Genomic DNA, 66,500 nt, shown 5'->3' on the forward strand with positions numbered 1-66,500 from the left:
TTCCATTATTTTTCTTCTTTTTTGTAGTTTCCGAAGGAGGCTACTCTTCTTAGTGTCCTGGCGTGGACAATAATTGAAGTAAGTATGGCAAGGTGCGGAGGAAGTGATGCAGCAACTATTGTTAAAAGTGCCTATGGATGAATTGCATGCTTGGAAATTACGGTCATTGTCACGGCAACTCATAATGTTACTACATTTCTTATCATTTTCTTCTCTCTTTTCCTTTTTTTTTTTGGCGGGTTCGTCTAGATTACGGAATTATCACTTCTGAATGAGGTTCTGTATATTTATTTCCGTAAAGAACGCCTCGTTATCGCGCTTATTGCGAAATTCTCTTCTGATAAGCATCGAATACGTTCCTGTTCGAAATATGAGGCAATATATTGTGCCTTCAATTTGATATTCCAGGTCTTTTTTTTTTCCAAGTGCTTGTATTTCATTGGATTAAGAAATCCGGCTATACAAATGCTTGTATTTTCTGTTGAGAGAATGAGATATATTTTGATGCGAGCTCAAGATGTTAGCCTAGCGAAATGCCCAACATGCTACTCCAAATAATCATAGTTAATGATAAAAACAAAAGTACATCTGTAAGGGGGGTTTCTGTTCTGCGGATCGGGAAGGACGCCGTCCTTCGAGACTACGTGGCCCAGGATGGTGAGTTTGCGAGCTCCGAATCAGCACTTTTTGATGTTAAGCTGAAGTACTGCGCGCGTCAAGCAGCTCAATACTTCGCAAAGACGATGCAGGTGGCTATCGAAATCAGGGGAGAAAACAACGACGTCATCCAGATAGCACAGGCATGTCTTCCATTTGAACCCTTACGCAAGACACTGCCCATCATCCGTTCGAATGTGGCTGGGGCATTACATAGACCGAAGGGCATGACATTGAATTCGTACAGCCCATCGGGAGTTACGAAGGCAGTTTTCGGGCGATCGGATGGTGCCATAGGGACCTGCCAATAGCCGGATCTTAAGTCTAGTGATGAAAAGAATTCGGCTCCTTGCAAGCTGTCCAGTGCATCATCGATTCGTTGCAGAGGATACACATCTTTGCGCGTAACTTTGTTTAATCGGTGGTAATCGACCCAGAAGCGTATCGAGCCGTCCTTTTTCTTGACGAGAACAACAGGTGACGACCAGGGACTACAGAAAGGCTGAATGATGCCGCGCTGAACCATGTCGTCGACTTGTTCGGAGATCACATGACACTCAGCAGGGGATACGCGGTAAGGACGCTGTCGGAGAGGCGCTTGTGAGCCGGTGTCGATTGGATGGAGAACAGTGTGCGTGCGGCCTAATGACTTCTGCTGGCAATCAAACAAGCCACGAAACTGGTGTAGAAGTGCAAGAAGTTTCTCGCGGTGCGCCTCGGGAAGTTCGTCGTCGATGGCGGAGTCAAACATGCTTAACGGTCGGCGATCAGGCGTACCAGCAGAAGGTGTCAGGGCACAAAGTTGAAAGTTGTCCGCGTCGTCAAGGCAAAAGATGGAGGATACGTCGAATGCCTGAATTGTGCCTAAACACTCTCCACGGAGTAAGGTTGAGGCAACTGGCAACGGAATGATAACAAAAAACGATGTAGCGCCGATGGTCATGTCGAGAACGGCAAATGGCAATGCGAGATTTCTGCGGCGTTGAACGGTCTCGGAGGGGGTAAATAAAACTGTGGATTCACCAATGGCGGCACAGGACACGGGTATAAGGGCTGCACTATTGGGTGGGATGTTCGTGTCATCGGCGACAAACAACTTCTCCAACGTAGGGGCAGACGACGCGGAACACAACGCAGAGAACGCCACCTCGGCACGAGCACAGTCAATAACGGCATGATGGTGAGAGAGAAAATCCCATCCGAGGATGACATCATGCGAACAGGCCGGTAACACAAGAAACTCAATGGGATACACAACATCTTGAATGACGACGTGGGTTGTGCAGGCGGCTGATGGCTGAATATGGTCTGCTCTGGTGGTACGGAGGGACAATCTCTTTGATGTCGTCGTAACCTTCCTAAGCAAGCGGCAAAATTTCATGTCTATCACTGAAACTGCCGCACCAGTGTCCACAAGCGCAAGGGTATGAAAGCCATCCACAAAAACGTCGATGAGGTTGGCCAGAGAAATGCGAGGACTTGAATTGATCGACGACGACGCAGTTGGTGCCTCGGGAACTGCGGCATCTAGTTTTCCGCGTCAGAAGGGCAGGGACGACGGCGCATAGGTGACAGAGAGCGTCGTCGAGGGGATGGAGATCGGTGGGTAGTGGACGGCAGGCGCTCGGGCAGGCGCTCGGGCAGGCGCTCGGGCGAAGAAGATTGTTGTAGCCGCGCTATGCCATCAAAGCGTCGAGGATCGTACGCAGACGGTCGCATGTCGTCCATTTGAACGGGCGGGCGACGGCGGCAGAAGCGTGCCACATGTCCTGCATAGCCGCAAGAATAGCATATAGGGCGATTGTCCGCAGTGCGCCATGGGTTTGAAAACGTGGGGACTGCTCGGTTGAACGGAACAGGTGGTGGTCGAACGGCTGCCGGCGCGGAAGAATAGGTTGGCTGACGATGCGACCCGGCAGCGACGACTTGCGCGTACGTCAAGGGCGCAGACTCCGGGGGTGGCGGATGAGCGAAAGGCAAAGCGTCAGTGACCTCTTCCTGGATAACTTGGCGTATGACTAGGACCAGATGTTGCGCCTGTGCTGGCTCGGGCGTGCTTGATAAAATAGAGAGTTGTCTGGCGACCTCCTCACGCATGAACTGCTTGATCTGAATCAGCAGTGCATTCTGGTCACCCAGAGTCAAGGACGCGATCGAGTCGTTCTGTTCCAGAGGGCGTCGAGTTGGGGTGCGTTGCTTGCGCAATTCGTCGAAACTCTGGCACAAGCTGACAACATCGGCGACGGTTTGTGGGTGTTTGGGCAATAACTTTTGAAATGCGTCATCGGCTATTCCTTTCAGGGTTTGTTTGATCTTATCCGACTCGTGCATCAACGGGTTGATACGCTTACACAAGTCGACGACGTCTTCAATATAACTGGTGAAGTTCTCACCGGGTTGTTGAGCGCGTTCACGAAGTCGCTGTTCTGCGCGAAGCTTGCGTAGTGCGGGGCGGCCGAAGATTTCCGAAAGAGTGGTCTTGAACGAGGCCCAGTTATGAATCTCCGCTTCGTGATTCCGGAACCAGAGACTGGCGACGCCGGTCAAGTAAAATATGACATTGGTCAGCCTAGTGGCATCGTCCTTTGTTGACTGCGCTCACCCTTTGATAAGTTGCCAACCAGTCCTCGACGTCTTGGTCGTCAGTCCCGCTGAATATCGGCGGGTGACGCTGAGGCAGCACGCCGGGACAGACGGTGGGTTGAGTCTGAGAGGGCCCTTGGGTGGTGGTTTCTTCAGCCATCGCTGGCGCTGGAGGCAGGGTACGGCTTCGTAATTCCAGGTTGGGAGACAAGGAGACTACCCAGCACCTCCACCAAACTGTAAGGGGGGTTTATTTACAAGCAGGGGCTTCGTAACAACAGCCTTGGCCCAAGAGCGTCGGTCGTTGTCTCGCGCTCTCCGGGCTGCCGGACCTCGTCGTCCTCTCTCGATAGTTCTTGACCCTCTTCCCCACTACACATCATAGAATAAAGGTAAAATAAACAAAAACAAAATACAAACAATCAGTCAATTACTGAACAACAACATTCAACAATGCAGACAACACTTAATAATGAAATAAAAAATAAAACACAACAAAAATAAACACGCCGACATGAAGGATAAGCGACCGGAGCAAATCCTGCACGACTTGATTAAAGCATATGTCTGTGAAAAATGTTTGAGAACACCTTTTGTCGATCGAAGCGGTTTCGTTCCTTCAGGGTCCAAGAACATGTCGCAGTCTGACCGTGGCGTGCATATCAACCAAGGTTGTGTTTTCCATCTCGTTAAAAAGTACTGTATTTTTTACAACCGCGCGGCACACAGTGCGTGATGCTGGACCGTATGAACCACTACGAGCTGTACACCGCCCGGCAACGCTCAGTGACGAGCCCGAAGACCTCCCATCTCGCGAGTCCTCAAGTGATGAGCCCCACCACCGCGGTTCTGTCTCCCACGGGCGTCTTCTCTCCCACCGCCCAGCAGCTGCGGTCGGCAAAGGTGCGTACCACTCGAAATAGATTAAACATCGCCGATATTGCTTTTTTTATAATAAATTACTGTATTGCTTTAGCAACCGTAAAGAAGCAGGAAGCGGAACGACGTGAAAACATCCTGCAAGGCACTGATTTACGCGATACCATGGTAGGCTAGGCAAGAAAAGCCCCACTTAAAAAAACAGCCATAACTCATCTGCGATCACTATCCAAGTAGGAGAATAGCACTCTGTTGAGTATATCCGGAATGACCTGAAAGAAAATTGGTCTACTAATGCAAAGAATGCTATTCGCATTGAAAAGGCTGACTGGTTGGTCTCTTAGGACTAGCTTGCTGACTCAAAACTTACACTTCGCTGATGGCGCCAGCAGTGAGCGCGTGGGTGATCATACGAGCATTGTGACTTGAATGCAGAACAAACCGTGGCTGGATGCATGGCATGATGGCGTCATCCGTATCCACCCTTTTTGCAACCTACGGCTGAAAGACGGGTTACTGCACGAATGGGCACCACATTGTTTTATGGTGCCCGCTTGTGCTTTGCCCTGTCCGGTCGCTGCTGTAAATATCTCTCAAGCAGCTCTACTTTCCTTATGCTTGTTGGCTTAGCTTTCCGCTGATGAAGCTGGTGACGTCATGAATATGTCATTTATGTTTCCGAAGTCGTGGTGATTAGATTATGTCGCATCTTTCATGCTAATTTATGCTCTTTTAATTAAACGATAATAATTTCTTTAACCAAGCGCTAGCTAAAGTCATATAAAGTGCTGCTGTTAATGGTACTGTCCAGGGCTTATTACTTTGTCATTGTTGTGATATTTACACTAAGTTCATATTCTGAATTCTAAGCATTGTCTTACATTGTCTTGGCAGTTACGTTCTTTGTATTTACTTTAACTTGTTGCAGATTTCATTGGTTCTTGTTGACTGTTCATAAGCCCTCCCCCACAATTCATTTTACCACGAGAGTATAATAAATAAATAAATAAATAAATAAATAAATAAATAAATAAATAAATAAATAAATAAATAAATAAATAAATAAATAAATAAATAAATAAATAAATAAATAAATAAATAAATAAATAAATAAATAAATAAATAAATAAATAAATAAATAAACTGAAAGGACGCGTTCGTGTCGACAACTTCAAGGCCTCGATTTCTACCTGCGAACGAAATCACCGTGAATATCGAAGGTTTTTCTGTGCAAGCACTTGTCGATACTGGAGCCGCTGTGTCTGTTCTTAGTGGAGAACTGTGCCGCAAGCTCAAAAAAATTACCATTCCGCTTTCCGACGTCTCCCTGCGTACCGCAACCGCGCACCACATTCACCCTTCAGTGGCATGCACAGCTCGCCTTGTCATTCAGGACGTTTTGTATGTAGTCGAATTCGTCGTTTTTTCACCGTGTTCACACGACGTTATTTTGGGTTGGGACTTTCTTGCTGCTAACCATGCCGTTGTTGACTGTGCGCGTGCCGAACTTGAGTTGTCGCCGACGTGTGACGCCGCATCTGACAAGCCGCCTTCTCGAGTGGTCGTCGCCGCGGACACTGATATACCTCCTTTGTCTTGTGTTCTTGTGCCACTTTCTTGCGACTATGCTCCCTCTTCCACCGCCCTGTTTGCGCCCTCCGAAGCCTTCACCTCTCGCAAAGACTTCCTCCTTCCTTTTGCAGTTCTCACAGTCGAAAACTCTTGCAGCGCCATTTATGTCAGGAATCGGTCCTCTTCCCCAGCCACCTTATTCCGTGGTGAATGTATAGGTCGGCTTGACGATGTTGATTCCGCCTACTCCACTCAACTGCCTGACGGCGCGATGAGTCTTCACGTCGACAGCATTACTCCTGTTACCACCGCCGATTCGTCCTCCTTAGAAGCCTTCCTCCCGTCAATTGATTCCGAACTTCCACCTGCCCAGCGTACCCAACTCTTGGAACTGCTTGATCGCTTTCGGCTGTCGTTCGATCATGAGCAATCTTCCTTGGGCCGCACATCCTCCATCGTTCACCACATTGACACCGGCACTCATGCACCCCTACGCCAGCGTCCATACCGAGTTTCTCACGCTGAACGTCGTGTCATTGATGAACAGGTCAACGACATGCTTCATCGTGGCGTAATACAACCCTCGCACAGCCCTTGGGCCTCCCCAGTTGTGCTGGTAAAGAAAAAGGACGGTAGCATTCGATTTTGCGTTGATTATAGGCGCCTTAACAAGAAACGTCTTCTTCTTCGTCCTCTGCTGGCGCCGGTATTTGTCACTACAAAATAAATAAATAGGTTAGTTTGCCCATTCAGTTAAGAACTATGACGACCCGCGCTTAAGGCCTCCAGGTTTATATTTTGTTTTCTTGAAACATGGTGTGAACTTTACAGAAAAACATTTTGGACTTGCAGCATTAATATTAAAGTCACATCAGACTAGCCGTCATAGTTAAAAACTAATTGATTACCGATATTGACCTCTTATTGATGATGCTTTATATCGTGAATATAACTGAAATATTTGTTAGAAGTCAATCCACTGGTTATTTAACCACAGGGCCTTCTCACGCAAACAAGAACACCAATTAACCAGGAGTGATATAGAACAATGTCGATCTCGTCAAACTTAGTAGTTGACCTCCTAAAATGAAATTGTTTTGTATGACTATCTATACACTACAGTGGCTTATGACATTGTTCTTAGTTGGGAGATGGTTACGTTTACATTCAGAGCTATGTTCAATTTCTTTTCTTGTCCCTACTGTAAGAACACGCAATGAGCTACGTCCTCATGTAGAGATGCCGCGACGGAATGGGTTAGGGTAGGTTATGCCTTTTCGCTGTCCAGGCCCACGCCATGTCCATTCGATGCCCGTTTTGTGACTCCCTTTAGGGAGATCGTCTTCGTAGCTGACTTCACATGGGTTTGGCAGATTGAGATCTTCGGTATCTTCTAAAAACTGAAAAAAAAAAAAACAACAACAAATAACTACCCTTACCAGCCTCCAAGTGTTGTAGAGAGTCGCAAGAGGTGTGCAAATCTTAATGAGGCATGAAGCCAGAATTAGCCGTACAGTAGGTAAAATTAGCGGCACGGCTTAATTAGCGCAAATATACACGAAAATTTACCACATTGCGTGGTACTCCTGTAAAGGGTGCACCGCCGCAAATGTAAAGATGCTGAGGCAAAGCCGCTGTACGGCGCACTTTTGGGAAATGGAACAAGTCCTTTTGGAGTAAGCAGAGGTCACACGAGGCAATGGTGTCTAGAATGTGGCTTCCAGGGTGCGCACTAGAACCGCGATTTACTCGCCAAGTATGCAAAATTATATGTACGGGCATTATTAATGGCAATATTGTGGAAAATCAACCTCATTGCACCACAGACGGCACTATCTCAAGGATCGACCCAGCAGGTCTCTTGATTAAAAAAGAAAAGGTCAACCAAGTGTCGAGGCTAAGGAAGCCAAGGTCGACGTAAATGCGCGTGAAATACCATACGAATAACGTGCGAAAATAATTAATAATGAACACGAAACGGAGACAGAATAGAGATACTTAATCAACAGTTCATCATCGAATCAAGTGAACCATCATCTACGTCGACCTTGTGTTACTTAGCGTCGAGACTTGTATAACCATATACATTCTTTTTTTAAACTGGTGTCTTCTTCTCGCAGGCGTCCCGGGTGACAAGCCCTGCGGTCCTCAGCCCGACACTGCCACGCCGCCCGGCCCGCGGTGACGTCAGCAGGGTAGCCAGCCCGATTACTGTAGCGTCTCCGCGGAAAGCTCGCGCCGTTTTGTCTCCGACCCGGCCCCCTGGCTCGGCAGCGCCTAGTCGCGTGGGTAGCCCCACGGAAGGTTATGCCCCCGCGAATCGTCCTGCCCGCTCTGTGGCACCGAGTCGTGCTGGGAGCCCCACAGTCGCCTACGCGGCCGCTAAGTGACGCCGTTAGCGTCTGGTACTGCTGTCGTGAGATCGGCCTCTATATTCTAACAAATGTATGTATTAAATAAATGCTGATGGGCTGAATAACACCAGCCTGGCCGTGTGGCATTGTATCGTTATACTTAAAAACTGTTTGAGTGTTTCTAGACTTGTAATGTACGAGACGTACATTACGCTAAAGGATGCTGGTAGAAGTCATAGTCATGAGCATGACTCAGCAAAATGACAATGACTCAGCGAAAAGTGATTAACACTCAAAAACCACCGGAATGGGTTCGGTCATAGGCACTAAGTGAAGGAAACACTAAAGGATGATGGTAGAAATCATAGTCATGAGCATGACTCAGCGAAAAAAGATAACACTCAAAAATCAATGGAAGTGGTTCGTACGTTGGTAAAAGTGAAGGAAACACTAAAGGATGATGGTAGAAGACATAGTCATGAGCATAACTCAGAAAAAAACGTCAATGACTCGCGAAAAAATCGTTAGCACTGAAAAACACTTAAATGGGTTCGGACGAGGGTACTAAGTGAAGGAAACACTATAGAATGTTGGTTAGGGAGCCGTTTTAAAACGGCGTTGCATGTAGGCTCCCTAGTGTTGGTAGAAGTCATAGTCACGAGTATGACTAAAGCTTTCGCCCTAAGGCCTTTTAGCTAGTGTAGCTAAAGGGACTCCTGAGGACTCATGACATAAATGTCGTGACATGCATGTCATGTAGGTCATGAAAGAGCCGCTTACATCTTGGTGCTCTCATGGTGTTTCGTTAACTTGGTAGGCTCCTCGCACACTGCTTCGCATAACATCGATTCCCACAGGGCGTGGGATCTGCCGGCTTTTTTTTTTTAATGGTAGCAACCCTTCGATAGAGACGCCATGCTTCTTCTCGCGTATACTCACCAGAATAAGACGCCTTCAGATCACTATCTAACAAAATACACCGGCATCAAAATAACGTAACAGTCAGATGTCCAAAGGAGCAAGCTATTGTCTAAAAGGCCAGCGATGGCTTGCTCACAAATACGCTAACCATTTTTTTTTGTATGCAGTGCCTCAAATGATTCCCTTGCTATCCCATCTTTGTGACACAACATTATACTTGTGTTCGATTGAACTGCGCTTGGCACATCTAGGTCTTACAGTGCGTGGCCAGATGTCCGATTTCGTGTCACTCTTTGGTCTTCGTTGTATGCGCTATAGTAATTACGAATTAATACGAACTAGCCCAATTCACCATTTTCCAAGCATAACTTGGTGTGGTCGAAGGAGAAGCTTTTCTAACACGTTCATTAACAGGCCCCTTTGACAGTTTCAATTCTTGTTTCAATTTCAATTTTATTTTCGTAAATCTGAAGTATAGATGTACACCATGTTTGTAAACAGCGGCAAGCACCGTCGATATATTGATACGGAACAGCCGCCAACAGTGTGGCTACACTGAGGAGAAGGAAGACGACGGGTTCCCGCTTGATATAGCATCGCCATTTTGGCCTCCGTCATCTTCCCTGTAAATAAAGTGTAAATAGCCTTGGGCATCAGTTACACGTAACAATATTTTGAGCACTATGGCGACGAATCGTAGGCTCCTCCCACGTTCGCCGCCCCCGCTTGCCCGCACGGATGGCGCATTCTTTTTTTTTTTTTTTAATGGGGTGTGCTAAAACCACGATTTCATTATGAAGCACAAGGTAGTGGGGGCATCTGATTCATTTTGACTACTTGAGGTTCTTTAACGTACACCCAGTGCATGTTCTTGCATTTCGCCTCCATCGGGATACGGCCGAACGAGCCGCATTAGCCTAGCTGCCTGGCCGCCGCAGTGATGGCCGACACCGCTTGCGACCTGGCCTGCAGCTCATCATAGTGCTCTTATGTTTGACAACACGATTAACGTGGGGCTAAATGAACCGGTTTTGTCGGTGTCGTTGGTGCGAATAGCACACGAGACGCATTACTTTCAAGCCAGCCGAGCCGTCTCGCCGGTGCTTGGTTTCCGTCTGTGCGAGACGAAATGCCGTCGGATCGTTGCTCCCGATCGCGCCATTGGTTTAGTACTGGGCGCTGCTTTATGAAACAGGCGCCAATTCGAGATGTTTTTTGTTCTAATAAGAAATTTATCACGTTAAAAACAAGCTGTAGCCGATTTCTACGTCACCGTGAGCGGCGATAGAAGCGGTCGCCTCGGTGATGGGACCGGCGAGGTACCGGCCCTACGGCGACGCCGGCTGTGTAGGCCCGCGCAATCTGAGCTGTTGGCCGCGGCCGTCCGATCGCTCCAACTCTCTACCAACACTGTACATTTAATTCGCGCTCTAAATATAATTGAGACGTTTAGACGCGTTTATGGCATCCACACTGCAATTAACGCAGCTGCGACCGTGCTGCCTGCGAATGTGAATGTGTGATATGATATCTACACTGCAGGTGACTCACTTCTTCGAGGGGAAAATAAATTTGAATGTGACGTGCTCTGTGGGGCATCTGCTCGCTCGACCTACATTCAAGGCTAATCCTAATCTAGCTTTCCCACAGTGCGGCAAGAAATTGCAATGACACGCTAATAACGACCCTAAGATCATATATAGGATAGCTAATGCATGCCACTCATAATAAAAGAGAAGCTTAATGGTTGCCAAATGTTTTGCGCATAATGGATGACCTGGTATCAGACTCCAACTTTCGATTTTTACCGTGGCGGCCCATTGCTTGCGACGGTTTTCATCAGCAGGAAACCTATGAAAACTTGTCTCTTGCGTATTTCGACGCAACTCAGCTCGTCCACATACTGCGTTTCTTTCATTGTAAAATCATAGAATAAAGACCTCACAGATGGAACTGCACAACCACCCGCGAAACCCAGCGGCTTCTGTGGTAGGCGCGACACGGGCGGCGGCTCGGCGGCGGAGTGCCTACCATGCAAAACTAAATTCCGACGACAGCGCCACCGCATTTTCGTGACGTAGAGCCGTGGTGTAGGTGTATACATCTCAAAGAACGCATAATACAGAAGGAGGTCTCATAGTTAAAAGAGTGAATGAGAGACCTCCTGTTAATACGTACACGAAAGAAAAATAAATTTACAATGAACAGCATCGGGTTATTTAGAACAGCTGACGTCATACAATGCAAAACAACTTTCGGTGAATACAATACAACATGGCAAACAAATAGAATTATGAAAAATGCACTATCTATTTTACAAATATAAACGTACAATAAACACAACATGGCAAACAAACAGAATTATGCTAAATACACTATCTATTTTACAAATATAATGGTACAATGAACACAACATTGTAAACAAATAAAGTCATGCAAGTTTACCTATTCATTGAATACATAAAAACGCGAAGGGTGAACACCGTTGCAACTTCATCCACGTCAGTGCAGCGGAGGACACCGTGCACCGACGGAGCAGCTAGGTGCATCTTGTGCGCACTCGGTTGTTTTCTGTTGCTTTCTTACATTTCCTGCCATTGCCCAATCCCCCTGTGCTAAGTAGCCAACCGGACACTTAATCTGGTTAACCTCTCAGCCTTTCACTACTTGTTTTTCTTCCCTCCCTCCCTCCTCCTTCCTTCGTTGTCACGTCATCGTCATTCTTCCTCCGCTTTCACACTGTCGCTGCCATAGAGTTTCTCACTATATTACCTAGAGGGAAAACTGGCGCTGCTGCGCTGTGGTATCCATGGGAATGCCGGTATATTGTGACTTCGGATTGACATCGTCCTTGGAGGGCCAGAACGCCTTGAAGACGCGCCTGGCTAGCACCGTACTGTCTGTCACAATGATTCATTTCCTGCTAAAACAGCACTTAAAAAACTGCTTTAGCTTTATTATTATACAAAAAATGTTTTGTTTAATTTTGAGGACTTAACTATTGGATGCACAATTATATGAAACGTAAAAAGTATCAGCTGGCCGCTAAAGTTTCAGGGCAGACGACAAGATTATCGCTCGCTTTGGAACAACTTGTCGTCTGTTCTTGCTTTTCTTCGCTTGAACCTGCATTGTAGGTGAGTAAACCTTATTGAGAGATGTAATATGGGTGAATGAAAGCCTTTTATGTAGATTTTACTTTAAGAACGCATTATTTCTGTAGTCATATCCACGTTTTAGACGAAGCCTCGTTCAACACCAGCCAACACAAGCCTCGCAGACACATATCCCGTCATTCCCATGAGGGCACGGCGCCCTTTAAGAAACTCGCATAGACGGTGGCGCCAGTTTACCCTCTAGGTGTTATAGTGAGAAACTCTATGGTCACTGCCACTGCGCTGTCATATCCTCACCATCACGCCGTCCATCTTCCAGCTGCCATCTTCCAGCCGCCATCTTCTAGCCGTCGTCGCAGAGTCGCCGTAATTTTGTCAGAGTCATTCCATGGCCGTCATTTCGTCGTAGTGATTCAATTGTCGTCATGCCTACGTCGTCTTCATTGCGTCGTCGTCGTTGCAGCTTCGCACAACTGGGCACGACGTTAGCATGACGACTGCGCAGTAGTGCTCAGCGGCAGGGAATGTAGACGCTGTCCCATGGCAGCTCGTGTGGGGGTTGGCTTTCAAGGGTAATTATGAGTTATTATAAAAAAAATGTCGCAGTTTCACCCGAAAGGCGAAGCGTCAATTGCGATAGCAAATTAGTAGAGAGCTATACGGAGTAAGGAAAGTAGTTTTATCAGCTGTATAAACATGGAGCAAGTCCAAGTCAATCGAGCGAAGTGATGAGGACGACACCGCCACGGAAGACGCGTCTCCTCCTGATCCACAAACGGCGCTGCAACCGTTCCAGGCGGCCACAAACTACTTTAACAGACACTTTAACAGGCAATGGTGTCAGGCTTCCGCCATCTCACACTAGTCTCGACAAAGTGTCTTCCGATTTTTAGACTTGTTTTCAGTTGCTGGTGCTGTTTCTGTATACCGATGCAGCCGAATTAATGAGAACAAGAAGTCGCCTACGGAATCGGTGATTGTTACGTTCGTGGGAACTGCCCGTCCATCTGAAATCAAGGCATGACCCCTAATATACAAAGTAGGGCCGCCATCTCCACGACCACTACTGTGCTTGAAATGTTAGCGTTACGGGTACAGCATGCGTTACGGGTACAGCATAAAAGGCTGCAGGGCGGTTGCTCGATGCCGACTATATGGAGAAAATCACGACAGCACAGACTGTAAATCTCAGGAAGAAAAATGTCTGTGTGATGAAGCTCACGCTGCAGACTATTCGAACTGCACTGCGAAGGAACGAGAATTAAGAATACTTGAAGCGGTGGAACGCAGGCGATGCCCACGTAGAGAAGCAATTACTGAGGTTCAAGGAAGAGCCACGGGCTATGCAGGTGTAACAGCTCGTCAACGCCCTGGCTTATATATTTCTGTATCCAAGGCCATAGCAGAGGCAGTAGAGAAGGCTACGGAAAAGGCAATGGAACGTCTTGCGACAACTATTTTTGAGTCCTTGGCACAAATGCTGTGTAGTCAGCTGGCGCAGTTCATTGGCACAACCTCTACCCAGGTTCGAGCATCCCAAGTTTCGAATATTCTAAATCTAGCTCAAAAGCGAACATCGTCACCCAATCCGTTAACTTACTCTCCTTGCGCAGGACCGTCTACTCATATAGAGGAGACGAAACCAGTACCCTAGAAGACGATTATGAAGGCTTTCAGGATGTAGACATGGAACTGAAGAGTCTGAAACGCGCCAGATCTCCTACCCCCAAAATTTTCCCTAAGTCAAAATCTTAATAAAATATGTAAAAGAAAATCTTGAAATATGTAAAAGACTTCTTGAAATAGAGTATTTTGGATCAGGCGGTATCCGGCTCCCGTTCTGTCTTCAACATAGCCTCTCTAAAATTTTACAGTGGAATTGCCGTTCGATTGTTTCTGCTTACAGATTTATCATATATTTCTTCTCAATTTTCCCCATACATAATTGTATTACAGGAAACCTGGCTTTTAAATGATCAAAAGTTTTTCCTTAAAAATTATCGATTACTTCGTTTGGATCGACCTACCAGAGGTGGTGGCGTTGCTTTCTTGATTTCAACAAAATTTAATCACAAGGCCACGATATCGTATCAATGTATGTCTACTGAATGCGAAATTTTAGCATTAGACATAGCACTCCCAGACTGCTTCCCTTTCGCCCTAGTTAATTAATATTCGGTGCGAAGCACCTTATGCGCTCGTGCTGTCGGCGTCTCCTGTCGTCGTCGTCGTCAAGGTAAGCAAGCGGCTCGTGCTCGCGCTCGGCACGCGCCCGTGCCGAGCGCGAGCACGAGCCGCACTATCGTGTCGACACATCGACAGAGAGAAGTCGTGCAGACTTCTCTTGTGTCGTCCTAATGGGCACGCCCCGTTTACGGAGTTATGAGTCATTGCTTAAGGCAGTATGAGCCCATTAGCAGTGCATCACTGCATGCTTCGCGCCTCCCCAGGTTTCACGTTAGTGGAGCTGCATTTTACCCACCAAAACTCTCAAAGTCTCTTGCTTATCTCTACTGCTTACCGGCTTACGCTTCCGTTCACTTTAAATCCAAGAGCTTCTCGAAGGTTTACGTCACCTAGGGGTCTCACTTGATGAATAACTTCGCATTCCATTAGGATATGCTGAGTGGTCTCTTGATTTTTTCTGCAGCATGCACATGCCTCTTGTCGCAAATATTTGCTCCGGTATGTTTTTGTTCGTAGGCAACCAGCGCGAGCCTCAAATAGCAAGACACGGCCCTTTGTGTTATCGTGCAGATTTCCCCCTCTAGTTTCTTTCTTTCCATCTTGTAAATCTCCACGGTCTTCTTTCCCAGCAGGAGTGCAGGATACCCGATCTCTAGACATCGCATTAGCTTCCTGCAGAAAGGACGTAATACTCGCTCGCGACTTCAAGTCTCATCATGTATCTTGGGGATTTAACACTGATATGGGTTGAAAACGCCTGTGGGAATGGACTCTTGATAATAACCTTTCTTGTGTAAATTCAAAAGTTGCTACGTTTGTTCGCGGCCAGTCTCAATCAGCCCTAGATCTCACTTTTTCCTGCTCGTCTTTAACTATATCCTCGTGGAATACTATAGACTGTGCAGCCAACAGCGACCTCCTTCCTATTATTTTTGAGATTGATTTCACTGTGATTTCCCTCAGAAGAAAACATTACACATTTGTAAATTATGACAAACTTCAAAAGGAGTTGAAGTCTACGATGCTTTTACGTACGAATATACGAGAGGATATTAGGGCTATGAACCTCTGTGCAGTTTTAAAACGTTCCTTAAAGAGTTCAGCTTTTAATTTAAACTCCGACACAGGTGAATCTTTCAGTCCGTGGTGGAATTCAGAATGGACGCGGGCTTACCGAAAACGGAAAGCTGGCTAGAAGAAACTTTTTTGTAATCAATTACCAAAAAATTGGAGTGATTACCAATTCGTTGCTGCATCTTTCAAGCGTACGATAGCTAAAACCAAACATGAGTAGGACATGAATGAATTCACTTATCTCTCTAATTCTGAAAACAAGAAAGCCCTTTTTAGATTTTTACGCACTCGAAAGATGATTCCGGTTCCAGCAAATATTGACTATTTTGTTCTTTCGCCACGCGAATTGTCGGAGTTATTCGAAAATATTGGAAAGGAGCTAAAAGACAGGTTCACTTCAATAATTCCACCGTACAATTGAAATCATTACCGCTAGGTGAATTTAAGGCAGTTACGTTACAAGAATTTGCGGCTGTTGTTCGCTCTCTGCCTTCTTCAGCGCCAGGTCCAGATGGAGTTACCACAACCGTGATAAAAATTCTGTATGAATTGTCCCCGCACGAAATTTTCAATATCGTAAATTATTCTTAAAAAAAAGGCCTGGATACCCTCAGAATGGAAAATTGCTAAGGTAATTCCGATACTTAAAAAACAGGGAGGTGGATATGATTTAGATAATATTAGACCAATTTCTCTCACATCCAATATGGCTAAACTAATAGAAAGAATTTTGAATGGCCGAATGACGACATACATATCTGAAAAGTTAATACTCAGCCCCATTCAAATCGGTTTTATATCAGGGTGCTCGATATGGTGTGCGCACGTAGACTAAAGAGTCGAATACAACTTGCACGATGTAGAAGAGAATATTCAGCAATAGTGACTCTAGATCTAGTTAAAGCTTAAGATTCGGTGGAGCATGGGCTACTGACAAAGCAACTAGATATTTACAGGTTTCCGATATACATTACGGCATGGGTTGCAGAATTTTTAAGGGAAAGAGAATTCTACTGTTTTCAAAGCGGATGTTCAGCGTCTAGGTATAACCAGAAACGCAGAGTACCACAAGCGTTATATAGTGTTATTTCCTGTTTTATTTAATATATTTTTAAGCTCCATTCCTTCGCTCCAGGACATTCATGTAAACGTTTATGCCGATGACATGGCTTTTTTCGCGTCCAATGATGATCTAAATTCACTGTATTAATCGTTACAAAATTAGTTATGTATCCTTGAAACTTGGATTGATGATATACATAAGTCTCTGAACGTCAGTAAAAGTGAACTTTTCTCTCCCTTTACATCTTCCCATTTATATTTCACTGGTGCATCGTGAAGAGTTCATTCCCCAGGTGGATTATATTAAATATCTGGGACTCACGTATGATGGGACACTGAGCTGGAGAAGCCACATTTTAAAGAAGTCGCGTCTAAGGCAACTCGTACCGTGGGATGCTTACGTAACATCAGTAACCGACGATATGGGCTACGAAGGCATACATTAATCATGATATACAAAATGTATGTCCGACCCACCATGTAATTTGGGTGTGTTTTGTTTTCCGGCAGCCCACCTTATAAAATTCAGCCTCTGATAATATTAGAAAGAGAAGTTCTGCGATTGTGCCTTGGACTCCTTAAGTTTCTTGCAAAAAGCATTCTGTATATGGAAGCGCGAATACCATGCTTAAAAAGCAGATTGAGGATTCTTACAGTCCAAATGAATCTAAAAATTTACGAATCTTGTCAAAGAAGATCAACGTATGTTTTCATTAATGAACCAAGATCATTTTTTAATAATCATTGGTCGCGATTACACACTCCTCAGATTGTATTCGTACAGGCACAGCTAACACCATTGAATGTGCAAATTCAACGCATTCACCCAAGTCAATTCAAGATAAGCCTCCACATATAATTTCACGATATTTTCCCCTCAAATTCTAAGCTAATGCCATACCGATATTTAAATGACCAATCACAAGATTACGTTTCTCACCTGGAAACAGACAATATAATAGCCACTGATGCTTCACTGTCCGAAGAGAAGGCTGGCATAGTCATTTTCTCTACTTCTCTTAATTGGTCCTTTTCTATTCGCCTTCCAGATTACACGCCTGTTTTTATAGCAGAATTATTGGCCATTGTTCTAGCGCTACCTAAACTTCCTGCAAATCAATCGACAGCTATCGTAGGTGCAGATTCTCTATCGGTATGTGTGTCGCTTTCCACGGCAACGAATTCAGCTCTCCTTAGTTTGTTCCGAAATTTTGTCCCTAAAGGTTTACAAAAAGTTAACTTAAGCTGTGGGTTCCTGGCCACTGCGGTTGATAACTAAACGAAATGGCAGATATATCAGCCAGAACCCCTCTAAGTGGACCCTTGATCCCTGTTTTACCGGAACAGCATTCGGCTGTCAAGTAGTATTGCTGTTTTTTTTAACATTATAAAAGGTCCCCCTACAGTGTTTACACCATGGGACCTTTTTCTGTACTAAATATCTATACTTTTGTATCTGCACTAAGTATTCAATAAACTTCAAACTTCAAACAGCCTACATCAGTGCATCGAGATTGTAGGAGGGACGTGACGGCGGCTGTACGAGCCGTGCCGTCGTCCCTGGTCAGAAGGGCGAAGGCGGCGAGCCGAGCGACGGGGCTGCGACGACCAGCGTGGCTGGCTTTTGGAACGACACTGCGCGTGCCGAGCTTGCGCTTCGAGCACGCGCTGCGCTTCTTTTATTTTCTCCTTCGACAGCCGGCGCCAAGGCACCAGCTGAGAGCGCCGAACGAAGCGCCCCGCGCTGCGGCGTCGGTGGGCGCTACAAGATAAAGAAAATCTTGTTTGCAAAATGATTTAAGCCACTTACCACTGAAACCATCTCCAGACTTTCAGCATCTCGGTTTTTCCTGGAATAAACAGTGGTGTCCTTCTCGGCAGTTTGAAGTTACATACACCAGATTACGCTGCCGCATTCCGTAATTGAATTTTTATTTACATAGAGCTGGTCTGACGATGTCCCCTCTATGCCACAACTGTAAAGAAGTTGAATCAATAGAACACTACTTTTTATCATGCATACGATATTCATACCAGAGAAAATAATTACTCGAAGCTCCACTCTACAAAATTGGTTTAGGATTAAGTATACCAGTATTGTTATCATTTGAGTCCTCGACACTAGGCTACAGTCACAGAGACGTGTGTCGCGCAGTATTTCATTATCTAACTGAAACAAAACGATTACCCTGCTAATTATTATATCTGTATTCTACACATCAGATCTGCATTCATTTCACCTAAATTGGTTTCTCCAATTTCTTTACTAATATTAACTCTCCCTGGTTGTAACCGCTTTTAACATTCACCTTTCAGTTAGTCTGACTGCTCACTCACTTGGTAATCTAGTTATTGCAACATCTGCCTTTGTTTTGTTTTTGCCTTTTACTTCGCGTTTCTCGTTTTCCAATACGAATCTTCTTTGGCATACCCACTGCCACCCGATTCTTGGCCTATCCCCCTTAGTGGGTACGAGCCATGACAGAGGTTCATCATCATCATCATCATCATCATCATCATCATCATCATCATCATCATCATCATCACTGGGGATCTGCTGTCCTCAGTGCGTGCTGTGTTTCCTCAAACCTTGCGGGTTCCTCCGCGCCCGTTCAGGCGAGATGCTCGTTCGGATGATTGCCGGTGCTGGACTTCTCGGCGGCGGCGTTGCGGCGTTTGTGTTTTGCAGCGAGGAGCCGAAAGAGAGCAAGTCGTACACAACGTGGACCACCGACTTGCAGCGTTCCACACACTGGGACAGCAACTGGGACAGGTGAGAGCTGCTCGGTTTCCGTCGGCAAGCCGGCTTTGCCAATGTGTACCCGTAGCGGCGGCCCAGTGGCCTTTCTGCTGCTGGGAACGAGGTCGCCGGCCTCGATTCTCAGTCGAGGCGACTGTACTCGGAGAGCGTGGAATGCGGAAGCGTTCACGCTCATGCACTCTCGAGCCAGCTTTCATGGCTGTTTGTTGTGATTCATTTCCCTGTATTGTCGTGAGATTAAATAAACTTCAAACTTCAAATTTAGGTGCACGTTTAGGTGCTGCTGATGCTCAAGTGAGAATATTGAAAATCTCGAATACGAAGGAAATTAGTGCGCATATTGTGTTGCGACAAGCGTTTGCGCATTTTATACTGTAGAAAAAAAGTTCTTTTTTTGAATATATTGTAGGTACTGTATAAGTATTAACATGTCTTATGGTATTTCGGTGCAGATTGTATGGGTGTTATGCTCAACAATGTGTGACTTAAATTCATTCTCAAGGGAAAAGAGCCTCTGTCAAGCTTTAGAGCCTTTACCTCTTGTTATGCGGGCTTAGACTACATCTTATCTTGATGAAAAGTAATCGATCAATCAATGTCGCTTTAATGCCAACGTTTCGTCACGTGGACTTGCTTTCATCAGAGCAGCAACTGTCAGAGATGCAGCGTCAGGGCAGTAACTGCTTTAGAAGTTGCTGCCTTGAGTTGCTGCCCTGACAAAGACAAGTCCATTTGTGGAAACGTTGGCTTAAAGCGACATTCCTTGTTCAAATTTTCATCGTTTCAAGTTTCCATCTTCCTTTGGACGTCTTATTTTATACTAAAGTCCACAGCATGCTCTGGCTTCGGCGGCCCCAAGCCACGGACCGCACTGACCCTGCGTTGCCGGCTTTATTAACGAGACAGCGTTAAGGACCCCGTGTCGAAGAAAACCCGGCGTCGGTGGCGACGTCGGCGTTGAACATCGGCGTCTGGCGGAAATAATCATGCCCAACCACATCATCCCTAACCACCCCGACCACACAGGCCGTCCGCGTGACGCAAGGCGTTGGCGAACAAAAATCGAATTTCTCGAAGTAAAATTCCCCAGAAAAACCGTAAAGTACGACTTAACCACAACCTACGGACGGGATAGCGTCGGATTGTAATTTAAATATACGAGAAAAGAGCCTGATAAGCAGCCAGTAATCTTTGAATGCTATCGCGTTCCACTCTTAAAGGCGAAGCTTAAGCGTCCTCCAATTCTGCTGTTGTTTCTCTGTACCTGTGCAAAACCGAACCTTTCTAAATTTTGATCGGGCCCCATGTTGCAGAAAACACGGAGTCGGCGTCGGCGTCAACGGCGTCCAATAACGCTATCGCGTTCCACTCTTAAAGGACAATGCTTAAGCGTACTCCAAGTTCATATATCCTTACTTGCCTATCTAAAACCTCTGTTTTCAGGTTTCTTTTCGCATGCTAAATGATAATTAGTAAGATGCTTTAGTAAGCTTCACCTCAATAACTATTTCTAATGTGGTGAAGGTTACTAAAGCACATTCACTAGTATGTAATGCATATGTGATTCTAGACGCCATAGATATGTGCCATAACCTCGTCAAGCTGCAAACAACATATCTTATCTTTTGTCCCAGCATTCGTCTGGTAAATGAATGAATGGCTAATAGTGATTGGTTCATTGAATGATTGACTGAGATTGCAGTATTATTTTCTTTTGTCCATCCCTGCAGGCGGGACCCTCATTTCTGCGCGAGGCCACCAGAGGACTCCTCACCGGCAGAACAGATTCGTTACGACGATGAAGTGATGAAGGCCAAACCGAAGCGAGATCGCTATCTCTACCTGATTCGCCACGGTCAATTCAATGTGAAGGGCACTACGGACCAGGAGCGCGCGCTTACAGATCTTGGTGAGCTTAAGTTCTGCGTGACTCGCGACGTCCGTGACTCCATTTGCAGTCCCCGAAACTTTTCAATTAGTTATTAACCTTCTAAGGTCCATCTTATCGCTTTAGCTACGCCTAGTTTCATTCCAGGGCACGGGGAACTTAACCCATAACCTATAGTAGCGTTTTTGATACGCTGTAGCGAGTTTTCAGATGTCAATAGTTCAGCCAAGCCACTAAACATATAATTAATATACTAATTTTGTTTCGACTGAAATAAGATTTCACTGGTCTTTTGTAGAAATGTACTCTCCAATGGCGAAAAATGAAGGTGAGGAAGTTGCTCTAATTTTCCGTGATGTCGAGCTGTTTGGACATTACAGGAATAAACCTAAATTATGTCTGCGCAAATTCGCCAGGTGAAGGAAGTGTTCATGAAAGAGAACTACTGCAATCCACACGTAGAAAACGAAACCTGTACAGGGTTTCTAGATGGAGCCCTTTGGTTACCACTTTTGCATCGCCCTCATTAGTTTGCGTGTAAAGCACGCCGAAAGGTGTTTAGTGCGTTAATTCTTTTTCGGTCTCCTGGGGTGTCTAGCTTGGGGAGTAAAATTTTCGTTGCTTTTCGTCTTGTCAGCGGTAAGGTAGTCAGACCCACGGTGTATAACTTGTTGCACGAAATCGATAAAAACAATCATTAGCTAAATTTTAGAGCGCAGCTGTTAGGCGCCCGTGCCTGCGTTGAGCGTCGGCGTAACCGAGCAAACGAGCGCAGTGAAGAATGAAAGAGCGAACGGAGAAAGAGGGTGCAGCGGAACCATGAGGCTGAAATCGGAGGAGGAGGGTATGGCGAAAGCGTGAGACGAAAAGCGTAGTACCGCCTCTGCCGCGAAGACCGCTACGAGGTGGCGCCTGTGTAGCGCGTCGTCGGCTATCCACCGATGACATGCGGCGAGTGCGTACAACGTTACCATATGTGGAAACAAAGCGCTGCATGAGCGGAGGTCTTTCTGCGGCGACTCCTGCGAATCGCACCCACGCGTAACCCACGCGCTGGCTCTCGCGATCTCCCGATTAGGGAGGCAGTCACGCCACTCCGTTTGCAACGTTCCGCACGAGACAGATTGTCCGCTCTAGCCAGTAAATTTCGCATTAGGGAGTATCATAATCGCCGGCGAAGCTTTTTTTATCTGTTTTGTTTACCGGTTTTCCTTGCTAATTAAAAGAAATTAAGCACGTTTTCTTTCCGATTTTCAAGATAGTGAGGACAAAATGTTTAGGCCCTAGTATTTTGAATAGCGATAGACATTTCAGGTGACACTCATCGACGCATGCCTGGTTGGGTGTGTCGCTAAAAATGCCGGAGAGGTGAAAGAACTATTGTTTCGCAGTTGGATTCGAACTCACGACCTTTCGTTTACGAGCCAAGTGCTAAAACCATCCGTTAAAGTGGTGAAAACGTCAAGGACTACGACCTGGCGTTGCGAGCGTTGGAACGGTATACTCGTAACTCGACTGCGAAAAGGTTATTAGATCAGACCTGCCGTTTTGCACATGCTTAGCCGAGCTAGGAAAGTGAGGCGTTTCGAGCAGTAGAACGCTGAGCGGAAAAATTAAAAGCATTTAATTTTGCAGTCAAATTTCTGTTGCGATGAGTAATAAGTAGAAGGAGAAGAGGAAATGTCATTGAATGACTACTCTTTTCACATTGTAATATTGACCCGCGTACATTGTTTATCCTCTTTCCAGTGATCGAATCAAACTTACTAACAACTGTTAAAGTTATCACTCGCCGCTAGACACGCCTGCATGCTTCGAAACTTTCTCGAATGTTGTCACCGAACCTTGTGTAATTATATTGCATACGCGAAGCGAATAGTGGTATACATTCTAAAACGTGTGCGAGCACCAGGCGAATGCGCTGGTATGTACGATGTGTCATGTATAAGATGCCGACGCGTCTGGCCCGTGTCAATCAAGATTTTCGACGGTCGCCGCTGTGTTCGCCACTATCGTTTTGCGCTGACTGTTACTCGCTGTGCCGGGCGCAAGTTCGCCCAATAGAGAGTGGGTTTTGCGACTCGCCGTTGTACCACTGTCGTTCTTCGCCGTCATTACAACGAGACGATACGATGTCACCACATTGGAAATGGCATAGGCGTGTTGCGATGTTCCCGCCTCCGTCGGCTATCGTCATTACATCTCGTTCGCTCTCAGAAGCGAAGAGCCTCGCAATTTTTTTTTCAAGCGAATAGAGTCCTTTGTCTCTTTCGCCTGTTTTCGTGGAGGACGGTGGCGGTCGGAAATACAAAGGCGCCGGTGCAAATGGCGCGTGCTTCCGCGCAATCCAGTTGTTGCGCGCATTCGTCGACAACGCTAACAATTAGAGCTCTTCGAGACGCACGTGCTATCGCGCGATGCACTTTGGGGCATCCGAAAGTTTATATATACATGCTGTGGTAGACAGTTCGGGAAGGACAGCCCTCCTTATCTTCCGCCAAGTTTTCCTCTTACAAGAGAATGTCAGTTGCCTTCCAAGCCACTTAAACAGCACAACAGCAGAAAGAAAGTACACTCAGATCTGCTTTATGGCGTCATGCTACTAAGGCCGACTGCCATACAATCTATAATGGGAATGCTACGGACTAAGCCGCGGGGATTTTGACGTCGCCGCTTCGGTCACGCCGGGCTTGACAATGGAAATTTTGGCCCCAGCAGCATGAAGTCATACAGCAGCGTGTACAGGCCTTGTGATATCTAGGTAATGCCGCGCCTTCCACGTCCTCGCTCGCAGCGCTGGAGACAACACACATAAAACGAATCGGCTTATGTGTTTATAGCCACCTGTATTATACCAGCTAGAGATGTGCCGGTTAACGGCTTCGTTCTTTACTGAATTGGACATTGAAACGACAAGCGCTGCCTTAATATCCTCGCTCCAACGAATGTGTGTCTTCAAGCGTCTTATGTATTTAATGATACGAATAGCTTTCTAGAAGACGTCGACTATTCGCTTATATTGACAGTCATCCTCGATTGGGTCTGCACATTCTTTTATATTCTGCCGGATCAAGTTCTTAATTTCCTCGTTTCTTTTGGTAGTCTAGCAATAACCAGCATTCAACACGACACAGTTCTGCATATTCTCATAGTCCGGACGGGAAAAACACTTGTGCTCCTTGCGGCTTCATTTATTTTGACGAGGGCTGTATAATTTCTTCGCGAACGCTTATGGCCTTCTCTGCTTCCCGTCTTTGTAGGCCGCAAGCAAGCGGATCTGACGGGTCAGCGGTTAAAGCAGACGGGCATCCCTTTCACGAGGATGGTCCACTCGACGATGACGCGGGCCATCGAGACGGCCGAGATCATCCACAAGCACTTGGAGCCGCTTGCGATGGAGTCGTGCGAGCTCATCATCGAGGGGGCGCCCGTACCACCAGAGCCACCTTTTAGGTCCACAACGTGGAATCCGAAGGCCAAAAATGTAACCCTCTTGTGATAGTTTTAGGTTTTCCGTGAAACGTTTTGCAGTATGCGGAACGGCGGAACATCTCAGACATGGACGGCAGAAGCAGTGCTGATAGCGACACCTCGTGGCAGTTCGTTCGACCACGAAGAGTCATAAATGGCCTCCGAGATTGCGCACGCTGGCAGGTCTTGCTCTTGCAGTCCTATTAGTATGGAGAGAGCGTAAATTCAGGGATGGGCATGGTCGGCTCCTTTTCCGCACCGCGGTACTCGCAGCCCAGGGCTTTTCATGCGGTATCCTGTTGTTGCGACTTGGATGAAGCGAGGAAAAAAAAATTACACCATCTTCCCGAGGGGAACCATGGGCTGATGCGGAGCATCGCGGTCGTTATAACGGCGTTAATTACGTTGTTATTACGGTGTTTTAAAGTTGCTAACTTGGTGTTATTACGTTTTTATTACGTGTTAACTTGCGTTGGTCACCATCACATCGCGTGAACGCCGTTATAACGACCGCGATGCTCCGCATCAGCCCATGCTGCTTCACGTTGCCGAAGCTCAGGATCCGCTGCTCGACGTTCACGAACCAACGCGGCTTCACGTTCTCGAAGGTCGGGTTCCGCCTCTCGCTTCGTACGTTTACGTTGAACTTCATGGTCCCGAACCTCAGGTTCTGCTGCTCGACGTTCACGAACCAACGCGGCTTCCCGTTCTCGAAGGTCGGGTTCCGCCGCTCGTTTCGTACGTTTACGTTGAACTTCACGATCCCGAACCTCAGGTTCTGCTACTCGACGTTCACGAACCAACGCGGCTCCCCGTTCTCGAAGCTCAGGATCCGCTGCTCGACGTTGACATTTCTATGCGGCTTCGCGTTCTCGAAGTGTGGAATCCGCTGCTCGACGCTGACGTTTCGAAGCGGCTTCGCGTTGGCGAACTGAATCTGGATCCGCTGTGCGTCGCCGACGTTTACGTTCTGCGTCACGAGCTCTTCTCTGCGCAGCCTTGTCTTCAGAGGTGCTCGCGGTTCTGTTAATGAACTGGCTGCTGCTGTTTGAAGATGTGCCAGACAGTTCGTTGACAGATTCGTTGGCGTCCATTCAGCGCATCGTACGGCGCAGCGTGACTAAACCGAAGCAGCAACTGAGGCAGCGGCGCATGCACCGGGTTTATATAAGCAGCTGGCGCGGAGAGGAGGAGGAGGAGAGAGAGAGAGGCGCGCATGCACGCGCTATCGCACAGGTGGCGGATGAAGACACAGTGAGAGAAGCGTGTTATCGAACTGATGGCGTGGAGAGGGGGAGATGAGGAGAGAGGCGTTATCGCACAGCTGGCGTGGAGAGAATGAGGAGAGGTGCGGACGGACGCCGACGCCAACGACGCCGCGGGACAGGCCGCCGCTGTAAGATGCTCCGCATCTAAAAAAAAAAAAAAAACTCACCGATGATTACGATACTCCCTAATGCGAAATTTGAGCGCGGCTCTATACGTGTTTTCATTTCGCGATATATTGGCTGGCGTGGACAATCTGTCTCGTGTGGCACGTTCTAAACGGAGCAAAGTGTGGCGCGACTTCCTCTGCCTCGCTAATCGGGGGATCGCGAGAGGCAGCGCGTGGATGACGCGCGGGCGCGATTCACAGCAGCCGCCGCAGACAGACCTCCGCTCATGCAGCACTTTGTTTCCATATATGGTATCGGTGGACACGCTCGCCGCATGCCTTATCGATGGCGTCATCGGTGAACAGACGACGCGCGCTACTCTGGCGTCATCTCGTAGCGATCGTCGCCGCAGAGCACGTCTTGCGCGGCACCATTCTTTTCTTCTCACGCTTTTGCCATGCCCTCTTCCGCCGCTTTCTTCGCTATCGCCGACTTCCATTCCCCGCTGCGCTCAACGCAGGAACGGGCGTGTAAGAGCTGCGCTCTAAAAATGATTTTGCGCTGCTATATGATTCTTTACTGATTTGCAAGTGACGGCTGAATGTGTATGTGGGGCCAAGTACGTGCTGACGCCTATTTATTGTCAAATGCATTAATTTTTTTCCACACACGTACTCCCGTTACATTCACGTTGGTATGTAAAAGAGTAATATCTCTGCAAACGTTCGACCTGTGCCGGAAACGCACTGTAATTCGTAATTTGTAGGGTATATGTATGCTTATCATTTTGTGAGCTGGTTTCAAAGCTCTGAACGAGTCGAGTCACCTGCTGGTGCCGGTACTTGCTTTCATCTGTCGTGATCTTGCTTTCATCAGTCTCCGTGATAGGGCGTGAAGCAAGACATAGCATGATCTGCCCACAGACGCAACTTGGAGGCTATGCGTCACAATCCTTTTTTATTTTTTTGTGCCGTGCATGGAATGGAATGCAAAAACTTTATTGAGGTCCTTCGGAACATGCACTAGCACATAGCGGGCCGCTCCCACGTCGGGACAGAAAGGAAATAATAAAACCGTAGGTTTATGATTCTGCTGTTGCCAAAGCCTTCACGGCAGTAGCTCAATAGCATATTGACTAAAGTACATTATCGCAATATTGGTTTGTAAGATTTTGATGAAATCAATTTTAGGAGATAGCGCTGAGCCCAGCCCTGCTGCTCACGTCCACGTGCCCAGTGTTCTGGTACTTCGTAAACGGCAGTACGTCTGCGAACAAGCGGAAATTTTTGTTTGGTTGATTGATCGATTCAGCGATCGCCTGATGTGTTTAGCCATACAGCTTCTTCGAGTTTACCTAAACGGAATAAGGACGCGGAGGTGCTGTTGTATGCACTGCAGGTATCCCGAAGGGATTAGCATCTATCCGTTTGATTAGTATCTATACCGGGGTACTATTCTGGACATTTTCAAATTCCGCCATGTTGTCGAATTTGCTAAAGGCGGGATTTCGAGCCAATCAGAGATGCCCACAGAAGCCTCTGATTGGCTCAAAATTCCACCATTAGTAAATTGTAGAGGAATTCGGCAACGTCCGGAGGAGTATACCCCAGAAGCACAGTCCCGGAGAGCCATGTACACCTTGTCTCGCGACTGGGTTTCTGTCTATCACCGTGTTTACCACCGTGTTCCGTATACCGGTTCCGTCCACCACGGTTTCTGTACCAGAGTAGCGCGTAAATTTGCATTTCTGCTATGAAGTGTTATATAAGAGAGAGAGAGAGAGAGAGAGAGAGAGGTTTATTTGAGGAAAGGCAAAGAGGTCGGCCTGAGTGTTAGTTTGCTCTGGCCTGCTACTCTACACTGGGGTAAGGGGGGGGGGGGGGGGAGAGAGAAAAAAAGAGCGATTAATGATGATGATCAGATAAAGATGTGCGTATATACATGCCCATCACGTTCGGGTCATTCTAGAGTCGTGCGTCGACTCCAGTGGCTTGAAGGACGGCTATAGTCGCTCCGATGACGACAGCTGTGCTGTTGGCGTCAGGCCAAGGACCTAATACAATCTCGTCAGATATTGGTCTTTTAGTAACTCGTTTAATAGTAGAAATAAAGCTCTGTCTTATTTGAAAAGAAACATTACCACTCGGGATTAGGTGCGCAGTTAAATACAATGTAAATAAATTATTCGCTTTTATGCTGAACAGTGCGTGATCTCGTTTTCGGCACGCAATGTTGCATGCCAAAAAGGCGTTACCACCGAGTACATCGTAGCAAACGACTTGTAACTAAATGACATCATTTGCAGCTCAACTTCTTTGGATAACTTAGATGAGAACATTGGTTTGATGGTACAGCAGTGGTAATTATAAATCTATTCTAGCAATGCGGCGAAATTATGCAATTTGCATTTATTTATTGATTTGTATGCATTTAAATAGAGACGGTAATGCATATATGTTTATGGGTTATTCGATGTCCTACTTTATTTTGCGAATAGCCTTCGCAGTCTAGGCCTGAAAGGGGCGTCTGTCTTCGTTTTCAGTTTTTTGTAGAGGGCGCCCGCATCGAAGCTGGCTTCCGCAAGTACTTCCACCGGGCGCTTCCCACTCAGCAGGAGGACTCGCACGAGATCATCGTCTGCCACACGAACGTGATCCGGTACTGGGTGTGCAGGTACATACATACATAGACGAACATCGCGTGGCTGCAGATGGCTATTTGGGTGCCCGATTTCGGAGTGCCATGGAATCTTGAGACATATGTAATGTATCCGCGCTGCTGAAAGACAGGCGGATGCATGCAGGAAGCAACAGGAAACGCGGACGCATGCAAGAAGAAACAGGACAACACGAATCGGCAGCAGTTCTAGGATTTCTAATGTACTTTCAACAGCATTCGCAAAGTGGATCGAATGACGCTGGCTAGCGTGATGTGGCTCACTGCCACCTAATTGGGCTCTGCCCTCAAGGACATGGCTGACGATCCGATAGCGGCTCGGATCGTTGAAGCTCAGTTGTTCAGTCATGTCACGCTGCATGGTCTCCAGACGGACCGAATCAGCAGTGAGGCCGGTTGTGTGAATCAAACCTTGCGGACGCTTTTCGTCGTCACTGATGGCGCAATCAATGTTGCGGCCTCGCACAAGTTGGCGTCAATTATCTACTAAGCCTGGTGGCCACATTACACCAGTGACTTATTGTTACGCCCACATGTGGCTTCGAATCGCGACTGAGATTTTCTTCTTCCATAATTGCTTCTTATTTAGTTTGCAGAAATGATTGAAGCCAATTTCCCAGAGGGCGCACAAGTGGTCTCAGGCATAGAGTTCCCTACGAAAATTACCAGAGGGAACTCCGGCGCACGTGTCTATGTAAACTGCTAGCATGACGGTTGAGCCATCATGGAAATGACAATTAGTACACAGATTTGGCTTAAATTTGTCCTTCTGGCTTAAAATGGCTTTTTGAAAGTAATCTTTAGTAGGAAGCTCTATCGTTTCGGGCGTCTTTTGTGCGTTTGTGCAGGGCTCTGCAACTTCCACCCGAAGCCTGGTTGCGCTTGTCCCTCCCCCACTGCAGCACATCGGTCGTGAAAATCACGCCGTTAGGAGATGTCTCCCTGCAGGCACTCGGGTGTGTCGGACACATGCCCATGGAGATGATAACAAAGTGACACTTCCGGAGCTCCCAAGAATTACAATAAAAGTATATTCCTTGTGCCATGTGCTGAGTGGTGATCGTAGTACGCTGGGGCTTCTCCTGTTACTGTGCTTCAAATTACAAGCACATAGCCGAGGTCTTGGGGCCGTATTCTGAAACGTTCGCCTAGGCGAAATTTCTTTTTTCGCTTTCAGACGTGCGCCGATTGGCTGTTTTAGCAAAATTGGATGAGCTGAATGGGTTGTTGAGCCCGACGTCATTCAATTTGCTCAACCAGCCAATCAGCGCGCATGCTGATTTCGCCTAGGCGAAATTTCGCCTAGGCGAACGTTTCAGAATACGGCCCTTGTTTGACGGACGTAGCGCGCACGAAGTCGGTCACTCGAGAAGCACACACTGTTAGGGCGTGTCAAATTGTCGAACGTTGAATGGCGATATGAAGACTGAAGGCAGCGGTAGCTGCTTGTAAGCACATGTGTGAGCCAGAGTGGTGACTGATAAGCCCGACTCGAGAACGCGAGCAACGCCAGTAGGGTGTGCTTTATTGCAGTGTTAAGTCGCTGAACTGAGTCACTGTGATATTGCCACTTATGCATCCTGCTCAATGATCATAAAAATGGAGCGTTTCATTAGAGTTAGACGAATATCGGCTTTTTCGAAGACGAATCCAACGCGAACAGTAAGTATGGAATAGTCGAACGGAGACGCTTATCTTTACAGCAGGAATATTCATTTCAATATTAGGTACCATGCCTGTACTGATTAGTACAAAAAAAAAAAAAAAAACACCGCATATCCACGGGGTGAATGATGATGAGTGGGCGAAGCTCCGGAGGGAATCATCGGTTAACCGTGAATCTTCCGTGTAATTCGCCCAGTCTTGCCTAAATCGAACGCACTAAATCGAACGATTGACTTCCACCAATGACACGCGCCATATGTGACGTCATTCCTATTTTATAACAGCGCCCTTCATTATAATTGCACCATCTCCCGCTTAAGGGGACGCTAGCACAAACGCGTTAGAAACGTGAAGTACTCTCTAGTAAGGGGGAGAGGCCACAGCGTCTTACGCAGCCGTTTACACATGCCGGAACGTGCACCGCGTTTGCCGACGCCATCACATGACTGCTGAGAGAGTATAACCCCCGTATTCATAAACGCTCCTCGACTTCAACAATTGACTTGCCACCGCCTTCAACGCGTTTCGAACGCGCTGCATGCCCAAGGCGGTGGGAAGTCAAGTTCAAGTCAAGGAGCGTTTATGAATACGGGGGTAAGGCGGAGAGGCCACAGCGTCTTACACCAGCTTCTTACACGGGCCGTAACGCGCTAGCACAAACGCGTTAGAAACGCGCAGTCTTTCGTTAATGTTGGGTATTTATTGTCATCGTGGTGCGTGTGTCCATGTGCGCTTCGTGGCGTAGTGGTTAGCGCCGCGCGTTCGGAAGCGAGGGGTCCCTGGTTCGATTCCGCGCTACGGACACAACTTTCAGAATTTTTTTAGGGGCGAAGCTCCTTATAGCGGCACCCGTTCCGTCCCCGTCGTAGTAGTAGTAGTAGTGTGTAACCAGTCTGAGAAAAATGAGAAAAAAATTCCGAAGTTGTGTCCGTAGCGCGGAATCGAACCAGGGACCCCTCGCTTCCGAGCGCGCGGCGTTAGCCCACTACGCCACGAAGCTTTTTTTTTTTTTTCTTTATTGCACTACGCCACGAAGCGGACATGGACAAACGCACCACGATGGCTATAAATACCCAACATTAACGAAAGGCCGCGTTTCTAGCGCGTTTCTAACGCGTTTGTGCTAGCGCGTTACGGCCCGTGTAAGAAGCTGGTGTAAGACGCTGTGGCCTCTCCACCTTACCTTCAACGCGTTTCGAACGCGCTGCCCAAAGCGGTGGCAAGTCAAGTTCAAGTCGAGGAGCGTTTATGAATACGGGGGGTATACTCTCTCAGCAGTCATGTGATGGCGTCGGCAAACGCGGTGCACGTTCCGGCATGTGTAAATGGCTGCGTAAGACGCTGTGGCCGCTCCCCCTTACTAGAGAGTACTACACGTTTCTAACGCGTTTGTGCTAGCGTCCCCTTAAGCGGGAGATCCGATGATTCCCTCCGGAGCTTCGCCCACTCATCATCATTCACCTCGTGGATCTGCTGTCATTTTTTTTATTGCGATAGCAATTATATGGACACTCAAAAGCAGATTTCTGCCGTCGGCGTCGCCGTCGCCGTCGCCGTGAGGTTCCGTATGACGTCAATGGCGATGAAATCGTCGCCGCGCGCCGAACGCTGTAGGTGCGAGTGAAAGGGCACGAGGGACGCGCGCTTTCACGGGGAGTGAACGAACGGCGGAGTACAAACGCGCGTTCTGCGCCGTGCTCCCTGAAGGGCTGCAGAATTAAGCGTCTCTTTCCTCCTTTACAATCACCATATATGTAGAGCAAACGCGCCTTCTTCCGACGCGCGAAAAGCCGTGGGGGAGGCGGCGTTTAGCTGCGGCACCAAGTGCCTATTTATATCAGAGGCTCCGGCAACAGTCACCAACGCCGCACGCATTTAGAGCGAACGCGGGCAAAACGCCGACGGCGTCGACAACAGTTCTCCGTGTTGCTGATGCTGCTGCTGCTGCTGCTGCATGTCCAAGTTTATACAGCTGATAAAGCTACTATCATTACTCCGTATAGCTCTCTACAAATATGCTATCGCAATTGATGCTTCGCCTTTCAGGTGAAACTGCGACAACTTTTTTTTAGGGGCGAAGCTCCTTATAGCGGCACCCGTTCGCCCCCGTCGTCGTCGTAGTAGTAGTAGCGTGTAACCAGTCTGAGAAAAATGAGAAAAAAAAATCCGAAGTTGTGTCCGTAGCGCGGAATCGAACCAGGGACCCCTCGCTTCCGAGCGCGCGGCGTTAGCCCACTACGCCACGAAGCGGACATGGACACACGCACCACGATGGCAATAAATACCCAACATTAACGAAAGGCCGCGTTTCTAGCGCGTTTCTAACGCGTTTGTGCTAGCGCGTTACGGCCCGTGTAAGAAGCTGGTGTAAGACGCTGTGGCCTCTCCGCCTTACCTTCAACGCGTTTCGAACGCGCTGCCCAAAGCGGTGGCAAGTCAAGTTCAAGTCGAGGAGCGTTTATGAATACGGGGGGTATACTCTCTCAGCAGTCATGTGATGGCGTCGGCAAACGCGGTGCACGTTCCGGCATGTGTAAATGGCTGCGTAAGACGCTGTGGCCGCTCCCCCTTACTAGAGAGTACTGCACGTTTCTAACGCGTTTGTGCTAGCGTCCCCTTAAGCGGGAGATCCGATGATTCCCTCCGGAGCTTCGCCCACTCATCATCATTCACCCCGTGGATATGCTGTGAATTTTTTTTCATAAAAGTAGACGTGGCTACCTACTACGACGACTACTACTACTACTACTACTACTACTACTACATACTACAGAGGAGGGACAGACCCACACCCTAAGGAGCTTCGCCCCTAAAAAAAAGACTACTACCTATCAAGGACAAAGAGTCGCTTTTAAGCACAAGATCACTGATTGGCACTAAATAAAGACTGATTGATCTCACTTTCAGATGAATTCATCATAACACAAAAGGGAGAGCGAGAGAGAAAACATTTGTTGTTAATGAGGTGGGGCGAATTCCTCGTAGGGTGGAGCCCTTACTTCAGGGCCTCATTGGCTGTATTCCAAACGTGTATTCCAAGAAGTAGTTGGCAGTTTTGCTGCACATTTAGAAATGCAAGTCTAAGAATGTGCACTCTTTTAGTAATTAGTTTCATTGGACGGGCAACGCAATGGCAACTACAGCAAGGAAACGGGGCCTGTGCTGCTGGGCAGCATAATTATTGGCGTCATAAGTATGTTCAACGCGACGGGCCAAAACTACGATTTGATTGTGAGGCATGCCGTCGCTGAGGACTCTGGATTAATTTTGACCACCTGGGGTTCTTTAACGTGCACCCAGTACACAGTAAAGAGGCGTTTTTGCTTTTCGCGCCCGTGGAAATGCGGTCGCCGCGGCCGGGAAGCGCAATTGGCGTCGTCGATTTCGCAGCCAGACGAAGTGTGTGCGCGTCCTTTTAACCCTCCATGCGCGTGCCGCGCATGCGCCGTCAATACCAGGATACAATGACGACGGCGGCACCAACGGCGCGATCGCGCCTTCTGGGCTTTAGCCACAGGGACGTATTTGATGCCGTTTGTGGTTTCATTCAGTCAAAAAAACGAATAACATGTTAAATCACTATTTTTACAATTTTCTTAGTGATATCAGTGCTCAATCATAGCCTTACTAGTATAAATTGTAATGTTTAGAAAAATTGTCGCAGTTTCACCCGAAAGGCGAAGCATCAATTGCTATAGCAAATTAGTAGAGAGCTATACGGAGTAAGGATAGTATTTTTATCAGTTCTATAAACTTGGACACATGCAGAAGCACCAGAAACGCGCAGAACTATTGTCGATGTTGTCGCCGTTTTGCCCGCGATCGCACCGAACGCGCGCGGCGTTTTTATATAAATACGCATTTGGTGCCGCAGCTAAACGTCGCCTGCCCTCCCTCCCTCCCGTCCCCTCACAGCCTTTCGCGCGACAAAACAAAAAGTCGCGTTTGCTCTCTATATTTGGAAAGGAGGAAAGAGACGCTTAATTCTACAGCCCGCCAGGGAGCGTTCGCTCTCCGACGTGCGTTCGCTCCCCGTGAAAGCGCGCGTCCCTCGCACCCTTTCACTCGCACATACAGCGTCCGGAGCGCGGTGACGATTTCATCGCCGTTGACGTCATACGGAACCTCACGGCGACGGCGACGGCGGCAACGACTGCAGAAATCCACTTTGGAGTGTCCATATAATTGCTATCGCAATAAAACTAAGTTCGATACAAGTCAACAGAAATGTTGTTTTTCCCCGTCAAAGGACCCCCTTCCAGATAACGATGTCGCTTTGTGAACGTGACGTCGCGGCCGACCGCCTTACACCTACGAGTAACGCCGTTGGAGCCAGGTAGGTCTCTCTAAGTGCAACCGCACGCATAAGTAGTTGCGAAGGACGCATTTATTTTGAGCAAAAATAAAAAAAATCTTAGCTCCAATTCTTTATTTGCCCGTTACTACAAAGCAGGTGAAATGGCTTATTTGTCAATTGCAGCAGTGAGTTGAATTCCAGTAAACTGCAGCGGCGGCTGTTTGCCGACGGCGCCGAGCGGTGACGCAGAAGGCGTAACGCCAGAGCGATCGTCGTTACCGAGTGTGTTAAAAAACACTACTCGCCACACACAAACGAGGCTTTTCACGGAATTCACCTTGGGATATGACTGAACGGTACTAAATTAAGCTTGAGAGAGCACGATCTCACTTACGACGCCTATGAGTAGATGCGAACAGCGGAGCTAGGCGGCCATTTTGATAAAAGTCCGTAAGCGCGGAAGAACACGCTTTTTTTTTTTTCGCGACCGCGGCGCTACAGAAACATGACGTCGGCCGCGACGTCACGTTGACACAGCGACACCATTGGCTGGAAGGGGGTCCTTTGAGGGGGAAAAGCCACATTTCTCTTGACTTGCATCGGACTATACTATGTCCGTTTTGGACTAAATTGCACAGTAATTGTATAGAAAGTGTATCTCAAAAGTTCAGGTGCCCTGTTCTTGGCCACTCCCCTAGAGTGGGTACGTGCCATGTCTTAAGGACATCATCATCATCATCATCATCATCATCATCATCATCACGTGAACAATAGATTCGTCGAAGCTGAAGAAGAAGAAGGACGACCGGACATGGGATCCGCACTGAGCAGGCAGTCGTTTCGAAAGTGTGCACTTGGATATGCGGTAAGTGTGTTCCCGGACAGGCCGTGACAGACAGCGCTGTTCCTCACTCTCTTCCAGCGATCCTTGAAGAAAGTTCTAAAATTGCTGTCCGCCGAACCGTTGGGCTCGTACGCCGAGGTTCACATAGACCGGCACAGAGAAGGGTTGTTGACGAGTACTGCCTATGGTCGCTTTTTTTTCGGTGTCATTTAAAAACAAAAACAAAAAGAAACCAACTAGTAAAAGATAAAGAGCAACAACGCCTACAAAAGGACACTCATTCGAAGCAGTGGTTTCACGATGTAAAGTGACATTGATGACGCACAGAGTTGACAACCGTCACGAATTTAGCGGGACAGTCCCGACTTTTGAGTAAATGTCCCAAGTTCTGACTTGACCCTCTCGGAAAGGCCAAATGTATTTCTTACTGAATAACAATCAATAAACTAAACTTCCTCTTTATAATGCGCGGATAAAGATTGTGCTCTTCTGTCTTTTTTTTTTTTTTCGTCGTCGTAAACATAAAGGCGGTTTAGTTTTATACCTGGCTATAGCCTATATCGTAAGGTGTGACCATTGACAGTACGTTGCTCTGTATTCGTAGCCGCGTTATCCGGACAACTATACAGAACCTTGCTTATTAAGGCGAAAGCCTTGTTGGCGGTGACCTTGGCGAAACTGCGCCGTGACGAAAAATGGCCGACGCCGCAAAAAAATGCTCGGGTTGACGTCACATTCCTCAGGAAGCTTCCTGTAAACGAACTTACTGGTTTTGAAAAGGAAATTTAGTACATTTTGGTCTGGGTGCGAGACGAGCACGCTTCCCTGAAGCCACGGCTGCTCCACGGTTCGGGCTTGCTAAAGGTGTGCCTAGTGCGTGCGTGATTTCACACGTCACGCCACAGCCATCTCGCTGACTAAAGGCGTGGCCTATAGTGCGTTCACTAACAGGTTGCACTTTAGGTACTACGTTAAGTGTTCATATGTGGTGTTCAAAAGGCAGCCTTATAGTGCCAAACGTGTACATTGTGGCTCGTTATGTCCTGCAAGAAGTAGAGCCCCGATTGTATAACTTAATGCATTACCAATATGTCTTACGAAAAAGTCTAACCCCGATTGTACAACTTCATGTATTACCAAATGTGCCGCAGGCTTTCCCCTTGATGTGTTACAAGAGTGTAACACCTGCCGAACGTTTTTTTTTTTTTTGTTTGTTTGTTTTTTGTAATTCGTGACATGGGAGGACTAAGAATATTGTGGAAAATGTCACACGTACAGACCGCCGGCTCCTGACAATGACAGGGTCGGTCGTCGCTAACAGACCCCCGTTTCCCGCCTCGTCAGACCTCACCCACTCGAGAGTTGCGAACCCTAATCACGCATGCATCAATCTCGCGACAGTCGGATCAAGTTGAATTCAGAGGTATACCGCTTGCAACAAAATGTGCCTTTCTGAATTCTTGGTCTTTTTGCAGTTACTCAATGTCACGTTCCTGGTCGTCCAGATGGTTGACATGTTCGCGGCGGCAACGGCGTGTAATGCGAATAGTGAGTACTCCAAAATCTTGACTTCACTTGAGCCTATGTGAGGCGGCAAATTCAATTATGCATGACTCAATGTGAGACGACGGTGCTATTGGGGTTATTATAAATTTTATGCATATTGTAGTTGTATTCCTGCGTGTTTTAGTGGCGAGGTCAAAGGTGGCGCGGCCTCCCTGTGAGGAAATCAGAGCTGACGCAATGAGGGGGGGGGGGGGGGGGGCGAACTCGACACGTTATGGCGGTATTGGACAGTGCCAGGAACGCTTGACCGCCGAACTTATTCCAAGGTAATTATAATTGGTAGCGAAGCTTCCATAGAAGCCAATACGTTCAAAACATAGCGGTTCATCGGCGGTTCATGGGGCTTAGTTAGCGCCACCTGAATGACGAGGGAACACTTCCGGCAGAAGAAAGAATAATGTGACGCCATGCCCCTTTAAAAACAGAAGTGACGTCATTTTGTTCTCAAAGGCGCGAAATTTGTTTTGGTGTCCTGCGATTAGAGCTGTATATTCGAATGCCCCGCCATTCGACTTGACGCGCGTTTCGAGCTTTCAGCGTGGAAAGCGATGCAGGAAAAGGTCAGCCATACGGTTGTCGAAATCGCACCCCTGCACAGAACATACTTTCTTTGGAGGCCGACGAAACCTTTGGGTGTAGAGAGCTGGTTCTATATCATCAGACGCCAAGCCCATCCGCCAGCGCAGCCGCACGAAAACAGCTGAAGTCAACAATTATCTGGTGGTCCTAACTCAATAATTTTGACTGAACAGGTTAAGAAACGATGAAACTTCCCGCGCCACCAAATTCAGACAAATTTCGGCAAGCAAAGCAACACGCGCGTTAGGGGGCGTATAGTAACAAGTGAACTTTAGGAGCACGCTTTTCTGCATACTTCAAGAGCTGCATTGCATTGCAAGTGATGGTGGGCGCTGAAAAAGGGGCTTGTTGATAATGATAAAGTGAAATATAATTCTATATTCTTTTCTCGCCACGCGTATCTAAAATTTATTAGGCATTTCATTTTCGTTGATTGAATCAAACACAGTTTGATTCAATCAGGCAAGTTCGCACTCGGTCGCGCAAAGCTTAGGCACTGCTAGGTATGAACTTGGTTGCTGCTAGGTCTTAACTTGGTTTAACTTAACTACGCATGTAGGAAGGTATTCTCGAACGATCATTTTCAGAGGTACTTTCCCTTTCGCGACATTTCGCGTGACTAGCGCTGGACGCGTCGGCGCCTACGAGCGACAGCGCTCCTGGCATGCCACGAACGCAGGCAGGATAACCAAGTTCGGTACAGTGCGAAGAACGCTGTCGCTTGCCGACGTCGAACGCGTCGGCGACATTTCGCGTGACTAGCGTTGGACGCGTCGGCACCTACGAGCGACAGCGTTCCTGGCATTCCACAAACGCAGGCAGGCTAACCAAGGTTGGCACAGTGCCAAGAACGCTGCTGCTTGCCGATGCCGAACGCTTTGGTGGCTAGCCGCTCGATATCAATCGGCCAGCTTCGCTGTGTCTAGGGAGCCTACATGCAACGCTGAACGGCTTTGCATGTAGGCTCCCTAGCTGTGTCTTGAGCTTTGCGCGGCCTAGTGCAAGCTTTCGCGCTTTTTTTTTTCTCCTGGCTCAGCGCTCCGCGGAGAGAAGAGAGGCGGGGGTCGGGAAGGCAAGAAGCTGGCGAGGAGGAGACCGCGTGCGCATGCACGCGGTCTCCTCCTCATTCTCCGGGTTGCCATGGCTACGGCGCGGCAGTTTCTTGGCACGCACCACAAATTACGGCTGGCTTAAATAGCTTCGCTGTTAAAAAAAAAAAGTATTTTTCTTTCCCAGTGTTTGTTACCTCCTCACATATAGTCGCGCTTCAATCACTGCTCCCATAATCACCCTTGCTGATGTTGGTGAAAGTTTGGTTTGAACCGCTTTTCGTCCGAAGCTTCGCGACCTATTGGATGTACCTTGCTTTTTCCACACTTTCACTGCGCTCTTGATGGACCCAATGTGAACAGAACTTAATGCACGTATCGGATGCTTCTACGATACTCCACTGTATTTTTCGCAGCGTCATGTCTCGCTATACGTCCCATCATGCTCCGTCGATTGCGGCCGTGATTATAGAGCGTGCTATCGAATGCGGCCGCCTGCAGAAAAGGATTTGAGAGTGGTTACGCCAGACGAGGGAAATTAAATTTGAAAGAACGAGCTGTGCGCGTATTCTAGAACGGCCACTTTTTGGTGATATCACTCTCAGTGCTCGCTCATTGGCTGGTTGAGCGAAAACCGGATGAGCTGATTGACTGGTTGCGCACTACGTCACGCGAAAGGGACAGCATCGAAGAAATTGATCGCCCGAGAATACGTCCCCATGTTACGTAACAGTGTCCCGCATGAACGTCATTGCAAGTGCCCCAGCGTCTTTTCAGTACGCGCGGAGGTGTCTTATCACGTGAACTGTGTTGCCATGAGCTTCCGCCGCGCGGCGCTCACCACACCGCCAAATGGCGCGCGGAGGTGGCGGTTTTGCAATTGTTGAAAACAAGAGATTTTCGAAACCCGACATTTTGTCAGCACACCTTGGCTATAATTCGGGGCAATAGGATGAATGTGTCCACCGGGACTATTGCTGTATAGGAATCCAGCGCCTGTATCTGTCTTGTTCTTTCTTGCTGTTCTCTTTCACGTGTCCAGTTTTCCAGTGAGTTTTATGATTCACGTTCAGCTATTGTGTGGTTCAGCCTGATATAACTCGGCCTCGTCTGCATGCCAGGGCGCCCGTACGTCTGGTTGTCTAGCGGTTTCGGCTGCCTCCTAAGGACGGTGAACGTGGGCTTCATCATCGTCTGGATCGTCGCCGCCTCTCAGGTGCAGTGACCTTATCGTACCTTGTTGCAATTATATAATTAGGAGAGGAAAGCCTCACGGGATTGGAAATGAGAGAGGTGAGATTGGACCACTCTCATGACTCTCATGACTCTCATGACTCTTCTCGAGAAGCATGGTGCTTCTCAAACGATGTGCACTGATGCACTTTGCGCACTTTGGCAAGGAACGAACAAAGTTGCGCGCGCACACACACACACACACACACACACACACACACACACACACACACACACACACACGCACACGCACACGCACACGCACACGCACGCACACGCACACGCACACGCACACGCACACGCACACGCACACGCACACACACACACACACACGCACGCACGCACACACACACACGCACGCACGCACGCACGCACGCGCACACACGCACGCACGCACGCACGTGTGTTTCGTGGAATTCACTGCTGCGGAAAGGCACGAAATTACAAAGTTTGTAGACAGAAGTCACGCGGCGTCGTTTAGCTTGCGCGCAGCGGAAGTTAAACAAATAAGAGCAAACAGTGTAGCTAAACCAAGCTAAAAAATTATATAAACAAATTTTTGTTCTCGCTCTACGCATATAACGAGCCCCGACGTGCCGCATACCTGCCCACGAAGCGAGTCCTTGGCTCAAAAGCCGCGTGGATATAAATCACACGGCTTTTCACCGCGTGATTTATTAAATCACCTAGTTTCCCGAAGTGAAGCGACCGGTTGCAGACGGGGACGAAGAGCGGTGAGCGAGAGGCTATAACGGGACCTACGACTTTGCGGAGACGGGGAGCGGCTGGATCTTGGTGGAGCACTGTCGGCGTCGATGTTCCTAGTCGGCGTGTAGGGCGAGAAAGTGCGAGAAAGTGCCATTGTCTGGCATTTGGCGGTAGTGACTCGGAGACGTCGAGGAGGAGGACGAGGAGGCGAACACCAGTGCTTGCGGCAATGACGGGCGATGTGTCCAATACCATTCAGGCAACGACCAGAGTCTTCGGCTTCCTCTCGTTCGCGTCACCTTCTTCTTTTCCTTCAGCGTAACATTTCCTTGTTTTTTTTTTTTTTTCGTCGTCTCTTTTCCTGGTGTATCGGAATACAAACACACTGCTGAATACTTGTGCCAATATACCGCATGAGTGCTCTTTACAATACTCTTTTTTTCTTTTGCAGACCCATAAGCAACACTCGTATCGAGCCGCGCTTGTTATTTTGCAATTACTAACATTCATTGCGCTGAAAGTGCTGTACGCCTGTAACTGACGCATTTGTGTCATATGTGTGGCGGCTTTAACGGCCCTAGTGAAGTGACCGCTCGTATCACCTTTAAACAAAACTGCCACATCGGTGCTGTATTGATTACAAATAATAACGTATTTGTGCAAAAATGAACAAAATATCAAGTGCCCGAAGTCGCCTCTTACTGACTGACGCTCAATCCACACGGCCGTCCTTACGGCCGGCATAAACCGAGATTTGTGCGCCTGTGTGCGGCACCGTGAGTGGTCCCTTGTGATCAGTTAGATGCGGCTGCTTATGAAATTTTGCATATTGTCTGTTGGTAATAGATTCTGGCCCGGGACGAATATCTACAAAAAAAAAAAATGCTGACGCGATAGTCCGAGGTTTTCTACCAATTGGACTTTCTTGGAAGTTGAAACACCGGCCGGCTTCTATATCAGAATTGTAGCACGTGCACTAACGTAATTAATTAAAATTTAGATAAAAGGTAAATAGCGTATAATGGGGTAACCGTTCAGGCATACACTGCCCATGGCAAATTTACTGAATGCCATCGCCAGTGTATAAGAGCGCGATTTCAAAAATGAATTACCTTCCCTGCCGGGTTTTCAAGAATATATGTATGTGCATTGCCAACTTAATTGATCTATTGTGATACTAAAACATTTTGCCGTTTTTTTTTTCTTTTTGATGTTCTTGCTGCTCTACATGTGCAGTGAAGCACCTTGCCTTTTAGAAGAACAGTCAAGAGCTTCGAGATGAATTTGTTTTGTCTGTTGTAGCGTCGTGTTCATCAAGTCACACGTTTTGTTCGTGTCCGCAGAGGGCTACGTTTTGTGCCGTATAACGGCAAAACCATATAACCAAAAAGCAACATATAGCTACGTTTCGTAATTGACAATCAAAATAACAATTTTGATTACCGTTCTCGTTCCTATAGCGATCTTGAAGAACGTTTACCGCTCATTATTCGGCGTTCACGAACGCCCACTCGATCACATCGTCGTCATCTCTTTCTCTCCTACCAGGACAGATTGAGCCTCATGATATTCAGCTCGACAGCGATGGTAGGGCGTCTTGTAGGAATGTGCTTGTACGCCATTACCTACTGTCTCTACGACCCATTCGAGGTAAGTGAAGTAATGATCTGCGCTTGTTTTGACTATAATAACCCCTTTTACACGCATTTTTAAACCAATTTTACATGATAAGCAAGGTTTAAGCGTGACAGACTGCCCTTTACATCCCCTCTGCCAGTTGTCATATTTATTCCGAACGTGTAACTTTCTTTTTTTTTTTTTTTCGAACGGGATGTATTAGGCGCTTTGCCGTCTACGCATGCAAGCGCCTTGGATTTGCCGGTCTTCTATTTGCAGTGTCGATGCCATGACAATCCAAACCTGCTGGCTTAAAAACGTCTTTCTTGTAGTCGTAAGCTTGCCACTATACCCGCTGTGGTAGCTCACTCGCTATGGCGTCACGCTGCTGAGTTCCAGGTAGCGAGTTCGATTCCGGCCACGGCGGCCGCATTTCAATGGGATCAGATTGCGAACACGCTCGTGCGTCGTGCATCAGGTGCACGTTAAAGGGACACAAAAGGAAAATTATTAGGTCGAGCTAGATCGAAAGATTAGGCTTCTGTAATGACAAATTCGTCATCCGTAGCGAGAGCAGAGTGTTTATGAATTATAGATAATGAGGAAAACGGGAAATCGTAGCGTAGCGTAGTCACCTGTTGTGGACTATGGTAGCTCTCATGTGGCGTCAGCACTGGCTGATTCAAAGAGAGTGGCAGAAAGAGAGGTCACGAGTTGATTACGTCAACTCATCCGTTCAGGCACGGGCGATTCGAATTGAGGGGCAGCAACGGGACCTTTGAAGGCGATTTTCTGCGCAACAAAGTGATATATTGGCACACATAGAGTGATGATGGACTTTTAAACGAGTAATCTGTCGGTCTAACTTGGCCTAATGCGTATTTTTCTTTAGTGTTCCGTTAAAAAAGTACAGCGTGACCAAAATTATTCCGGGGTCCGCCGCAGCCGCGTGCCTCGTAATCCAATCGGGGTTTTGGCTCGTAAAACCCAATAATTGTTTTTGTTTTTAATTTCGCGACTCACAAGAACACTCAGAGGTATCTATAGCACTAATAAAATTCTATTTTAAAGGCATCTTCTAAAGAGAAACGGCAACACTGCAGAGATTTACGCCAGCAGCACTGAACAGATTTACGCCTCAATGCAAAAACATTGAGACGGTTTTCGCCAGTGCTACGCAGCGCTGAAATTTTCCGCAGCCCCAACCCTTCGAGGTCCAATGAGGCATGTACGAATAACCCCCCCCTACGCACGCAAACGACGGCCCACTTCTGTTCCTGCCATGCGGTAAGGTAAGCATCGGGTGAGAGCATCGCCCAACACGATTGAAGCACAACGTATCGGCCCAACACGTGACCGCACATCAGAGCGCGGGGTAGGCTCTAGTGCTACCGTTCTACAGGAAGAGCTACGCAGGGCAGCCGAGCAAGTGGGCATTGATGAAAAACTATTGCGGCAAGCAAACAATCGTGGGGCGCTATAACGTAAAATGATTCCAAACTGTTCTGATCCCAAACTCCTGACGTCATACTTACGTTACCTTTGTTCGCTTTCAAAACCAATAACATTGTCTACACTCAGCGGTTTTTCTTATCTAATTGGCTGACAAGAGGCGATGAGCACGCTTTAGTAGAGAGGGTTTCGATGGGGCCGAGCCAGCACAGTGAAAATAGATAACCGCATGAAGAGGGTGGTGCCGGCTTCTCCGATTGGTCCGCTTCGCCGTACTTACCTTGCGGTGGCTGGTCGAAAATCGCGGCGGCGTGCAACGGAAGGATAAGAATGCCGCTAAAACGGATCCTCAGCAAGGAAGAGTTGGCAGAGCGATGTCGTATGCATGCCGGAAGCGCTCGATAACGTTTTACTGCCACGCAAGAAGGTTTATCATGCGCAAATAAATACATTGCTCACCGGCAGGTGCGAGTAGCGAGGGCCTGAGCGTTCGGCGGGCAACCATCTTTTATTCCTTTCGGAACGGGGCAGTCTGCGGCTATTCAGAAAAATTTTCAGTTTTGTTCGGCATATTAATGCATTTTTTTCGCGTACACGTCACTTTGACGTGGTGAGTTTTGGCGGTTTTGTGAGGTCGCGTGACAGACAGGCGAAGTGGGCGTAGCCAGAAAACATTGGACCGATCGCAGAAGGCTTATGGTGAAAAGGCGTCGAATCAGGAATTATTATTTTTCTTTTGTGTGGTTTAATCGTGCATAATCAGTGTGTACACGTTATATCAGATGGGGAGCTATCGCGGTTTTCGTGGCGTCGCGTGACAGACAGGCGAAGTTGGGAGTGGCCCGAAAACGTTTTGACCAATCGTGGAGGCTGATTGCAGAAATTGGAATCAAAACAGTTTGGAGTCATTTTACGTTATAGCGCCCCTGGCTAATGTGCCCCGTCTAAGAGGCCACGTGTTAATTGGGCCGATATTGCGAGGAAATAATTAGAGATACAGAAGAAAGTGGAAAGGCAGAGAGGTTAACCAGAGGGGAAGGTACGGTTTACTACCCTACGCTGGGTCAGAGAGGGAAGGGGGAGGTCAAGTGATAGGAGAGTAGAGAGAGAGAGAGAAATGGAGCACAGATACAACATAGCGAATGGAATGGCCTCGAGGAGAGTTGGTTGGCCATGGCTGGGTGCCTGGCGTGAAGCTCTCTCCTATGTTATTTCCTTGACCTATGATTTCTTCGTTGCACGAACAGCCATCGATTGGAATAATCCATCCCGCAAGGGTCGTAGCAGACGATGACCCTGTGCGTTTTAAGTTTGGGATTGAGCCATCTTTCGCCTGATTAGGTATCGTCATTATCTTGTGGTATCAGTAGCATTTTCTGTCAGTGTTTCTATCGGTGCCTTACTGCGCTCGTACCCAGGAATTTCGGACATTGCCCCTGTGATCATCTATCGTACTTCACCGCAGTGCACCAGCGTAAATGAATGGGCAGCACATCGAAAAGGGATATTGAAGAAGGTGGTCGGAAAATCAGCAACTTTCAGTCAGCAAAGTCGAGAGAGTACGCCCTTCCATTAACATGCGTATCTACGGCACCTATTCGTAACCTTTCTGCTGCGTTATAGCAGTGTTTTAACCTTGTCAAAAATTCTGCCATACCACAGCAAAGATGTTACTACTAAGTGCCGTAAATACGTATTTTAATCAAAGTGCGTACCTTCTCGCCTTTGCTGACTTAAAGTTGCTGAAATTCGGGCGGCCTTCTAAAATATCCCTTTTCAAAGTGCTGCCCATTGAGTTAAGCTGGTGCACTGCGGTGAAGTTTGATAGATAGCCGAAAGGGCAGTGCCCCAAATTCCGGGAGACATATAAAAATTGTGCGCCGTTTTACTTAGCAAGCTTTATACTTGTTAATTTAATTACCCCCGCCCCTCATAAATATGTACACATTGAATTCCACATTTGAAAATGTTTGTATTCGCTTTGTTTTTGTTTCTTTATACCTTTACATTTGCGGATTTGTGTTCTTTTTCTTCAGATATTATTAAATTTGTGCCTTCTGACACCACAAAACGTTTCAAGCAGGGGTATCGGCGTACTGTAAATGAATAAATAAGTAATACTGACTTTCCTTTAAATTTTTGAAGTGTCCACGTGCGGAATATACAACGATTGGGCCTCAGTGTCCACCACGTAAGGTCCACTATACGAATTAATGAATTAGGAGGCGTGCAAACCAACTTCATTTAATTTACGACCATAATTACCCCCTAAGAACTTTAAATTTAGGGTTCCGAGATGTCATGCAGAGGCTGACTGCCAATATATTCACAGATGCGACAGAAAGCTTCACTATATTACGAAAAACTGCACCGGAAGCTATGCCTTTATGCTCTTTTAAAATATTCTTGTTCGGATACACACGATATGCGTTTGTGACGTTAGAAAAAAAGTTCCGACCTTAATAATTCTCGAACAGCCGGCTACAAAAGAAAAAAAATGAGACTTCACGATGGAATCGCAATGGACACTTCGTCGCACTGCCGCCCGTCTGTCCATTATTGTTTTTTTTTCTTTTCACTTCTGCTGCACCGGTGGGACAAAAAATGTCGCCGTCAAAAATACAGTCATTGGGTACTTCGGCGCATGGAGAACAGGTGACTTGGATTGGATTCTATCTTACATGCACTGACTTTCGTGCTAATCTGGCAATTTTTTTTAAATGCAGTCAGTAAAGAAGCGCTGGTTTGACATTTTCGAATCTGATTTTTTTTTTTTTTTTCGTGAGACGAAGGCGCCAGACCCCTCAACCCTAGGCAGAATACTTACAAGCCTCAGAGTCGACAAATTAATATAATATCAGAGATTTCCTACTTCCATTTTCGGTTTCGCTGCCGAGGAGGAGACTGGCTTGTGACGTCACGACGAAGAAAGTGGTCACGTGGGAGCTAGCCATCATGACGTTTTGGCACTCGCTGCGGCCAATTAACCCCACCTACAGACTCCGACTCGCGTGGTCTCCTCGTTGCGAGGACCAATGCAGCAGCATGAAGACGACCGTGCGAGCGTTTAAACGTCCGAGTGGCCTTCTCCCACGTGACCACCATAGGTTTCTTGACCTCGCGACACAGTAGAAACGAAACCAAAGCTGTTTATAGAAATGCTATCACAATAAGTTATTTAGGTGCCGTCGGCCCGGCGAGTATTTTTTTATAAAGTTTCCAAGTCTTGGAACTCCATTTAACGCAGAAACGGAAAGGTCGAGAATACCATGTCAGTATACTCCTTTATCGAAATGTTGATGAACCTAACGCTTAATGCAAGTTCTATAGGGGAAAGCGTGGGGGTGGGGAGTTAGTAGCGAGTTTCGGTAAAATGGCGGGAGCTCCGCCGACATTTATTTTTTTTTCTTTCTTTTTTTCTCCTTGTTTGAAGACAGGCTCCATCGCGGGTCTCGTCCAGTTTACCACTCTACATTCCGAAGAGGTGCGTATAAAATACAGGAATCGCCCTTTAGCTCCTTTATTTTCTTCTTTAAGTTGTCGGAGAAAAACGGTGCCACCATCTTTTTTTTTTTTTTTTTTTTTTTTTTTTTCGGGGCACGTTGACCAGGATGCCTCCGTCATACCGCATGCCAGATTTCTGTTCAACTTCGGCCTACTTCTGTAAATCACTTTCAGAATTCTGGGGGGCCTGTAAACAGTTTACGAAGCGTGCACTTGCCAGCCAGTTTTTTACGAGAGTAGCAAACTTCTTGAATCACAGTTATCTAATTTCGACATATCTCGTACTCCACTCCCCAACAGAGGGCGTTTATTCCGCCGAAGCATTTCTCTGTGCAAGTTTAGCATGGAGAAATCAGGAATTACAATCTTTAATGAAGAGACGAGTAATTACGCGGTGTCAATTCAACAAGTCATGCCCATAGTCAAGCAATTTAAGTACCTCGGAGTATAAACAAACGAAGGAAAGACTTACTTAAGTACCCACCAAGATAATCTGAAAATAAAGGCGAAGCGGAATGCAGCAATAATGAAACACAGAGCACTGTGGGGCCACAATAGGTATGAGGTGGTGCGTGGAATCTGGAAAGGAGTAATGGTGCCAGTGCTAACGTTCGCAAATGTCATTCTATATGCTTAAAATTGAATATCTTGTCGGGTTTGGAAGTTAACCACAGATCGGTAGGCCGGTTGGCTTCGGGAGCTCAAAGTTAAACCACAAATGAGGCAGTGCAAGGTCAAATGGGTTGGGCCTCTCTTGAAGTCAGAGCAACACAGAGCAAAATTAGTTTGAAGAAAGACTCAGAAACATGGATGAAAATAAATGGGCGGCTAAAAGGGCCCAAGTATCTGTATCTGAAAAGTGTGGACACAAAATGGAGGAACAGGTCCAGAAAGTTGGCAACCAAGAACAGAAGCCCTACTCACCAAAACGATACCAGCACAATCACAGATCTTCCTTTCCAGCTCGCAGCGTTCAATGAGGTGGTTCGACCATCGTTGTCAGGAGAATGCCAGAAAATAAATGGACAAGCGTGCCATGCCATTTCCATACTAGGGACCGTCGAGAGGAGACCGTCGAGACCAGGAATGGCTTGTTTTTTTTTACTGTTATTTCTTTCAATCCAAGCAACGCATGGTCTACTGTACCGAGCCCGGTGAGCTCAAGTACGGCTATAGGCTTGATTGCAGTGCCGACCGCCAAGGGCCAACTGGGCGCTCGACGTGACTGTTGACAGTGCCGATAGGTACACCTCTCGTACACATGATATCTCGACGTAATAACGAGGCAACAACATTCAAATATACATCAAAAGAAAGGGCAATGTTTCAAGCTGACGCTTGGTTGCATTCACAGCGTGTCCTCGTCATCTTGCGAATCGCAGACCACATCCTCATCTCCTGCAGTAATTGCAAAAACCACGAGCCTGCCAGCGACGATTGCACATGGCCCCACAATGCGCTGGTAACGCGCGCGGCAGTGTGGCGAATTTACGCACGTATGGCTTTGCATTCGTGTGACATATCCGTACGGTGCCAACGGTGGACACACAGCTGGAAATACACAGTATATGGGCCTTATTTCACGTTACGTGTCCGCCTTTAGCTCTGAAGATGCATCACACAGGTCAGCCAAACAACTAACTCAGCATCGTGACGTCGCCCCAAAGTCTCTATTCTAGCTCGTCATGGATTGTGGCAGCCTCTAGTCTGGTCTAGCTTATCGTTTACCAGTGTAAAGATGAACTAGAAATCATTGTAAAGGAACGATAGATTGACCTAACAAGTTTCGAGAGCTTCTCGCGAGCCAGAACTTCATAAAGACAAAGAAAAAAAAAAAAAAAAACCTATAAAATGCACGACGTCACATTGACATACTTTCGCGGAAGAAAAAAAAAAGAGGAATCCTTCGCAGATGTATAAAAGTGTTGCACGTTTGTAAAACGTGAAGGCGAAAGCCTACCAGCTGTGCAAGAAGACGACGGCGATGAACGCGGGAGGAGTGGCATGAGCGCGAGGGGCAGTATGGCAACGCTGGCATGATCAGCGGCATCGGAGCCAGCTGTGGAAGAAGACGACGACGAACGCCGGAGCATTGGCACGAGCGCGTACGTCTCTGCGACCACGTGACGTGTGCAGTCAGGCACGCACTAGGCACATCTTTCCTAAACCACAACCGTGGAGCATCCGTGGCTTCAGGGAAGCCGCGGAGGCTCGGGATCGATTCCCACCCACACCGAAAATTTCTAAGTTTCCTTTTCAAAGCCCCTAATTTACTTTGTTTGCAGGAACCTCCCTTAGAAACGAGACGTCAATCCGAGCATTTTTGGATATGTTATTACTCTTTGCGGCGTCGGCCATTTTTCGTCTCGGCCCTCCGTGGTCACGGCACTGTTTCGCTAAAGTCAGTGCAAGGGTCACCGCCAAGGGCACCCCCAAGGGCACCACCCACACAGTCACTTAAGGCTTTCGCCCTAATATGAGCAATTGATACACCAAAGACGGCGAAGATGCACACGCGAGTTTTCACGCTCTTCAGTGGTGATATAGGGGTCTGTTTGGCGGCTGTTCTTAGAGCATGATTCATCACCGATGCCGCTTGCGCAATCTCACCGAGGCCTTGGTCGTATGGCCGCTTCGGGTCTCCACCGTATAGCTGCGTTGTCGGGTCACGCCGTCATCTTTCGCTGTCGCAGGCATAGAAACTCGTCGCTGAGCTCAAACGTGGAGGGGGTAGAACGCGACGTGAGAAACGCAAATTCCGGTTTAAAAGCAAGAAAAAAAATTGGCCGCCATCCCGCCCTGCGAACGTGAATGTCCAGCGAAGCTGTATCAAACACCACACATGGTCGAGCATTGTATTCACGCTGTTCTTCTGGTGTCTTTAATTTCCGTGGTCTGCCCATGGCAGTCTTAAGGATTGAATGAGTAGCTGGACGGGTATCCCTTTTATATATGAAAGCGTCGTGACGTCACTATATATATATATATATATATATATATATATATATATATATATATATATATGCTGTATACCTGATTGCAAAGAAAGTAATGCCGTTTGCCGTCAATTGTGAACCTGGAGTTTTGTGTTTACGCCACGAAATTTTCCGACCAATGAGAGGTATGCAGCTTCGCTGGAAATGTAAGCGGTGAAGTGCCTGTCTATTCGAGTAGGCATACGCAAGTTAACTTTTATTTTATAATAATTTATAACTATGTTTCAGAGTAACAATGTGGGACTCCGGTGGAGGTTGCGCGTACCTGGCTGTTCTTTGAATCACATTTGATGTCGAGCACACGTACCACCGTCGTCGTACGAAAACGGTAGTGGCAGCAGCTTCGCTGTAAAGTAAAAAAAAAAAAAAAAAAAAAAAAAAACGAGGTGGCATAGTTTCACCTGTATATTGTTGAGTAATTATAGTTTTTTTTTTCTTTTTTAGCGAAAACAAAGAATATACAGTTACAGTAGAAATATAGGAGTATACTAGAAATAGCGAAATGCAAGTGAGCTAGAAAATAGAAGAAATATACCGGCGTAAGCTCATTTAGAGTTTCCCTTTAGTGTACTTTTAATTGAGTCGTAGACTGTACAATTCCTGCTGGCAGAATAACAAGTCTACAAGTATTGACGAAGTAGCACACAAATCAACCACCCCATTTACAATTAATATCCGTATCTTTGTCTCTGTATATAGGGTGCCTGCAGACCGTTTGGGTCCATAATTACTGCAAGGTTTGGCTTGCACTTGCGTATATAGACTTCCATTCCTGTAGTATGAGCGAAGCGTACGGGTGTCGCGAGGTTCCGCCACAATGCCCGTTTTTCCTGTTCCACGACGCAGGTGATTTTCAAAGACTCATGGTGGCCCAACTTACTCGCTGCCGGCATAGAGGTGAGCAGTGATCCTGAATAGGTGATGTCTAAAACATGTCTCCTAGGCCGTATTTCCATAATCACTTCCGGAGCAAGCAGTCCGCGAAAAGCGTGGACTTCGCGATTAGCTTCTGTTAGCCAGAGAGAACTGTCACTGGGGCATGGATTTTGACACCCCTTACTCACTACCACGTCGTGATAGCCGCGTAGTGGAACAATGTCAGGCTGATCGAGTACAGGGGTGCTATTCTGGACGTTGTGAATCTCCGCCACATTGTCAAACTCGCCATTTTACCAACTCTTCTTCGTTCATAGTGCTAATACCGCCGCTCTGATTTACTCCAAATGTCGCCTATACAGAATCCAACAATAGGGCGGAATTTTACTATGCCAGAAAAACCTGCCAAAGCTATTTGGTGTTATTTTAACAGCGGAGCTGTTCTTAGTCGACCCTTCGCCGTCCGTCCGGTGTCACGCAAGTCACGTGACCAGGAGAGGATGAGAGCCGCACCGGGGCAGGTCACGTGACCAGCAGCGAAGGAGAGGCGTGCTGGGGGGAGGAAGCGACCATTGAGGAGAGGCGATGGGTATTGGGGGCAAGGACTTACGGAGTCGCCATCTGTCGGAAGCACCTCACTTGCGTAGTATGACGGATAACGCGGCGCGCTCCTCATAGGTTTAGTTGCCGGCGCTCAATAAAAGCACCACGCAGGAGCCCTTCTGGCCATTTCTGTAAGTACTCTCCAAACGAGGGAAGTTTCTTACTGTTAAAATAATTATGTTGGGCAAATAGACAGTGCTGAATAGTTTACAGGTGCTATGTCTTTACCGAATACGTACAGTAAACGCCCATTGCGCGCGGTAGACGCGATGGAGTCCCCCGAACCAGCTTCTTGCGTGAAAGGTAGGCAATCGCTTAGCGGAGACAATGTGAAATATGTTCTGATAGTTTGCTGTCCGCATAACCAAATGGAGCAAAACAGAATGAACCCTCAATGCAGCGATCGCACGGGTTCGCAGCGACTGACTGCGCAACTACATGCATGTCCGCGCACAATGTTTCACTTTTGCTGAGAGCGCGTTTTCGCACCGTGCCGTGAGCTTTAGGCCGCAGCACATGAACATCTGAAAGTACACAAGCAATCCTTGTTGCGTGGACGCTATCAGAGCTGTTCAAAATAATTTCGTTATAACTTGTGGGGCTTCGGGCTACCGTGCCCTCAGTCCCGGCTAGCTAAGGTCTAAAAAGGAGACACGTAGCTCGTCCCCACTCCGCAGCGCACACAAAAGGGCGCCGCGGCGGGTTCGCTGACTCACCGGCAAGGCGTAGAGACGACTCCAGCCGTGGCACAAACGAATAGGGGTTTATTCCCTGTAAGGTACAGAATGAGCGTACAGGACAGGGGTTACGGTACTAGGGTGGCCGCCGCAGACTACGGGTGACCGCTCCCGGGAAGTCTGCTCCGCCACACAGGCTCTTCCAAGCCAGGCTCGCCACGCAAAGGGGGCCGCCTTGCTCAGAGGGGCGCGGGACCAAGTGGGTCCTCACGTCCGACAGCCAAGAGCACCGCAAGTCCGTCCCTGTCGGGCGAAAGCGCCCGCGTATATCTTGGTTGCTGAAAGAAAGAGAGAGAGATGCCGGGGAGAGGGCGAGAGGGGCCCGCTCCTCCGGCACTGTTCGTACGCGCGGCGCACGGCGTAACGTGAGACGCGCGCGCAAGCAGCAGGCTCCGCGCCGCGCCGGCGCCAGCGGCCGCGAGGAATGTACGCTGTCCACTATGAGGCTGGAACAGGGTGTCCCCAGCGACCGCACGGGCGAATGGCCCAATGCGCGCGTGAACTGGAGAAGGGGGACCAAAGGGGTCCCCACAAACTAGGGACTTCAACGCTATACGGCGACTCGTGATGGGCCATCGCGACGATTCAATATTTTTTTTCTTCCAAATTCTTGGACGTTTCAATATCATTATTTCTCAAGTTGTGTCACACTGTACGTTCATCGGTATTCTCAACGAGGAATTTCACGCTGCTTATTTTTGTTAATCCAGTACATTCATTGTTTGGTGCTAACACAAACATGAACATATATCATGCATTTTTTGAATGTGCTTCTTACCGTCCCTTCTCCATTCTAGTGAACTTGTCAGTATCTAGCGCCAACAAGTTCATAGACCAAATCTTCCCGACATTAACCAGGCAGCACGCGCGGTCGAGCTTCTGAGTGCGCGCTTTCTGCTACTGGCCGAACATCGCAGCCCCAACGCCGTAGCAGAAATCTTCCTCGCGGAAGTGCTTGCTACAACACACTCGAGTTGTAGCCGATGGCTGCATGCCGGTTCCAAGTTTCGCAATCTAAGCTACACGCAGCTTCTTGGCCTGCGGGCACGTGTAAAGGCTGACACCGGGCTCCATTGTGTACGCGTCCGGCAGCGCGGTATCGAGCAATAATAGCCTACCATGTCGGACGCCTTCAAAGGCAGCCACTACCTATTATAGTGCTTTCCAGTGCTGTAAAGCAAACACCCGAAGCGGGAAAACATCCCCACTTAATCAGAACCATAGCGCAGGTGATACTAAACTTTCGCTTTCAGCTCGCTTCGGTGCTTCCGAAGCAGACGACACGGCCGCTGTGCCCATGTGATCCCTCATACCACGTCACGCCGATGGTGGCGCCAGCTTTTCCAGTGGTGGATCTCGCCCACAATGAGAGAAGGTTTTTCGTTGCGGATAACGAACGCGCATCGCAGCTGGTCTGCGATGCGACTATGGGAAGACCACGAGTAGTGTGCGTACTCCTGAGGAAGAGGCTGCCTATACCGCGAGCGTCAGCGAGAGTTGGCTCGTGAACGGGCACGTCGCTTGCTCTCATTAGTGGCGCGCAAAAAAGGGGCGGCGCAACTTGCACGCAAAAAAACTCACGCTAAAACACAGAGAGAAACCTCACGCGAAAAGAAAAAAAAAACCTTGCGAGAATCGCCAATATGCAGCAGCACCAACTAGGCAACGCACACCGGCTGCTGCCGACGCCGTCCGCGTTTCCCCGCGTTCGCGCCAAACGCGCACTCTCCGTAACTGCAGCCGATGCCTCTGGCGGCGGCTCGGCAGGTTTCAACCAGAGAATTGGACACTCGTCGAGTAGCGTCGGAAGTCGCTGCCTCTTCTTGCTGCGCAACGTTTGAACATGATATAAGTTCCTGTTTTAGATCTGTGCTCACTTGTGTTTACGCAATTGTATCACGTGCAACACATGCGCATGTAACACTCGTAACACTCGGTGTAACTAACACAGATTCACTGTTCGACCTTCTTCACATACTGGAAGGGGCGGTGATTATTCAGCCTGCCTTCCTCGAAACCTCGACCACCGTGACCTTGAGACATCGAATTGCAAAGATAATAATTATTTGAAAAGCAATTGGTATTCGATTCAATTCGCTTTTGACGCTGTTATCATGATTCGTATTCCATTTTACTTGTGGAATGACTATTCGCTCATGCATACTATTTTCAAGCAGCGCCATCATTTTTCAGTCAGGTAAGTGCTTTTAGGCCGTTGTAAGCTGGCGATGGGTGACGGCAAGTTTAATCTTCTCGTTCGCTAGGGGCGTGGCCACTCAAGTACGCCCCTAGCGCATATCCATTGATACTTACTACGAAATGAGTGCTTAGTATATTACAAGTCACGTATAACCACACGTGTTTTGTGCACCTTTGTGCTCCCTTTACGCGACGCACTGTGTTTTGGTCGCGAGCACAGGTGCTTCGTTACGGACGCTGGTCGCCGATACGCATCCCTACGCTCGTCGTAATTGCATGAAATCAACAGTGTACGTACAGGGCCGTGGTGGGAACGGCGATGGTCCGTTTAGTATAGTTAGTGCTTTCATTTTGGCAAGAAATGTGCGAATAAATAAGTACTAGTAAATTACTAGTAGGTGACACTTCTAAATGGGAGCCTAATAGATTGTAAATATCACGTGACTGTCGAGCACGTGCAAAGATGACATGTGCTTGGTGGCACTGGCACCTATTTACTCACCTATCTATTGTATACTGATATAATGGATCTTGAATTTAAACTCGCAGCAAGAGCGCCAGCAAAGAGAGAGAGATGGACACGCGAGAGTGTTACCTTCAACTCCGGACCACACTGTATACTATATCCATGCAAATGGCGCCAATTTCGAGGCACCTGACGTGGCCTCGGATGAAGGAATATGGAAGTCGTATCTATCAATCTGCCATAATATTTGTCACTGTAATCAGCTTTCAACGGGCGCCGCACGTTGTTTTTGTGCACGGGCGCAGGCACTCTTCGTGCGCCCCATGGTTACCTACCAGCAGTTCTTCCATGTGCGGAGTGAGATGGAGGCAATGGCGGCTGCAACCGTTCCGGCGGAAGCTTCACCCGTTCTGGCAGAGGCTGCACCCGTTCTGGCAGAGGCTGCACCCGTTCTGACAGAGGCTGCACCCGTTCTGGCAGAGGCTGCACCCGAAGCAGCGCAGGCTCTACCCGGAGCAGAGCAAGAGGCTGCAGCGGGTTCACAAGAGAAGCAGTCCGGGGAGCACTCCGATGACGGCACGGGTGACCAATCGGCAAGCTCCGAGGAGTCCATCGCTGCCAAGGAGTGGACACGTGACGTTTCGAACTAACTCGAACAATCCGGACGTCACTACAGACTCCCCAGAGAGTGAACATTTATTTTATTTTGTTGTTATTGCGTTTTGTTTCGTATTGACAAAGGTGAAATTTTGAGATTTACGCGAATGACTACTTTTCGCTAGTATAGGTGACCGCGAACGCAAGGGTGAAGCATTAAATTTACGACGACCCTTGGACAGTCACGAAACATTGCAATAGGACTCGTGGACGATACTCACCTACCACTTATGTTTCAGCGAGTTGCGTTGCCGAGTGACGTCGATCGTCAGAACGTTGATATAGCTGAAAGCGTCTACTTAGATTCGGATGGACATTGGAGAACACCAAGTGGGCGAAACTATTCGGAAGCCCCTCACTGCGGCGTCCGGCGTACGTCAGATCCTCTAATTTACTTGAAAGCGATAAAATGCGGCTGATTTAGGCAACAAAAGCGCCCGTGTGGGTGCAGCATAGTTTCGTACTAGTATTACTAGGGAGAAATCACGATTTGGCACCGATCCGTTGAGACGTCTTTGTAACTCAGTGTTGTTTCCGTGCTAGCTTTTCAATGTTTCGTTAAATCATATAAGTGCTAAGGATTACAAGTAATTCATTTCGTTACGCAATCTTGAAGCATATAAGTACGAAGGTGTGTCCAATAGTAGCAATATTTAACTTTTTTTCTCCCTGAGGCGGAAAGGTGGTCAACACAGACGCGCTCGTGGGTAGGTGCGCGTACTCCACTATCGTCCACATCAGTTGACCAAGTAGCGAGCATGTTTGAAATTTGGTCTTCTCACTAGTCTGCTTTCTTTTGACTCTCTGTTGTCAACTGTGTCGGTTTTTCGATGACGGACGTTAAAGAGGAATGTGTGTTTATTAAGTTATTGTATAGCTTTTAGGGAATGTCTCGATATTGAGGAGCTTGTTTTTTTGGGTTTCGTACCGCGAGGTCGAACAGTCGTCCAGCATCTTTACGTCGAAGTGCCCAAGTGGTTGCGCGATACAATTCCAAGAGAAATCTACGATCTGTGCAAGTCAGGTGACTTTTGCGTCACAAAGCTTCCGCCCACAGGGCACTGAACGTGATGGGATGACAACGCTATCCTGGCCACGGCGGCCGCATTTCGATGGGGGCGAAATGCGAAAACACCCGTGTACTTAGATTTAGGTGCACGTTAAAGAACCCCAGGTGGTCCAAATTTCCGGAGTCCCCCACTACGGCGTGCCTCATAATCAAATTGTGGTTTTGGCACGTAAAACCCCATAATTTTTAACGCTATCTTAGCTCACATGCTGTACTCACCGTATTTTGCCTCTCGCAACTTCTTATCTACCAAACTGAAACCAGAGCTTGAATTTAAGTGTTTCCAAGATGAGGAGGAATAAAGCCGGAAATGACGCAATCACTGAAGGCAGTCAGTTTTCAAGAGCTGCTGAACAGTTGCGGAAGAAAGAATGAATAAATCAGCGTGACAAGTTCATTGCGTGCGAGAGAGATAGTAATTTGACGGTGAATAATATACCGGGTGTTTAAAATTAAGCTTTATGGTTTTATTAAAATTATGCACTGGTAGGCACGCGAAGACCACCTGTGCAAGTAAGTTTTGTGGCCAGCGGGACACAAAGTGAGATGATAGTTATTGCTGTCAGCAGCCGAATTCACTACAATTGAATAATCAATTTTTTTTATTGAAGTTAGAGGCAGTCGTGTTTCTACACAGTTTCACTTGGAAGAAATATTCTATAGCATTTAGAACACGGACCGCGTGAGATCACAACGCCCGCGTTGCCTCTCTGTACGCGTGTTGCGGAAGATTTTGACAGGATGTATCCCCGACGATTTCTCAGCTCTGCCTCGAAGATTTTGACGTCTCAACCATCTAGTTCTCTACTGCATTTATTTTCTCCAGTACTTTTATACATTCTTATCCATTGATCTTGTAGTACTTATGTTTAATTAAAAAATTCTAAACAAGTCATGTGTGGATTCACGCTCCACTCATTGTCTCTGAACTTTTGGCTTATCGTAGATGGCTGAGTTTATCCCTTGGTTCCTTGCCTTTCTTTCTTTCTTTCTTTCTTTCTTTCTTTCTTTCTTTCTTTCTTTCTTTCTTTCTTTCTTTCTTTCTTTCTTTCTTTCCTTCCTGCCTCTTTTTTCTGTTTTACACTTTGCATTACAGCGATTCAGCCATTGATGTGGCAATTGCTGCGTTGTACACCCACTATGTAGTGCGTTGATCTTCGTGTAATATTTACTAGTGTCTTACCATGCGTACGTTTTCGTGTTTCTAGTTTTCAATGCAATTGCACTTTTGTAATGACTGTATTGATCTTGGGCGCAATGACGATGTGCGAATAAAGTTTTTATGTTGATGCTTTTTTTTTTTTTTTTTGCCTCGTTGCATAGCGCTTCATTTACGTTGTTGCAACTGTAGTTTTCCCTTGCCTGAAACCTTCCTGAAGGGCTGTAATGAATTCATAAATAAATGTATTATCTTAAGAGAAATGAAATGAACATGCAATGCGCAGACACGCGGATATTTGTGCTCGGTGTAATTAGTATTTCAATCGCATTGTTCACATTTATGAGAATGCCTGCTACGGCGGCAACTATAATTTAGTAATAAACGAGTAAATAATTGCATGATTTATAATTGAATGCTTCGCGCACATTTTCTCGCTGAAATTGCGGCACGCAGCAGGTAATGACAAGCAAGCGCACGCAGAAGGACACACGAATTTTGTTTAATGCGCAATAAAACCTTCCTTAAACCTTGTTGCGCCTTAGCTGATACATTCATTGTGTTTTGGCACTTTCAGTGACATTTCACCTTGCATATTTGCCTTTGAACTGGCAAACTAATACCAGCGAGTTAGGTTTGTTCGCTCGCTAACATAGCCCCGACTAGGCGCGTAGTTCAAACGGTCGATGAAAGGGTCTACTTGGTGGCCGTTCATACTTTCTACCCGTTTCATGACGAACTCTTGCACAGATATAACACTTCTACACACCCACGTGAATCTCAGGGGGATACGACAGAAATCCGGTTGAAGTGTCCTTATAATTGCTATCGCAATCAAACAGCCCTTTTGAAGTTAAAGGACTGTTCCGTCGAAGACATGCCGAAAGCGGTGGGCAGCCAGAGGAGCACGTATCCGGCAGCGCGCTGGCTGCCCGCTGCTGGGTGACGTAAGCTGAACGCCGCCTCGAGGGGCTTGGGTCTGCGCCCGCTGCATGCCTCCCAGTTTCGGTTGGGCCTGCTCTGATAGCCGAAAGTTGTCGCGCCGCACGGTTGCGCGGGTCATTTCAATTTTCCCAGATCCAAATAAAGTTGATTTGACTTGTACGGGGAGTTAGTGAGTGAGTGAGACAACTTTAATAAATATCCTGGAAATCGATGGCCTGGCTCTAGGCCGCGCCGGGGGCAGCAGAGAGACCCTGTCTCTCGGCAGCTTCCCGGGCTTGCTGGATGGCCCAAAGTTGGTCCTGAAGATCATAGCTAGTCAGTGCGGTTCTCCACCGCGCCCTTAGTTCATCCGGGGCGACTGCTCGCTAAAACTAAAACTTTAAAAAGTAATGAACTGATTCTTGGTAATTACTAATTACCCGTCACCCAGTGGTCGCCACCGCATACGGCATGTCTCCAAAGGAACCGTTCTTTTATTTCAGAACAGCTATTTTTAAATATTAGTTAAAGTCTTCGTAGAAACATCCGGTATATCATAGAAGCCCCTCACTGCGCGCGACATTCCTTGCGCGTGGAAAAGAAGCGCAGCTCGTGAAGAAGGAAGAAGAAGAAGCAGAATCTCAGTCAGAGTAGACAGACACTCGAGCTGCTCTCGCTGTCGGTTTCCTCCGGTAAATCCCAGCTTACTTGGAATATTTCCGGCGTCAAACAGGAATTCACGCCAACGAGCCTTTTCCAGGTGCAGGTGCATTAAGCGAGATCTGGGTACCGTCCGTAACCTGACGAGGCCCGTGGAAGCCCAGATCTCTCGCTGACAATGCAGGTACCTGCGGACCAGCGTGGTGGCGGCACTGCCAGCAGTGCTAGAACGGTAGCAAAGCCCCAAGAAAAAGCCCTTCAAGATGCGCCAAAGGACCCACGAGAAGTGACGGCGCCGACGTTAGGGTTGACCAGGTCACTCAGGATGAAACGCAGTCTCAACGCAAAACGCGGCGGCGGCAGCGGCTTGCAACGGCCTTCAAGCGGCGTGAAGGACAGGTTAGTGCATTTTTTCAACTTGAAAAAATGCCTTATTCTGGAAAATCAGAATAAGAATCTGGAATTTGCAGAACGTGAGAAGGCGAGCATTACGTCTTATTGTGATATAACAGCTATGCGGACGTTTCCTCGGGTGCTACAGCGCATGCGCAACCGGAGCGACGAGTTCTCGGAGTGTGCTCATGCGAGGTATTTATGGACAAACACAGAGAGCACAGCAGTTCTGCCTTCGATTTGACATTGCAATTTGACTTCGTGTATGGAGTCCTAAATCAAAATTGTGCTTCCCAGACTTACTAGAATCTAACGGGCTCTCTCAAGCGCAACGAATTTCATTCGATTCGGCCCCCGGCAGTTGTCTCACAACAGCATTTTTACGTTTTACGAGTGTTTGAATGGGGAAATTAGAGTTGGACCCGAGCTAAACCTTCTTCTTTAAACCTTGATTCACACTGTCTTCCCGCGCGCCTGATGTTGGAAGTCACGTGAGCTGCTGAATTTCGGAGGTGTTGGCGAGTTGTAAAAGGGAGCGGCAGCAGGGAACGTTCGCATTGGGACAAGAACCCGCGGTTCCCCGCTGTACCGGAACTTCTTACACCGCCAGCGCTAGCTCTCAACTAAAGTTTATTCGGAGCAGCCAGCATACATATAACGAAATGGTGCGCAGATCGCACCACGTAAAATGGGAAATGAACATTAGTGGTCCCCTTGCTTTGCATGCATAACAACCATTGCATGAATAGAAAGGAACATAATATATATATATATATATATATATATATATATATATATATATATATATAACTAACGTTTACTAGAACTATATATATATATATATATATATATATATATATATAGTTCTGTTACGAGGAAACTCAAACACAAACGCCTTTTCCAACATTTATACCATACCAACAGCGGCGCGCTCGGGTAGGCTACCTGCGAAAATCTTATCCAGATGGCGCTCGTATCCTTGACAGGTCAAATTGGGACTTGGCCAGCCTAATGCGTTTTGGACACGTGCGCGTATTGGGGCAATAACAAAAATACAATAAAACAATTAAAAAAGCTCCTAGGGCCTTCACGTTTTAATATAAGACGACTTATATTGCCCCTGGAAAAACGTCTTCCCAGCAATGCATTTCTGTTTAAAGGTGAAGCTGACTTTAAGGGGATCGGTGTCTATATGTGGCAAGAGACATGTAAAGCCCGACGTCACAGGTGCGCTGGGTGTGGTATATGAAATTCCGCTCATCTGCGGCAGGGTTTACATCGGCCAAACGGGTTATTGACAGAGCGAGAGAGCATGCACTTTCCATTAAGAATAAGCTTTCGACACATTTACCTGTGCACTGCAAATCCTGTAAATGTAAGGCAAGATTTAAGAAGATCAGCATTCTTGGTAGAAGCAACGAGGTGCTGGCGCTAGAAATGCTGGATCGAGGCATATTACATAAGAAAAAAAAAAGATAGCCGCATTAGCGATACGTCAGTGGTGTTTCACGGCGCTGAGTTTGAATTTTTTAGATGCTTTTTAAGCTAGCACGTGTTTCTTATTGACACATCTAGGATGGTATGATGCGCGGAACCTTGCCGCGCATGTGTGGCTTGTCGATATATTGCGATGTTTTTCACGGAATAAAGTTAGTTGCGAGTGACGCTCTTTCCTTTCGTCTGTCTTTTCATTGGTGTGTTGCGTCTTTTCGTTGTATGAAGGATCGGTGTAAGCTTGGTCTTTGTAAGCTGGCTTTCCCACATGCGGTCTGGCAGTGAAGCCAACTCACAGAAAAGTGCGATGCGAACGGGGCCCGATAACGCTATCGCGTTTCACTCTTGAAGGCAAAGCTTAAGCGTCCTCCATTTTTTTCTTTGGGGCTACGTTAAAGATAGAGTTTATGCGACAGAGCACAGTGATATCAATGATATGAAGCACAGGATAATATCTGCCTGTGCGAGCATCCATCCAGAAGTACTGCGCAGAGTTAACGAGTCGACGCATTAGAGGTTTATGCTTTGCGAAAACAACCGTGTACTTAGATTTAGGTGCACGTTGAAGAACCCCAGGTGGTCCAAATTATTCCGGAGTTCCCTACTACGGCGTGCCTCATAATCAGATCGTGGTTTTGGCACATAAAACCCCATAATTTTTTTTTGCCAGTCGAGAGGGTAAAGGGAACAGTTATCATCTTTGTCAATGCCTCCGCCTCGTTGTCAGACTAAACGCCGCACGCAACAGCCACATTACATCAGGGAGGAGGTTTGCGCCGATACTAACTCTCTTGCATGCGTAATCATGCCAACGACAATAAAATTTGGAGTCGGATATCTCGGAGCTGTTGGGACTCGGGGTAGCGTTTAGGCCGGTGATCTTCCAGCTACGGGGATAAGTACGTCCGGGAGTAAGAGCGAGAGAAAAAGGGTTTATTCTATATATTCACAGTGGCTCCAGGTATGGAAGCCCACTCCATGGGGGAGCACTTTTGAATGCCTACGCTCACTAAATGTCTGAGCACACATCAGAACACGTCAGGACACACGAGGACACCAAATGTGTCCGCTTAAAGGCGGACACATTTGGTGTCCTCGTGTGTCTTCACTAGGCGACCAGACTAGATAATCTGATGACTGTGGATCGGCCAGTCACAATCGTCGGGCGTTAGCAATATCCCGCCCATGACGTCGCACCGTTCCGCCAGGCTCCGCCAGGCTCCGCCTCCAATGTTGCACCCTCGCTCTCGCATAGATAGATTAGATTAGATAGATCGCATTAGAGAAGTGCGGAATAGGGACTAGACGAGCGGGCATAGTCCTTGCCTCGGCTCCGCAAATAAACTTTCCTAATATGGAAATTTCTACCGGTGAAGGAGAAAGTGGCTATATACATGGCGCATTTGGCGCAACTGCGTGGCCATCTGGGAAACCAAGATCGTCGCCGTTTCCACGGTAGTAATTCCACGAAGGCTGATGTTGTGTTATAAAGCTTTTGTTAAGTATGGTACCGATACCATAATTAATCTTGCTAAGTTAAAAGTAAATACAAGTGTTCGTCTAACCAGGCACAAAGAAATGTGGACTGCACCCACCCCTAGAACTACTTATGATGAACAATATTTGTCCTACAAGCTACCTTCTCTGTTAAACATATTAAACCATGAAGATTTTGATCCTTCGTGTAATCAAAATTGTCTCATTAAACACTTCGCCCAGTCCATTTGTTTTCAGGAATAGTACATCCTTTCGAATTTTTTGTCCTTCTTCTTGTCGATCGCTGCTTTTTATGTTCATGCCATTTCAAGCCTATGAAAATGAGCTCTATTGTTTCGCCCTTTGTTACAAAATTTTGTGTTACGCGTTACGTAATATTCGTCGATTTATGTGAACTCTTCGTGCATGGCTGACCGTCATCCTTCTGTTTTGCCAACTGTAACGGGGTCAGGACCTCGTCAAGCTGTTCAAGCTTTTAGTCCCGTACTCCTCCTATCCAAAAGAAATAAGTTTGATTGATTGATTGATTGATTGATTGATTGATTGATTGATTGATTGATTGATGGCTCTCGCATCAATCAGTGGCATCTCTGGGACGATCAGCTTGTCATTGTCGGTGTCGGGTACTGTCGCTGTCTTGACGGAGCTGATGAAATGGGCTGCCTCGGAGGTAACACCAAAAGAATGCGCCCTTTCCTGTCTTGAGACATAACAGAGCACAGACAGGCTCGAATAATTCTTCCAACTGATACTGTGTAGAAACACGACTGCCTCTAACTATATAGTCAATACGAAAATACCCACTTACTGCAGTCAACAAAAAGTTAATTATTCAAATTTAGTTGATTGGGCTGCTGACAGCAGTAATTATCATCTCACTTTGTGCCTCCCTTGGCCACATAACTTAATCGCACAGGTGGTCTTCGCGTGCCTTCCAGTGCCTAGCTTTAAGAAAACCATAAAGCAGAATTTTGAACACCCTGCATAGTCTTCTTGCTTTGGATAAGGACAACCATTGCAAGACGACTACAAGTTCCTTGCCTCTTAAGCGCGTTGCGGCCTGCTCACTTACGCTTCTTCTTTATATGTATGTTGTTTGCTCCGAACAAATTTAGTTTGCTCCGACCAAACCTAGTTACGAGAGTCAAAGCTGGTCTTTTGCCTACCCTGTATTGTTCCGTGACTGGTGTGCGCTCGTTGAACTTGAAACTACGAACAAACTAGCCCAGCAAGGCGGTCCATTGAATTGCAGGGGGCTGCCCAGCAGCAAACTTGGCAGTGGCAAGAGCCCAAGTCCAGAGTCCACCACGACCGGTCCCTCAGGACCGACGAGTCCCTCAGGACCGATGAGTCCATGGCGTCGAATGACTGGACTCCGAGACTATGCCAGTTCCTCATTGCCGGGCAGTGCGAAGACGGATTCGTGGCATTTCCCGCCACCCACGAGCGCGTTGTCTGCCATGCGAGACTTCTCGCCATCTTCCACATCGATCAAGGCGATGTCGTCACCGACTGGTGGATGCACGAGTCCGAGACTGGCTCCTTACAATCGCAGCCCTGGTGAGCCAAAGGTATGTTAAATATATCATGATAGTGCCTCCATATGCTTATAAATTTCATTTTTGTAGTTCTGAAGTCAGCGTACAAAAAAAAGAAGTTTCCTAACACGGCAATTTCCACCGGTGAAGAATAAAGCCGCTACATACACGACGCCGTAGCTGCAAGTTGCCATGAACGAATGAAATTAACTAGGAGGGACCATTAATTCAGGGTGCACTCGGCCTTGACAAAAAAAATAGAAAAAAAAATAGAAAAAGCACGCAGATCCCTACCAAGTTAACGAAACGACCATGAGAGTACCAAGACGTAGGCGGCTGTTTCATGACCTACATGACACGCATGTCATGAAATTCATGTCATGACCTATAATTTATGTTCTTCATACTCTTGCCATTCTATACCAATTTTGGTGCATACCAATATAACGAAACTATCATGAGAGCACCAAGACGTACGTCGGCGGCTAGACAGAACAAAACGGAACGGAACGGAACGGGACGGATGGAGCAGAACGGAAAGGAACCGAACGGTCAATGTCGTGCTGCAGATGTGAATGCAATAACTCCGTCACCCTAAACCCACCCCTTAGTATGAAGGCGCTCTACCTCGCCAAGGAGACGCTCACACAGCCACATCCCCCGATTCGATTCTGTCGGTCACGTGGTCGCAGCTGCACAGCAACGCGACCCAGCGTGAGCGCCCTTATCCGAAATTTCTTCTCCAGGATCGTATTCGTAAAAAAATAAAGATTTTTAAAAATTGCACCGACGATTACGATACTTCCCTAGTCAACATTTGAGCGCAGCTGTAGACGCGTTTTTATTTCACGATATATAGACTGGTGCGGACAACCTGTCTCATGCGGCACGTTGCAAACGGAGTGAAGGGTGGCGCGATTGCCCCGCTAATCTGGAGATCGCGAGAGCCAGCGCGTGGGTGACGTGTGGGCGGGATTCACAGCAGCCGCCGCCGACAAATCTACCAGACGACGGGCGCTACTCTGGCGCCATCTCGTAGGGATAGTTGCCGCACTACGCTTTCTTCTCACGCTTTCGCCGTACTGTCCTCCGCTTTCCGCCTCATGGTTACGCTGCACCGCTCCTCTCCGCTTTCCTTCTCGCGTCTTTCATACCCCCCTGCGATCCGCGTTCGCTTTCAGCTTTCGCTGTGCTCGTTCGCTCGGTTACGCAGCCGTCGCCCACGCCGACGCTCGCCGCAGGATCGGGCACCTAAGAGCTGCGCTCTCAAAAAAAAAAAAAAAAAAACTTACGCTGAAACTGATCGTAAGACCTGGCAGCAGGCAGTCGTTATTACGGGCATATCATTAGGGAAGGTGGCCTGCTAATGGTAAACAACACTTAAGGACGAAAGGCTGTAGAATTTGGCTGTAGAACCAGCATGTTCAGGACACTGCCGTGTTCTACAATATTACCATCTTCTCAGTTCCCATTGGCTTGCAAGGCTGTTACAGCATCTCTGATTGGCTTAAAACGACAAACAATGCACAATGCAGCTTAGCAATTGCCGGTGGATATGTCCGCGCCGCTGCTGACCCGCCCGCATCCTCGCATAGCTAGGCCGGTAGAAGTGCGCTGGCTCGCGCCTGCAACCGTACTTTGGGCTTTATGGAACTCGCGACGGTCATCGCCACAACCCCGCACTCACACGATACAGGCTCCGAGGTACTATACATTGTATCAGATTTGATGACAGTATAGTTTTATTCACACGTAAGAACGAATAAGCGCGTCTTACGGTTGAGGCCTGGAATACCAATAACAGCGGAAGTGCGTGGGTTAGCCAGCCTTCCTTTATCTTACATGAAGATTACATATCATGCATAAGCAGTTATCGTTTGCGTAGGGCTTCGCAAACCCTCTTTTCCGCCACTGTGCGACCCTTCAGTTGATTGTCTGAGTTTGCGTTGTCCGTTTCCCGCTTCCTATGCCTGTGTCTGCACGTCTAATTTTTCCTAACATTGATAGTGTCACACCTCTACAACTTTCATCTTCGCCGGTCCAAACCGTGCGCCCACTTTCGTCTTTCGTTGTACATCTGTAAAACAAGGCGCTCTTTGGTGACGGCTGCGAACATCGAATAAATGCGGCATATTTACCCT

At 47.5% G+C, this 66,500-nt stretch overlaps 1 protein-coding gene across 1 annotated transcript; it reads left to right on the forward strand.

Moving 5' to 3' along the window:
- Positions 1-19,026: 19,026 nt before the first annotated feature.
- On the forward strand, positions 19,027-29,586 carry LOC119445156 (serine/threonine-protein phosphatase Pgam5, mitochondrial). Its single transcript, XM_037709479.2, has 5 exons — positions 19,027-19,178; positions 20,897-21,075; positions 24,315-24,538; positions 28,444-28,574; positions 29,426-29,586. The coding sequence occupies exons 1-5, from the start codon at positions 19,027-19,029 to the stop codon at positions 29,571-29,573; spliced, it is 834 nt and encodes a 277-aa protein (XP_037565407.1). The 3' UTR covers positions 29,574-29,586.
- The last annotated feature ends 36,914 nt before the right edge of the window (positions 29,587-66,500 follow it).

This window comes from Dermacentor silvarum, chromosome 3, assembly GCF_013339745.2.
Source record: "Dermacentor silvarum isolate Dsil-2018 chromosome 3, BIME_Dsil_1.4, whole genome shotgun sequence".
Lineage (NCBI taxonomy): Eukaryota > Metazoa > Arthropoda > Arachnida > Ixodida > Ixodidae > Dermacentor > Dermacentor silvarum.

Excerpts from the sequence above, each read along its gene's own strand:
- LOC119445156 (XM_037709479.2), top strand. The coding sequence starts at position 19,027 with ATGCTCGTTCGGATGATTGCCGGTGCTGGACTTCTCGGCGGCGGCGTT. Across the intron at positions 21,076-24,314 it reads GCGCGCGCTTACAGATCTTG|GCCGCAAGCAAGCGGATCTG; the intron begins GTGAGCTTAAGT and ends CCGTCTTTGTAG. Across the intron at positions 24,539-28,443 it reads GGAATCCGAAGGCCAAAAAT|TTTTTTGTAGAGGGCGCCCG; the intron begins GTAACCCTCTTG and ends CTTCGTTTTCAG.